The following is a 72,089-nucleotide window of genomic DNA, read 5'->3' as shown; positions in this document are numbered from 1 at the left end:
ACCTGGATAGAAGCTGGTGGCAAGAGACCTGGGAAGAAATTGGGGCTTGGTTAGCTTCAGTCTTCTGACCTAAAATGATAATCAAGGCAGAAGTAATCACTAACATTTTGAGGCCTTCTAAGATACCAAGCAGAATGATAAACATTTTATAGGCATTATCTGTTAATGGCCTTGTTTAAACCTGTGAGAGCAGCAGATAAAATATAAGCCACACTTAGAGAGTACAAAACATACAGATTTGAATCACAAAAGGGGACCAGAGGCAGAATGTGGCAGTTTGATCAGGTGTCCCCCATAAACTTAGGTGTTCTGAATGCTAGGTCTCCAGCTGATAGCAATTTGGGAATTGAATCATCCTGGAGGCAGTGTATTGTTGGGGGTGGTCTTATGGGTGTTATAGCCAGCTTCCTCTTGCCAGTATTTGGCATACTCTGCTGTTGCTGTTGTCCACCTGATGTTGAGCAGGAGGCAATGTCCATCTTCTGCTCATGCCATCATTTCCTCCTGCCATCATGGAGTTTCCCCTTAAGTCTATAAGCCAAAATAAACCTTTATTCCCACAAACTGCTCTTGATTGGGTGTTTTCTGGCAGCAATGCAAACCTTACTATAACAGTAAAGTTGTTACTAGGAAGTGGGATCATTGCTGCTAGAAAACTGACTGTGTGACTTTGGACTTTTGGGAATGCTTTGCAGGATGACTGTAGAAGAATTTGAAAGCTTTGCCCATGAGACACCTTGAAGTGCTTGATGGGCTATTCTGGTCAGAATTGAAATACCTGAATACAGTCAGTACTATGAACTGTGAGGTTTGGCTTATGAGGGTGAGAAAGAGCTTTGCCTGTACTGAGATAGATGCAGTTTGTGTGAGAGTCTTGCTGTTATGCCCATGTCCTGAGAACTTATGTAGAGTTGCATTGCATAGAAAGGGACTGGTGTGAGCAGAAGGATATGGAACAGAAAAAAATGAAATCTTTTGTGGGAAGTCATGCTGGCTTCGTCAGGCTTTGCCATGTCAGCTTGTTTACTGCTTTTGTATCCTAATTGTCTGCGCATGAGCACATGATGTTATTCTAATATGGTTGCTCACCCATCCCGATTGGGTGATGCAAAATCATCTGATGAGACTTAAGCCAATCAGACGACGCTATACAATCACATGACCATAAGTATATAAGCTTGGCGCTCCGTAGGGTCGGGGTCCTTCTCTCTTTCAGTTTGGAGCTCCCAATAAAGTGTGCTTGAGAAGAATCCTGTTGTTGTCATTCTTCCTGCTGGCGGGAGGGGCGCAACAAGTGGTGCCGAAACCCGGGAATTTGTCAGCAAACGGCCAGTTGAGAGGACCCCTGAGGATACTTCCGAGGGAGGATTCAGAACTCAACACACGGAGCAGCGGTACCGGTAAGTCCCCTGGTGCTATATGATAAGTTTTTGCCTGTAACTGATCTATAAGTAACGTATATAAGGTTGCAAAATGGGACAACACCACTCTACCTTTTTGGAGCCACTTCAGGAAGTATTAAAACAACGTAAACTTAAGATTTCAGATAAAACTCTTAAAGGGTTTTTGGAAGAAGTAGATATGATAGCGCCTTGGTTTGAGCTGACTGGGGGTTTAAATTTGACCTGCTGGGATAAGTTAGGCAGAGACATCGACCGTGAGTCAGAAACGCGAAAGTTGTGCGCAGGTACACAGCCCTTATGGCGCTTGGTGCGATCATGTTTGGAGGACAAACGTTGTGAAGAAGTGATCAGGGAAGGCCAACGCATATTAGCACATCATCAAGATAGTATGTCAGAGTCTGAAGAAAGTAAAAGGGGACAACAAAAAAAGGTTAAAATGAAAAGTGAACTTAGGTTTCAGATAGAACAGAATAAATGTGCACAGAATAAAAGTAAATCACAAAAGGAAGGGCCACATTCAGGTCCAAAGCTATATCCAGATTTAACGGAACTTGCAAATTTATATATAGAAAGTTCTAGTGAATCTGAGGGAGAAGAATTAACTCCAGAGGAAGAACAGGATTTTGAGGAAGTAGAGACCAAGTATGTTCGGGAATGTTCTAGACCCAGACAAGATGGCGTCTTTACTCCTCCTCCAGCTTATGCCTCTACAAGTAAAAAATGTAAACAACAAGATGGCCGACTTCCGTTCGGGGCGTGTCCTTCGTCTGGATGTAGTTTGATAAAATCAGATACTTGGAGAAAGCTGGCTAGTGCTTATCCAGTTTTTGAGACTCATGATACACATGTTAGATATCATGAACCTATAGGGTATAAGGAGCTCAAGGATCTTGCAGAAGCCACTAGAACTTATGGGATAAATGCTTCTTTTACTATGGTGTTGTTAGAATGACTTACCAATAGAGCTTTGACCCCAGCAGATTGGTTTGGAGTCTCTACAACTTGGCTGTGTTTCCCAGTATCAACATTTGTGTATTACTCCTTTGCAATTTAATTTTACTGCTTCTTTTAATCAGAGTCGCAAGCTAGCTGAATTTTTGGCAGGAAACTGGACACTTGAAGGAGAGCAGCTATCTCGGAAGTTATTGTTCCAGATTGTACAGCTGAATGGAACTCATCTGGAGCCAATCTCTTTGGGAGATTTTACTTCTTAGCTATCTTCTACATTTTCTTTCTTTAAGGAATGGGTGGGAGTGGCTATGTTTGGAGCAGCCCTTTTGTGTGGTATGGTGTTCTGTCTCTGGCTTATCTGTCAAATCAGACGACAACGTCAGCAGGATAACATAAAGATTGTTCAGGCACTTATGGCTTTGGATCAAGGAGCATCTCCACAAGTATGGCTGGCTAGCCTGCGTAATGGTTAGTTTCACCCTGTCTTATGTAAGGCCTTTGTACACCAAGTGACCTTGTTGTCATTGCACCTTGGAAGGCTTACATCCCTGCATGAGCAGCCTTTGCACCCCGAAGGGATTTTTCTCATTGCACTCGGGAAGGTGCTTAAGCAAGTTTTTGGTCTTAGGCTCTACCCTCGATCGGACTGGCCATCATGAGGGTTGGTCCTTGATCGGGTATCCTGAGGTTCAAAACAATTTTTTAAAGGGGGAACTGTGGGAAGCCATGCTGGCTTCGTCAGGCTTTGCCATGTCAGCTTGTTTACTGCTTTTGTATCCTAATTGTCTGCGCATGAGCACATGATGTTATTCTAATATGGTTGCTCACCCATCCCGATTGGGTGATGCAAAATCATCTGATGAGACTTAAGCCAATCAGACGACGCTATACAATCACATGACCATAAGTATATAAGCTTGGCGCTCCGTAGGGTCGGGGTCCTTCTCTCTTTCAGTTTGGAGCTCCCAATAAAGTGTGCTTGAGAAGAATCCTGTTGTTGTTGTTCTTCCTGCTGGTGGGAGGGGCGCAACAATCTTTGGCTGAAACTGCTGCATATTCTGCTGCAATTGTTTGAGAGTTACAACCATTGATATTGGGCCAGTTGACCTGCATTGGGACAACAGGAAGAATGCAGACTATTTGGAAGGGCCTGAATAATGAAGGAGTGTCATGTTCTTCAAAGTCTGCTTTATTCCCCCTTGGATTAACAAACTGGCATTAACATCTGGCATCATGAAGTATAACAAATGCAGGAAAAAGAGGGTCATTGAATTTGCAACACATTTCTGTATTTTGGAAATGGCCATGGGCAGTGTGAAGCAGGCTTGTTGGATTACCTGTGTGGAGACCCAGTGGAGACATGAGGATGAACCATGGATTGTAATGGAGACCCAATGAGATGCCAGTACTATGGGATAGCTGCCAAGGAGAGTTGCTGGTACCAGACGAAGCTTTTCAGTTTGTGAGTAGCCCAGCTGGAGGAGTAGAATTGGAACTCCAGAGACTTGTTACTGGTAACAATTATTGGACTTGGAGACTTGACACTGACTAGAGTTGTTGGATTTGGAGCTACAGAATTTGATGTTTGCCATGTTTAAATTTTGTATTAGTTATTTCTTTGCTCTGCCCAGTGCCATCTTTTGCATTGTGACTTTATGAGTTTTTTGATTTTGGGTTGTTGGGGTTTTTTTGTTCGTTTTGTTGTTGTTGTTGTTGTTGTTGTTGTTGTTGTTGTTGTTTTTGGTATTTTGGCTCAGTTACAAAGCTTGTGTGCATTGCATTTTATATCATGTATGGGAACCAGTTTATGGGGACCAGAGGCAGAATATGGTGGTTTGATTTGGGTGTACCCCAAAATAGCTTAGGTGTTCTGAATGCTAGGTTCCCAGCTGAAGGGAATTTGGGAATTGAATCCTCCTGGAGGCAGTGTATTGTTGGGGCTGGGCTTATGGGTGTTATAGCCAGCTTCCTCTTGCCAATGTTCGGCATGCTCTACTGTTGCTGTTATCCACCTGATGTTTGCCAGAAGGTAATGTCCACCCTCTGCTCATGCCATCATTTTCCCCTGCTATCATGGAGCTTCCCCTCAAGCCAAAATAAAGCTTTGTTCCAACAAGCTGCTCTTGGTTGAGTGTTTTCTGCACCAATGCGCACTGACTGCAACAGATCCTTAAAGTTGGGTTTCTAGTCTAGGTGCCTTTGGACACTTTCTAAACTCTAAGGCTAGGGTGTTAATGTTTTCATAGATGTCCACATTATGCCTTCATGACCCTACAGACTTGTTTCTTTTAGGAACCTCCTCAGGTCTCCCTAACCACAGCCATCTCCCTGAACACCCAACAGCCCTTGTCTCACCACTGTCCGGAAAGTATATCTTCTCTTGAGTTTCAGAATTTGCATTTTTTATGTGACTTGTGAACCTTCAACAATTCCCCTTTCCATGTTGTTTTCTAATTCTTTTTCCTTTTTTAAAGGATTTCAGGGTTTTTAAATTTTTTTATTAACAACTTCCATGATTATAAAAAATATCCCATGGTAATACCCTCCCTCCCCCACTTTCCCCTTTGATACTCCATTCTCCATTATATCCCCTCCCTCTCTCAATCAGCCACTTTTTTATTTTAATGTCATCATCTTTTCCTACTATTGTGATGGTCTTGAGTAGGTAGTGTCAGGGACTGTGAGGTTATGGATATCCAGGCCATTTTGTGTCTGGAGGAGCACACTATAAGGAGTCCTAGCCTTCCTTTGACTCTTACATTCTTTCTGCCACCTCTTCCACAATGGACCTTGAGGCTTGGAAGGTGTGATAGAAATATTGCGGTGCTGGCACTCCTGTCACTTCTTCCCAGCATCATGATGCCTTCTGAGGCATCCCAAGGTCACTTCCATCTACAAAGAGAAGATTTTCTACCAAAAGTGAGAGTATCATTAATATTAGGGTATTAACATTAAGAGAAGTGCTTACTGAGCAGTTTGATAAGCATAGTATATACATTTAGCCAGACAGCAGCAGATGTTACACCCCTAGGGCTCATGACTACCCCGTTTTAGGTTTTCAGTATCAGGGATGTATTCCCTCCCATGGAGCAGGCCTCCAGTCTAATTTGAGGACAGATGGTTTCCACCATGACAGATGTGCACCTGTTGGCTTGTTTGGGCTGGCTGGCCAAATATAAGGTTTGTAGTGTCCACTGTTGAGTATCTTCACTGGTAATTTCTCTTTCTCCCATTGAACTGCATCCAGAATGGCTTCTTCCAGATTTCTGTCAGCTGGTCTACATGGAGGAGGTTATCAGCTCAGTTCCAGCATGATTTCTCAGTGGCCTTACAGCCCAAGTATGTGGAGTCTTCAGCAATAGGGTCTTACCATCCATTCCTGGGGAAACCAAGGGCCTCCGCAATGGCCTGTAATGTTTTGGGGGCATCAGGGACCTCCCTGGCCAACAACTCACTGGAAGGTATTCCCATCCCTGGCACTGAAAATATTCTAGCAACAATCTATGTCTCCTGAGTGTTCTGTTGTCCAAAAAAGTAGGTTTCTATATAATTTATTTATATCCTCTTAGATTTTGATTAGCCCTCTCTCTACCTTTCCTTTACAGAATATCTTCCCCTGACCTCACTTTGGGCCTTTTCACCCCCATTAATCTATTCTTCTACTTACATATATACAATATCATCTTATTAAGTACACCTCTCCCTTCCTTTCTCTTCTCTTTATATCTCTGTTCTAGCTTACTGGCTTTTGCTACTGAGTTTTCTTCCAACTCACACAAAAGTCCAATTAGCTGTAGCTAAGATCCACATATGAGAGAGAACATATGACATTTGGCTTTCTGGGCCTGGGTTACCTCACTTAGTACAATCCTTTCCAGATCCATCCATTTTCCTGTAAATTTTATAACTTCATTTTTCTTTACTGCTGAGTAGAACTCCATTGTATAAATGTGCCATATCTTCATTATCCACCCATCAGTTGAGGGACATCTAGGCTGGTTCCATTTCCCAGCTATTGTGAATTGAGCAGCAATAAACATGGTTGAGTAAGTATCTCTAAGGTAATGAGATGAGTCCTTAGGATATATGCCTAGGAGTAGTATAGCTGGGTCGTATAGTAGATCTAGTTTTAGCTGTCTTAGGAAACTCCACACTGATTTCTACAATGGCCGGACCAGATTGCATTCCCACCAACAGTGTAGAAGGGTTCCTCTTTTTCCACTTCCTCACTAGCATTTATGGTCATTTGTTTTCATGATAGTAGCCAATTTGACAGGAGTGAGATGGAATCTCAATGTATTTTAATCTGTATTTCCCTTATGACTAGGGATGTAGAATATTTTTTAGATGCTTATATGCCATCCATATTTCTTCTTTTGAGAACTCTGTTAAGTTCCATAGCCCATTTTTTAAATCTTTTATTTATTTATTTATTTATTTATTTATTTATTATTGTTGTTGTTTCTTTTTTCTCAATTTTTATTTACATTTTCCATGGTTATGAAAAATAACCATGGCAATACCCTCCCCCCCCCACTTTCCCCTTTGAAATTCTATTCTCCATCATATTCCCTCCCCAACTCAATCAGTCTCTCTTTTATTTTGATGTCATGATCTTTTCCTCCTCTTATGATGGTGTTGTGTAGGTAGTGTCAGGCACTATGAGGTCATGGATATCCAGGCCATTTTATGTCTGGAGGGAGCACATTGTAAGGAGTCCTACCCTTCCTTTGGCTCTTACATTCTTTCCGCCACCTCTTCCGCATTAGACCCTAAGCCTTAGAAGGTGGTGATCAAGATGTTACTCAGCACTCCAGTCACTTCTTTCCAGGACTATGATAATTTCTGAGTTGTCCCAAGGTCACTGCCATCTGAAAAGAGAAGATTCTCTACCCAAAGTGAGAGTAGCATTAATATAAAGGTATAAACATTAAGAGAAGTGCTTACTGGGCAGTTTGATAAGCATAGTATATACATTTAGCCAGACAGCAGCAGATGTTACACCCTAGGGCTCATAACTACCCCTGTTTTAGGTTTTCAGTATCAGGGATGTATTCCCTCCCATGGAGCAGGCTTCCAGTCTAATTAGAGAGCAGCTGGTTTCCACCATGACAGACATGCCACTATTGCACCCATTGGCTCATTTGGGCTGGCTGGCCAATTATAAGGCTTAAAGTGTCCATTGTTGAGTAGCTTCACTGGTGGTATCTCTTTCTCCCTTCTTCCAGCTTTCTGTCAGCTGGTATACATGGAAGAGGTTATCAGCTCGGTTCTAGCAGGATTTCTCAGTGGCCTTGCAGCCCAAGTATGTGGAGTCTTCAGCAATAGGGTCTTACCATCTATTCCTGGGGGCAAACCAAGGGCCTTGGCAATGGCCTATAATGTTTTGGGGGCATCAGTGCCTCCCTGGCCAACAACTCACTGGAGGTATCCCATTCCTGGCACTGAAAATTTTCTAACAATGATCTGTGCATAGCCCATTTTTTAATTGGCTTGTTTAATTTCTTATTATTTAATTTTTTGAGTTCTTTATATATCCTAGCTATTAATCCTCTATTAGATGTATAGCTGGCAAAGTTTTTTTTTTTTTTTCCTATTCTGTAGGTGCTCTCTTTGCTTTATGCACAGTGTCCTTACAAAATCTTTGTAATTTCATGAGGTCCCAGATTTCAGTTTTGACTGCAATCTTATATAAAATTGGGGAAAGCCAAGTATCTCACACTTGTAATCTTAATATTTGGGAGACTAAAACAGGAAAAATGCCATGAGCATGAGACCAAACTAAGCTACAGAATGAGTTCTAGATCAGCCTATACTGCAGTGAGACTCTGTCTAAATAAATAAGGAAGTAGCACAGAGTTCCCCATATCTTACCCATACCATTTCACCATGACTATCAAGTTAGCATAGTGTGTTTCATTTGTTTGGTCTTGCATGTGTATGTATGTGTGCATGTGTGTACATGTGAGGGCCAAAGTTTGACGTCAGGTGTTTTCTTCCATCATTGTCCATCTTATTGTTTTTTGAGACAGGAACTCACACTAAACCCCAAACTTACTAGTTTAGCTAGACAAAGCTATCCAGCATGCCCCAGGCATCCTGTCTCCATCTCCCCATTGCTGGGATTGCAGGCATGTTTTAGTAGCTTGAATGTATGTCCCTCATAGACTCAAGTGTTTTATTTTTTTTTAATTATTTTTATTCATTTATTTGAGAGAGAGGAAAGAGACAGAGAGCACACCAGGGCCTCTAGTCACTGTAAACAAACTCCAGACATATGTGCCATCTTGTGCATCTGGTTTACATGAGTACTGGGGAATTGAACCTGGGTCCTTTGGCTTTGCAAGCAAATGCCTTAACCACTAAACCATCTCTTCAGTCCCTAATCAAGTGTTTTATTAATGCTTGTAGCTTGGGTCTCCAGCCACCTGGCTGGAGGAGGTGTCACTGGAGGTGGATCCTAGGATCAGCCCAAAAGAGTGTTTGGGAGTGGATCAGAATTCTAGCCCAATGGTATGCAGAACAGTCTAAGCTCTGGGGGCCCTTACAATTTGCTGTCAATTGTGTGCTTGCCACTTTTTGGTTTTGCTTACTAATGGTGGTTTTTCCTTCTGCTTGGATTTATGAATGGGAGAGTTTCTTCTGCTATTTGCTAGAACTTCCCTTGGATCTGTAAACTTGAAATAAATCCCTTCTTCCCATGAACTGTGCCTGGTTTGGATGTTAATCTCTGTGGATCTGACGACTACACATGTGCTGCCACTCTCAGCATTTTACATGCAAGCAGGAGATCGGAACTTATTTCCTTAGCTTGCTTGGCACTTTATCCACTGAGCAATCTCCTTTTTCTTCCTTTGAGACAAGGTCTGATGTATCCTAGGCTAGCCTCAAACTCCCTACGTAGCCAAAGATAAATCAAGAATGAATATGATCTCTTGATCTTCCCAAGTGTTGGAAGTACAGGTGTGTGCCACTACTCCCAGTTTACGCAGTGCTGAAGGGTGAACCCAGGACCATGTGCACGCTAGGGAAACACTGCCAATTGAGCTACATCCTTACCCCATTTATGATTGATTGATTATTGATTGATTGTGTGTGTGTGTGTGTGTGTGTTTCACTACAAAGCCCTGGATAATCTGGAACTCAGAGATGGGTATACAAATTGATATTTGTATAATAAGCAGAAAATGAAAGTCAGAAGAAATCCCATTGATATCATAAAGATTCAATAAGAGCATGTGATATCTGACTTTCATCTCATCACATACCTTCCCTCAATAATGCATGACATTCACACATCTGACATCTAGCTTGTTTCTACAAAAATTCTTAGAAACAGATCATGATGGAACATTTTAGTGGAAAGTTGCAGTTACTTTCTTATTGCTAGGACAAAACATCAATTTACACTTTGTTTCAAGTTTAGGGAGATTTTATTAGATTACAGGCAGACTTTAAAAGGCAGAACAAAGGCAGAGCTTGTTACCAAGGAAACGAGAGGGGGTTTCTGGAAATGTAAAAAGCCTCTTGGCTCACACTTTTGTTTATGGTGGGGTTTTTGTTTGTTTGGTGGGGTTGTTTTGTTTTGTTTTGTTTTGTTTTGTTTCTCATTTTCAAAGCAAGGTCTCACTCTAGCCTAGGCTGGCCTTCAATTCATGGCAATCCTCCTACCTCAGCCTCTGAATGCTGGAATCAAAGGCATTCACCAGATGCCCAGCTTGGCTTGTACTTTTTGAGGGGAAGTTTCATCATGGTGGGTAAAGCTTGGCATGGACAGGAGGGGGGTCACAATCTTGTCATGCCAGCTTGGAGGAAGCAACAAAAGTGAAGCAGCTAGCACTGGCAAGGGGGCTTGGTTATAAAATCTCAAGGTCCTCTGCCAGTGACTTACCTTCTCTAGCAAGGCTAACTTCTCAAAGGCTCTGCCAGCTGGGGCTTAACTTTACTATGTGCCTTAATCACAAACACATTAGGCCATGGGAGACACTCTACATTCAAGCTACCACATGGAGCTTCTATGCTGGCCATTTGTTTGACACCCAACTATGAAACAATGATGCTACTTTCAATATTTCAAAAGCTTTTTTTTATAAATATATTTTTATTTATTTATTTGCATGCACAGAGAGAGACACACAGAGAATGTATGCACCAGGGCCTCCAGCCACTGGGAACAAACTCCAGATGCATACACTACCTTCTGCATCTGGCTTTATGTGGGTACTGGGGAATTGAACCCCAGTCTTAAACCGGAGTTGTTAGGTATAGCAGACAGCTTCAGGTTCACTGAGATGAACTTTCAGACCAGGCACAGTTACTGAGGAAGGAGTTTATTGAAGCTTACAGATCCAGGGGAAGTTCCACAAATGGCAGAAGAAGCTGGCCTGCCTTCACAGGACCAAGCAGAGAGAGAAGCACAAGCCAAAAGCCAAAAGCCACACAGCACAGCACACTTCAGGAACTCCAGCTAGGCACATTTTGCATATCTTTAGATTGAAATCTGAAACCCACCACCACACCTTAAGATCACCCAGTGACATTTCCTCCAGCCAGGTAGCCAGCAGATGCAAACTACAAACAACTGAATATATTGGGGGCCACCTATTCTATTCAAACTACCACATTAGGCTTTGGAGGCAAGTGCCTTAACCACTGAGCCACCTCTCCAGCCCTCAAAGGTTTTTTTTTTGTTGTTGTTGTTTTTTAGAGGTAGGCTATCACTCTAGCTCAAGCTGATGAGGAACTCACTATGTAACCTCAGGATGGCCTCAAACTTGTGGTGATCCTCCTACCTCTGCCTCCCGAGTGCTGGAATTAAAGGTGTGCACCATCACACCCAGTTCCCTCAAAGGCTTTTTTTTGTTTGTTTGTTTTTTTGTTTTGTTTTCGAGGTAGGGTCTCATTCTGGTCCAGGCTGACCTGGAATTAACTCTGTCATCTCAGAGTGGCCTTGAACTCATGGCAATCCTCCTACCTCTGCCTCCCGAGTGCTGGGATTAAAGGTGTGTGCCACCACGCCCGGCCCCTCAAAGGCTTTTGATGCTAGACAAATAGAATGCCAGGCTTCTGGAAGACCCCTCTTCCTTATTTTTTTTATTTTTTAATTTTTATTAACATTTTCCATGATTATAAAAAAATATCCCATGGTAATTCCCTCCCTTACCCCCCCAACACTTTCCCCTTTGAAATTCCATTCTCCATCATATTACCTCCCCATCTCAATCATTGTACTTACATGTATACAATATCAACCTATTAAGTACCCTCCTCCCTTCCTTTCTCTTCCCTTTATATCTCCTTTTTAACTTACTGGCCTCTGCTACTAAACATGTTACTTCTCACACAGAAGCCCAATCATCTGTAGCTAGGATCCACATATGAGAGAGAACATGTGGTGCTTGGCTTTCTGGGCCTGGGTTACCTCACTTAGTATAATCCTTTTCAGGTCCATCCCCTCTTCCTTCTGTGGGGCACTTGATGAATAAATCATAAGAGAGGTTACCCCAAAAGCATTGTGGGGTAGCTATTTATCACTAAGGCTCAATATTATCTGGAACACAGTGGACACCTGATAAATATTTGTCAAATACACCCATGAAAACAAGGTAAGAAGAATGGGAACACAAGCTATAAATGCACACTCATACATGGACTCTTTCTGCTCTGTGAACAAATGCAAAGTCAGAGACATTCCTTGGGTAGGAAGTAGGCACTTGACATATGGTCCCAGAGCAAACACAGAGAGAGCTGATGCAATGCACATAAGCACTGACAGATGCCTCTGCCACTCAGGCCTGGATGCAGATTTGAGGGCATTCATGACCCAGCCTAACAATGTGCCCAGTTGCCAGAGATAAATGGGTCAGGGGCAAGAGCTGGCCTTCCAAGGGCTAACAGTCCAGAGATATCAGACAGGCTGGAGTAGAATCTTCAGGCTTCATCTCTTAGAAGAGCCTGGATGAGATGAGGAAAATATCAGAACCACCCATGAAAAAATAATTACAGTTCCCAGGTGAGATAAACAATGCCACCTGCAATGTGCCAGCATGTACCCCCTCATGTGAGTAATCTTGACTGGAACCTCCCTGCAACAGAAAGGTGGAGAAGAGTCAGGTTAAGTCTTGTGCCTGGCTCAGGTCAATTTTTAACCAGACTCCAAATCTAGGTTTCCCAAATACACACTTTGTGATCTGTTTGTTTCCTATTTTGTGAACATATGAGTGAATGGAGGGTAGATGGGATAGTGATTTTGTATTTGTTGCCCAGTAAGACTTTTTATTTGCTTATTTTGGGGGGCCTGGGGAAAGTGATAGTAATCATTTTAGAAAAAAAAAAAAAACCCTACTTTGACTCTAGCCCATGGCCTGTTTACTCTAGCCCATTGCCTGTTTGCAGGAGCATTTCCAGAGCAGGGTTCCCCAGGACACTTGGTGAAATTCATGGCAGGTCTAGGTCTTCCTCTGGTTTATAGTTTCAGAAATCTCATTCTATCAGTTCACTCAAGGTTATCAGGTAAGCTGTTACCAAGGGCACAGAACACTGACTTATAAAGCCAGTTAATTACTTAGTTTGGAGCAAGAGAACTGGAGTATAGGCCAAATCTTCAGATTGGGGTCTATCTTCTCAAGAAGGAATATCCTCTCAAGGTTTAGAATGAAGGGGTTGTTGGGCAATAGTAGTATCACAGCAAAGGCACTGGATGGACTTAAAAGCTGCTTTCTTTAAGATGGGATAGCCCCCAAAATTGCCCATGTGCATTGAACAAGCTTTATAACCATCATAGCTACATGAAAATAGCTTCCAGGTGGAAGCCACTTCCATGCCAGCTGGACACACAGGGTACACTTTCTGTAGAGAGGGTGGAGACACAGCTAATGAAATCTCTTTCCTCTAATGTGCTCTGCAGCTTGCTCTGTAGACCAGCAGGCATCAGCTATTAGCTTGCTAGAAATGCAGAGTCATGTCCCATCAATCAGACTTTCCCAACCAGAACCTACATTTCAACAAGGCCCTGGGTGATTTATATGTACAATAAAGTTCTAAGAAGTCCTGGGCTAAAGCCTAGGCTCCCTGTGGATCTTAAAGACATCTAGGTACCTTCAAGTAAAGCTGCTTCTCCTTAACAAAGTCAAGGTAGGATCTCCATCTTGACCACAAGCAAAACTGACTCTCCTGAAATGAAGGCATCAGGCTCAGCAGGAAGGCTCCTGTCCTAGGATTCTTTTTCCCTTTGGTGCTTTTTACTGCCATTACCTACCTTTGAGTCCTGGTTTTCTTACAGAAACCAGTGGTTCTCCTCAAATGTTCCACTTACTATAGTGTTAAACAAGCCTGAGAGTGTTTTATCATACTTAAACTTCAGGTTGGCTGCTCTCAACCCATCACCTAGTTGGAAACCATGGACTTTCTTCTCATTAGCTAGGCTGATTCAAAGTCCTACTACAGGGCTAGAGAGATGGCTTAGCAGTTAACATGCTTGTCTACAAAGCCTAAAACCCTGAGTTCAATTCCCCAATGCTCATGTAAAGCCAGATGCACAGGTGGTACATGCATGTGGATAGAGTTCATTTACAGTGGCTGGAGGCCCTGGCATGCTCATTTTCTCTATATGTCTCTCTGCTTGCAAATAAATAAATATCTAAATCTTGCTACAGCATAGATCACTTCTAGGAAACATTCTGACACACTTGTGATCTTGTTGGGTTTGTGTCCCTGGAATCAAATCCAGCTATAAACTGGGCTCAAATTTGGATAAGATGGCCATAGTTACAAGATCCTGTCTAGATCTTAGCAGGAAGTCATTCTATTCTGGGAACATAGCTTTAATCTTCTACCTTCCAGAATAGTATTTCAAATATTTCAGTATGTGAAATACAGTGAAAAATGGTTTTAAGACAAAAGATTTCACAAGCCTCAAAGAAACTCAAAATCAGGTTCTGCTAATGAACAGCTGTGCCACTTCTAGCTAATAATTTATATCTATTTCTTCATATCTGAAATAAGCAAAATACCTGATTCACAGAATTGTTGGAGGACAAATAAGATGACACAAACATAAACACCCAACTCAGTACCTGGACAATCTAGAAGCTCACTGAGGCCTGGGAACACCAACCCTGGTATATAACTTTTCCCACAGTTAGGGCCTCAGTGGCATGAAAAACAGGAAGCCAGGCAACCCTCACAGATGTAACCACTATACAGTTGCCTCCTTGACCACATTTCCATGTGTGAGAAATGAAAGCTTTGGCATATTTATTTTCCCAACCAAGAGAACATTATGTCTACTGTACCAAAATAATCAAAACCTTCTGATGATTTCATTTTCCTCACACTGGATTTGCTGACTTGGGATTTTGATTTAATCCTCTGTTTGCAAATGTTTTCTTCACACATTTGCTTATTTTCCACATTCACATCAGCACTCGTAATTCTTTTCAAAGACCTTTTCTTCACTTGTTAGTCCTTCAAAAAAAAAATCTCAACTTGGGCAATGTTTGGCCATATTGCACACAGTTTATCAGAAGTTGTAAAATGTCAGAGTTAACCATAGGAGAAAGAAAAATTCAACTACAAGCAAGAGTTGGAGGGTCAAATGCCAAAAGAAGGAAGATAAAAATGAGAAAGCCAGAATGATTCACTGACATTTTGGAAACAAAATTAATATAATTCTTTTAAATCAGTAACTCTTCTTTGCATAGGCTAGTGTATAGATGCTGAGGATTTAAAGAAAGCAGCTATCTTGAAGAGACATGAGGCCTACATTGAAATTCAGTCAAATGAATACCTGCTATTGAAGTAAGGTTCACATTGCTGATAGAAATCACCCAACTCAGAGCAACTTGTGGAAAAAAGAGATTTATTTTGGCTTAGAGACTCAAGGGGAAGCTCCATGATGGCAGGGGAAATGATGGCATGAGCAGAGGGTGGACATCACCCCCTGGCCAACATAAGGTGGACAATAGCAACAGGAGAGTGTGCCAAACACTGGCAAGGAGAAACTGGCTATAACACCTATAAGCCCACCCCCAACAATACACTTACTCCAAGAGGCGTTAATTCCCAAATCTCTATCAGCTGGGGATCTAGCATTCAGAACACCTATGTTTATGGGGGACACCTGAATCAAACCACCACACCTGCCATTCTGAAGTATTAGTTATACTTCATGGTCTGATTTTTAGAATGATCTAGAATTTCCTCTCAATATGAGCATGAATTCAAATGAAATTAAATCTGATATGAAAAATAAGTAGAACCCTAGGTACTGAACCTTCTCAAATTGTTCCACATGGATAATCCTTTGACTTCTTTTTTTAATTTTTTGTTGTTATTTTTATTTATTTATTTATTTGAGAGCGACAAAGAGAGAGAGAATGGGCATGCCGGGGCCTCCAGCCACTGCAAATGAACTCCAGATGCTTGTGCCCCCTTGTGCATCTGACTAGCGTGGGTCCTGGGGAATTGAGCCTCGAACCAGGGTCCTTAGGCTTCATAGGCAAGCGCTTAACCGCTAAGCCATCTCTCCAGCCCTCCTTTGACTTCTTTAATGGAGATATTGCCTTGAGAAGGCTATAGAACCAAGTACGTGGGGCAGTCAGTCTAGGTCATGGGTGAGCCTGTAAGGAGGCAGCTGCAGAGTTCCAGAACAGCTTATAGCCAGGTTCAGAAGTAAAATGGTCTATGTGTCAATTCTGGTTGTCATAACTTAGGCAAACTGTTTAACTTCTATATAATGCCAGTTGCTACACCTAGAAAATGGAGGTTATACGAATTTTCATTTCTAAGGATTGTTATGAGGACTACATGAACTGGTAGGTTTAAAGGCCTTAGAATGGCACCAGCATACAGTATATATTCAATAAATTATAGCTACTGTTATTCAGCTTTAATGGTAAGGATGCTCTCAACCAAATAGATTAGAAAATAACTATTTTCTGTCTTTTCAAAAAGATACTTTTATTTTATTTAGAGACATGGTCTCCCTATGCAGCCCCAGGCTGGCTTTGAACTCACTATGTAGCCTAGGCTGGTCTCAAACTTATAATCTTCTCACCTTTGCCTCCCAAGTGCTGCGATTGCAAACATGCACTACCACATCCTGCCTTTTTCTTCCATCTTTAGCTGGAACAGACTGGTGATAAACTGGAACAGACATTCTACAACAGATTGCAGCTATGACTGGATATTGCACTATCCATGGAAAAGGGGAAATATGAAATACTATTACAATTAATAAGTACATGGTAAAACTTTAGATTTTGAACCCTGGTCTCTTTGCTCAAAGACTAATCTGTTCCCATTGAGCTCTGCTGAAGACTTAGCATGAGTTGACAATGTGAAGTGACTACTGAGGCTGTGAATGTGGTGACAGACATATGGCATTCATAAAGGCTGCAGTATTTACAACAAAGGAATGATAACCCTGTTCTTTCTGGAAAGGTTGTCATACCATGCTTCCAAAAAAAGTATGGGTTGGAAGATATGGAGTCATTCCCTTTGGTGGTTAATCTTCATTGTCAACATGGGCAATATAGAATCACCTAGAAGATGGTGAGGGATACCTCAGAGTATATATGTAAGGACATTTTTAGAGGAGAAACTGAGAGGGAAAGACTTACCCTGAATGTGGGTGGCACCTTCTCATGATGTGGAAACACAGGTAGAATAAAAGGGGAAAAGAAGAAAGCTAGTGGAGCCTGGAATTCCAATCTCTGCCTCCTGGTCTGCCACTGTGTGAATGGAACTGCTACACCATACCTTCCCTCTCAGGATGGTCAGAAGCCTCTGAAACCATGAGTCAAAATACATCTTTCCTCTTTTAAATTGTCCATGTCAAGTCATTGGTCAAAGTGATAAGAAAAGTTAATCAATACAGAAGGAGCTTGGATATTCAGCCTGAAGAAGGAATCTCTGGACAGGAAAGCAATCTTCAAGCAACATAAACTTCAGGAAACAAAAGGAAAGAGAATTCAGTTCAGTGCAGGTAAAACTTTCTAACATACTGGGCATGGTGGCACACAACTTTAATCCCAGCACTTGGGAGGCAGAGGTAGGAGGATTACTGTGAGTTCAAGGCCACCCTGAGACATATGCTGCTATAGATAAAGTAAATAAATTTTTTAAGTGATTTTTAAAATGCCCTCCAATACTCAGCAGTGGACACTGCAAGCCTTATAATTGGCCAGCCAGCCCAAATGAGCCAATGGGTGCAACAGTGGCATGTCTGTCATGGTGGAAACCAACTGCCCTCCAATTAAACTAGAGGCCTGCTCCATGGGGGAAACACATCCCTGATACTGAAAACTTAAAGCAGGGGTAGTCATGAGCCCAAGGGGTGTAACATCTGCTGCTGTCTGGATAAATGTATATACTATGCTTATCAAACTGCCCAGTAAGCACTTCTCTTAATATTTATACCCTTATATTAACGCTACTCTCACTTTGGGTAGAGAATCTTTTCTTTTCAGATGGCAGTAACTTTGGGATGACTCAGAAGGTATCATAGTGCTGGAAAGAAGTGACTGGAGTACTGAGTAACATCTCGATCACACCTTCCGAGGCTCAGGGTCTAATGCAGAAGAGGTGACAGAAGAATGTAAGAGCCAAAGGAGGGGTAGGACTCCTTACTCCCTCCAGACATAAAATGGCCTGGATATCCATGACCTCATAGTGCCTGACACTACCTACACAAGTCCATCATAATAGGAGGAAAAGATCATGACATCAAAATAAAAGAGAGAAAGTTGTGGGGGGAGGGTATTACCATGGAATACTTTTTATAATCATGGAAAATGTTAATTAAAATTGAGGAAAAAAAGAAATAAAAGATAAAATAAAATGTCCTTCAAAGTGCACACACCCAGTAAGCTTTTTCTTTTAACTAGGCCCCAGAGATTTCTTTTCTTTTTTTCTTTTTTGGATTTTCAAGGTAGGGTCTCACTCTAGTCCAGGCTGACCTGGAATTCACTATGTAGTCTCAGGGTGGCATCAAACTCATGGAAATCTTCCTAACTCTGCCTCATAAGTGCTGAGACTAACGGTGTGTGCCACCATGCACAGCTAATCTTTTTTTTTTTTTTGAAGCACCACCCCCTAATAGTCTATTCAGCTATGAACACAGCCATGATCCAAATCATTGATGAAATGAACACTTATATGGCTCAACCACCTGTCATTAGTACTATCTGCTGGGGACCAAGCCTTCTACACTTGAGCCTTTTGGGGTTAGTTCATATCTACACAAAATAACACAGTTCAAACTACACAAGGCTTTCCTCTTCATGAAATTTAGTCGTATTAAGGAAGCAAAAGAGAAATCAAATAGCTACTTGATGGGGTGAAGTAGAGGGTTTGTTTAATCAACTCACCATTTGTTAGCACCTAATATAAGTCAGGGACAGTACATAAGTTAAAATTTCTTCCAAACCAGAAATTCTATTATGAACTTAGTTCTGTTTGCCCAAATGGGACTAAGTAGAATACCATGCCCTGTATATTTATATTGTTATGCTGGTTAAAATAAACATCCTTGTGATTAATTAAAAATTAAGGACCCATGCTGAAGAGAAGGCTCAGCAGTTAAGGTGCTTACCTGAAAAGCCTAAGAACCTGGGTTCAACTCCTCAGTACCCACGTAAAGCCAGATGCACAAGGTGGCACAAGTGTCTAGAGCTTGTTTACAGTGGCTAGAATCCCTGGCATGACCATTTCTTTCATTCCTTCTCCTTCTTCTTCTTCTTCTCCTTCTCCTCCTCCTCCTCTTCCTCTTCCTCTTCTTCTTCCTTCTTCTTCTTCTCTCTCTCTCTCTCAAATAAGTAAATGAAATATTCTTTTTTAAAACTTAAATATTTTAATAAAATCTTAAATAAATTTTAATATTAAATAAATAAAATTTAAACTAATATTGAATAATATTAAATAAATTTAATATTAAATAAATATGCTAGATTTGCAGTTTAGTTGGTATAGTGCTTGCCTAGTATGTACAAAGCAGCCACGTGTTTGATCTCCAGCACCATGTGAACTGGTAATGGTGCATGCCTATATTCCCATCACTCTGGATAGAGAAGGCAACAGGATCAGAAATTCAAGGTCAACCTTGGCTATATGGCAAGTTTGAAGGAGTCCAGTCCTGGCTACATGAGATCCTGCCAAAAAAAAATTTATTCTTCGGCTGGATAGATAGCTTAGTGGTTAAGGAACTTACCAGCAAAGCCTAAGGACCCAAATTCAATTCCCCAATATCCACATAAGGCCAGATGCACAAGGTGGCACATATGTCTGGAGTTCAGGTTTGCAGTAGCTAGGGGCTCTGCTATACCAATTCTCTCTCTAATAAATAAAATATTTTAAAAATTATTCTCTTTTTCTTATTTTAAGTAACCATTGCCATTTGTAAGTGCTCCCACTTACAACATTCTTTATGATAACATGGATATTGACTTTATGTTTTTCATGCATGAGCTTTCTTTTTCCACTAAGCATACCATAAAATAATTTAGTCAGCAGTATAAGGACAGGAAACTGAATATTTCCAAGGAAATGATTAAGGGAGGAAAAGAGAGAAATTTTAAAACAACATGGAAAATAGAACCATCCTCAGACCTGTGAGTTGTTCATTCTTGGGAATGCATTTATCCCTTCCAAAGTGGTAGTTTCACACTTTACTTTTATGATTCTGGACCTAAAGTTATTGGCCTAAGTTTAGACTTCAAGGGAAAGAAAAAGCCTACAGCATGTTACATGGAGGCTGTGGTCAGAAGTTGCTAAGAATAACTGCTGTGTCATCACCAGCCCATGTGTGAATGACAGCATTTGAAAGCCTTTGAAAAGACTGCCATTTATCAATGCTATGTACTTTGGTCTCCACGCTCTAAAACTTCAACCAATATTTGTTCAAAGGTTCAAGTGCAGGGTGGTAGCAAGTTGAAATAATGGACAAAAGGAAAAGGAGAAGTCATGGGAGTTAAAACTTTACATCAAGTAAGTCATTTATTCTGTTTACCACAAAGACTTGTGCCCTGGGGTGGGGAGATGGCACCCGTGTAAACAATGTAAAGAAGTTTAAAATTCCATCAGTAAGAATAAAAAACATTCCTCAAGAATGTTTAGGTTTAGAATGAAATTCTGGTATTTTCAAACAGGTTGCATAGCCCATTGCAAAAATTAACTGAAATCAGCATTTGGAATCACTAGAAGATGGAGAAATCAATATTTCTGTTTTGCACACAAGAACATTATGCCATTAAGTTTTTCAGTTTCATGCAAAGACACAAATATACAAACACACTCATGTATGTATGGGTTGTGAAATAAGATGGGCATTTTATCATGAAGTGTCAAAAATGTTTGAGAAATATTAACCTAAGGGACCTCCACCTACCATTTGGCCAGATAGCTTTAGATCAAAAATGGTTACTAAGTTGACAGATGAATGGTATTCTTTAAAATGTGATAAAATATATATCACAGGAACAGGCTAAGTGTTTTTAAAATTCAAAGCCTCTTCCTCTCCACTTGCCATCACCTTGCATAACTGAGTTTCTAGGGCCTTCTCTACCTTGAGCTTCTTCTTTGACTCCTGGTCTGCAGCTCAGGTCAAAGGTGGGAGATTTGACTTGCTCTCTCACAAGGAAGGCAGTGAAGGTTTTTGTAACTGAGACTAAAAAAAGATAACACATTTTCATTCAATTGTACTTTCACATTAAGAAATAGTCAAGCAGGGCTGGAGAGATGGCTTAGCAGTTAAGGCATTTGCCTGCAAAGCCAAAGAACCCAGGTTCGATTCCCCAGGACCCACGTTAGCCAGATGCACAAGGAGGGTGCAAGCATTTGGAGTTCATTTGCAGTGGCTTTAGGCCCTAGCATGCGCTCCCTCTCTCTCTCTCTCTCTCTCTCTCTCTCTCTCTCTCTCTCTCTCTCTCTCTCTCCCTCCCTCCCTCCCTCCCTCCCTCCCTCCCTCCCTCCCTCCCTCCCTTCCTTCCTTTCTCTTTCTCTGTCAAATAAATAAATAAATAAATAAAATATAAAACAATAGTTAAGCAGAGCCTGGAGAAATAGTTCATCAGGCAAAAGTACTTCCCACACAAGCAAGTGGACATGAGTGGGCTTGAGACTGCTTGATTTTATAATTCCCCAGTGCCCACATAAACAGCTGGGCATGGCCATGAACTTCTGTAATCAGTACTGTGGGGAGTAGAGATCAGAGAATCAACCCATATGGCAAGCTCTGGAATCAGTGAGACTCACTTTAAGGAAATGCTTAGGATTGAGGGGGTCATCCGACATTCTCCTCTGGCCTCAACACAAGCAGGCAAAGGATGTATATCTACACATGCCTCCCCATGCATACTACACACACACATACACACACACATGCATATGCACACATGCACGTGCTCACATGCAGCAAAAAAAAGCTAAGCATAAAGATTAACTAAAATTTAAATGGCCACACAATTTGGAAGGAGCTAAAACTGTAAATGTGCCTTGGTAATCACACCAGTTTTACCTAGCTAATATCTGGCTGTCATGGACTTCGACTTGTTTTTATTTTTGCTGGTATTTACCATTTGCTTGATTTTTTAAATTTAAATTTATTTTAACTGACATATAAAAACTGCACATGTTAAAGTCCCATGTGACTTTAAAAATGTTATTTATGGGTTGTTGTGTGTGAGTGTGTGTGTTTGTATGTGTGTGCATGCACACACATGTGCGTGCACCAGGGTCTCTTGCTACTGCAAATGAATAACAGACTTGTACTACTTTTGTGTCTGGCTTATGTGGATAGCTTGGGAAATTAACTTGGATTGGCAGGCTTTGCAAAAAAGCACTCTCGGCTGCTAATCCATCTTCCCAGCACCTCCCCACATGTGAGGTTTTTGTATAGTTGTTTGTGTGTATTGTTTATGAATGCATGTTCCTATGTGTGTATGCATGTGTGTGTAGGCCCAAGGTCTATGTTAGGTGTCTTTCCTATGTGCTCTGTCATCATATTCTTTGAGACAAGATCTCTCAAATCTACAGCTCACCAGTTCAGCTGGTCAGAAAGCCCTATGGATCCACCTGTTTCTGCCTCTCCGGTGCTGGGATTATAGATGTACAGTGCTATGCCTGGCATTTTTGTTTATTATTATTTGAGAGCGACAGACAGAGAGAAAGAGGCAGATAGAGAGAGAGAGAATGGGCACGCCATTGCAAATGAACTCTAGACGTGTGTGCCCCCTTGTGCATCTGGCTAATGTGGGTCCTGGGGAATCAAGCCTCGAACTGGGGTCCTTAGGCTTCATAGGCAAGCGCTTAACCACTAAGCCATCTCTCCAGCCCCCTATGCCTGGTATTTTATGTAGGTGCTAGGATCAGAACTCAGATCCTCATGGTTGTGCAGCAAGCACTTTGCCTACTGAGCCATATTCTCAGCCTATGCAAAGCTATGTGATGCTTTGATATGATTATATATATATATATATATATATATATATATATATATATATATAAAATGTGTACATACATACATATACGTGTATATATTCATTCTTTAAAACAACTTAAACATATCTCCCCAAACATTTACCAGGTCTTTATAGTAAGCACATTGAAAATCCTTTCTAGAAGTGAATATATCCCTACCTAGTCTTGAACTTGCTAAGTAGCCCAGGCTAGCCTCAAAATACACAGATTATCATCACTACTACACGCACCTGACTATAGAACACTAGAACCTCTTGGTCCTATCTAACTGTAACTCACTACTCATTGAATCACCTTTCCCCATTACCTCCACTCTCCTCATGTTCAGACAACAACCATTCTACTCCTAAATTTCATCTATGTTGTTATAAATGATAGAATTTCATGTTTTATGGATGAAGAGCATTCCATTATGTATACATACTTGCATCCCCATTATTTATCCTTTAAGCATAAATTCTGTTTCTCCAGCTATGTGGTTTGGCTTTTTAGGGCTACAGATTTTCTTAATCTTTTTATATGTCTTTGCCCAGCATACATTTCTCAATTCATAATACTGCTATTACTTTTGTTGACACAAAGCATGTTCCTATATCTCAAAGGGAATAAGACAACTGACTCTTTTTTGGGGGGGAGGGGTGGTTCAAGGTAGGGTCTCACTCTAGCCCAGGCTGACCTGGAATTCATTATGGAGTCTCAGGGTGGCCTCAAACTCACAGCAATCCTCCTACCTCTGCCTCCCAAGTGCTAGGATTAAAGGCATGCGCCACCATGCCTGGCTTAAATATATTCTTGATAGTCATGAGGATGTTAAATCAGACACAGGGGTCAGCAACCAATAGCTAAGGAGACTAAAGACAGCCCAAGATAATTTGGCTCTCAATCTGCAATGTCTGAACTCTCTACGAGTTCTCAGTTTTGTAGAATCATTAAATAGATGGGGCATTTTCATCCCATTTCATCTTAGTCATTATTAACGACCACTTTTTCTGGAATCAATGCATTCAAAAACTTTTGAAAACATCTTTCTTTTTCACCCCTTAAGCAACAATCTCAATCCTAGTTGCTGAAAATTTTTCAGTTTCTTGGTTAAGTGCAACTTTTCCTGGAAAATAGAAATAAGCATCTACCACTTGAAATAGGAGGGGCATTGGCGGACCAAAAAGAAGATCCCATTGAAGTTCAGTTTCGTGAAGCAATGAGGTAATTGTGGTTACTTATAGGAGCATGGCGACTCTCAAAACAAACTGCTGCACAATTAAAGAACTCCGGTCCGACAAACAACCTTCCTCCATTGAAGAGTTGCAACCCCACAGTCAGCCTTCCTCCACTGAAGAGCTCCAACCCTACAGTCAACCTTCATCCATGGAAGAGCTCCAGCCCCACAGCCAGCCTTCCTCCATTGAAGCCACACAGTCAACCTTCATCCACTGAAGAACTCCAGCCCCACAGCCAGCCTTCCTGAATTGAAGAGCTCCCAACACCTGCCTTCCACCACCACTTAGACAGTGAGGTCTGAATGAGTAACACTTTACATTTGTAAGACTATATTGTTTAAAGAGCTCCATGTAATCAGAAAGAAAATAGAGGCAGAGCCGTTACGCCCATGTAGCACAGTTGGTGGCAGATACGGAACAAATTGCTGAGTTTTAGGCTTATTTACTATCTCTTTTTTTCCTTTTTATTGACAGCTTCCATACTTCAGACAATAAACCATAATAATTCCCTCCCCTTTCCCACTTTCTCCTTCACAAATCTATACTGCATCATATCCCCTCCCTCTCTCTATTAGTCTCTCTTTTTTTTGATGTCATCATCTTTTCCTCATATTATGAGGGTTTTGAGAAGGTAGTGGTAAGCACTGTGAGGTCATGGATATCAAGGCCAATTTCTGTCTGGTAAATTGCATTATAAGTCCTACCCTTCCTTCGGTTCTTATATTCTTTCTGCCACCTCTTTGGCAGTGGACCTTGAGCCTTGGAAGGTGTGATAGAGATGTTTCAATGCTGAACACTCCTCCATCATGTCTTCTCAGCACTATGGTGCTTTTTGGGTCATCACCACCTGAAAAGAGAAGTTTCTCTAACAAAACGTAAGAGTAGCATTAATATATGGGTTTGAACATTATGCAAAGTGCTTACAAGGCAATTTGGTGAGCATAATACATGTATTTATGTGGACAAGAGCAGGTGTTACACTCCTAAAACTCATGATCTCCCCACAATAAAATTTTGATTAGGTTTTCAGTACCAGGCACATATTCCCTCCCATAGAGTGGGTCTCTAGTCCAATTAGAGAGCAATTGGTTTCCCCCATAACAGACATGACATTATTGCACCTATTTGCTCATTTGGCCTGGGTGGCCAAACTTGAGGCTTGCAGTATCCACTGTTCTCACCACTGATGGCTTCAGTCTCCTATAAGGCTGCATGTAGTGCAGCTTTTTCAAGCTTTCTGCCAGCTGGTCTACTGGGAGAAGGTTTTCAGCTCATCTCCAGTTTCATTTCTCAGTGACCTTGCAGCCCAGGCATGTGGAATCTTCAACAATAGGGTTTTATTATCTATTCTGGTGGGAAACCAGGAGACTTGGCAATAGCCTGTAATGTTTGGGGGGCATCAGGGACCTTCCTGGCCAACAACTCACTGGAAGGTATCACATGCCTGGCACTGAAATGTTTCTAGTAACAGTTTATGGCTTCTGGATGTGCCATTATCCAAAAAAGTAGGTTACCATATGGCTTATTCACATTATCCTGAATTTTGATTGCCCATCCCTCCCACACTCCTTTTACTCAATCTCAGGAAAGCCCTGACCTCACTTAGGCAATTCCACCTGTAGTAATCTGTCGATATACTTACATATATACAGTATCATCCCCTTAAGTCCACCCCTCTTCTCTCTCCCTAACAGCACTTTTCTACCTTACTGACCTCTGCTACTGATTTTTACTCCAACTCACACACAAGACTCAACATTTGTAACTAGGATCCACAAGGATCAACATATAAAAGAAAACATGTGATGTTGGGCTTTCTGGGCCTGGATTATCTCACTTAGCATGATCCTTTACAGATCCACCCATTTCCCTGCAAATTTCATCTTTTCAACCGCTGAATAGAACTCCATTGTGTAAATGTACCACATCTTTATTATATATTCATCTGTTGAGGGACATCTACACTGGTTCCATTTCCTATCTATTATGAATACAGCTGTAATACACATTGTTGTACAAGTATCTCTAAGGTAGTGAGAAGAGTCCTTAGGATATATGCCTAGGAGTGCCATAGCTGGGTCATAATGATAAATCTATTTTGAGCTGTCTCAGGAGCCTCCATACTGATTTCCACAATAGCTGTACCAGACTACATTCCCACGAGCAGTGTAGAAGGGTTCCTCTTTTCCCGCATCCCCACCAATATTTATTGTCATTTCATTTCTTGATGATAGCCATTCTGTGAGGAGTGAGATGAAATCTCAAAGTAGTTTTAATTGGTATTTCCCTGATAGCTAAGGATGTAGAAAAGAACTTTTTTTTTTTTTTTAGATATTTATATGTCATCTTCTTTTGAGAACTCTAGTTAGTTCCATAGCCCATTTTTTGGTTTGCCTTGTTCTCCTTTTTCCAAGGCTTTAAGGTGAAGCATTAAGTCGTTTACTTGCGACCTTTCTAATTTCTTAATATAGGCACTTAAGGCTATAAATTTACCCCTTAGAACTGCCTTCATTGTGTCCCAGAGATTTTGGTATGTTGTGTTCTCATTATTGATTGACTCTATAAATTTTTTGATTTCCTTCTTGATTTCTTCATTGACCCATTCATCATTTAGTAGTGTATTGTTTAGTTTCCATGATTTTGTGTAAGCTCTATAGTCTTTCTTGCTACTGATTTGTAGTTTAATTCCATTGTGATCAGATAGAATACAAGGAATTATTTCAATTTTCCTGAATTTGTTAAGATTTGCTTTGTGTCCTAATATATGGTCTATTTTTGAAAATGTTCCATGTGCTGCTGAAAAGAATGTATATTCTGCAGCCTTTGGATGAAATGTCCTGTATATACCTGTTAGGTGCATTCCTTCTATGACCTCATTTAGTCCAGATGTCTCTCTGTTTATTTTTTCCCGGGATGACCTGTCAATTGATGAGAGTGGGGTGTTAAAGTTACCCACCACCACTGTGTTTGGTGTTATCTGTGACCTTAGTTCTAACAGTGTTTGTTTGATGAATTTGGGAGCCCCCATGTTAAGTGCATATATGTTTAGGATTGTAATGTCCTCCTGTTGGAGTGTGCCCTTAATCAATATAAAGTGACCTTCCTTATCTTTCTTGACTAACGTTGGACTGAAGTCTACCTTGTCAGATATTAGGATAGCAACCCCTGCTTGTTTTCTAGGCCCATTTGCTTGAAACACCATATTCCAAACTTTCACCCTAAGATAATGTCTATTCTTTGTAGAAAGGTGAGTTTCTTGGAGACAACAAATTGTACGAGCCTGCTTTTTAACCCAGTCTGCAAACCTATGTCTTTTGGTTGGGTCATTGAGGCCGTTGATATTCAGAGATATTATTGAAAGGTGTGTATTTATGTTTGCCAATTTTTTTGTGTGTGGTTCTGGTTCTACCTGTGCTCTCTTGTGTTAACTAGTATTTGAGTATTGCTTGTTTTGTCCAGGTTCCTTATATGTGTGCTTTTCTTTTCTTCAGCATGGAGGATTCTATCAAGTATTTTCTGTAGAGCTGGTATTGTCTTCAAATACTCCTTTAACCTGCTTTTGTGATGGAATGTCCTTATTTCTCTGTCTATTTGAAGGGATACCTTTGCAGGATAAAGTAACCTTGGTTGACAGTTGTTATCTTTCAGAACTTGGAATATATCACTCTAAACCCTTCTGGCTTTAAAAGTTTGTGTTGAATAATCTGCTGTAATCCTGATGGGCTTGCCTTTGCAGGTAACTTGATTTTTCTCTCTAACTTCTTTCAATATTTTTTCTTTGGTTTGTGTGTTTGGGAGTTTGATTAGAATGGTGAGGAAAGGTTCTTTCCAGGTTTTGTCTGGCTAGGGTTCTAAAGGCTTCCTGTATCTGCATTGGTGCCTCTTTTCCAATTTGGGGGAAATTTTCTTCTATGATTTTGTTGAAGATCCTACTATGCCTTTGGAGTGGAATTCTTCTCCTTCTACTATGCCCTAAATTCTAATATTTGATCTTTACATAGTGTCCCAAATATCTTGAAATTCCCACTCATACTTTTCTATAATTTTGTCTTTCTCTTTGTTGGACTGTATTAGATATGCCATCTGGTCTTCTAGCTTAGATATTCTGTTCTCTCCTTCATCCATTCTACTGGTGAGATTTTCTACAAAGTTTTTTATTTCATTAACTGTGTTCTTCATTGCTAGTAATTCTGACTGGTTTTTCTTTATTATTTCTATCTTCTTATTTATGTCTTGTATTGCCTTCTTTATTTCATTAAATTGGTGTCCTGCATCCTCTTTGATTTCCTCTTTGATTCCTTTGATTTGTTCTTTGATCTCTTTGAACATATTTACAATCATTCTTTTGAAATCTTTCTTAGGCATTTCCTTTAACTCTTTCTCACTGGAGGACATTTCTGATGCATTAATACTTTTAGGTGGATTTATATCGTCTTGCTTTTTAGTGTTTCTTGTGTTATAATGTATATATTTTTGCATCTTGGATTAAGTTACTGCTTGGATTTTCTAGCTAGCTGGGTATTCTTAGCTGTATTGATTTGATGTTAAATATTTTCAGGGTAGGAGCTTAAGGTATTAGGTGTGGCTCTTAAGACTCTCAGAGTATCTACAAAGGTGCTCCTAGGGGTTGAGTTTCCCTGCTATGGGAGTATTCAAGTAGGCTGAGTGGAATAAAATACAGGTAGATTCTAAAAGTTAACTAAACACTGTACCCATCCAATCAAAAACAGCACCTAATATTTATGCAAGAGTAGTTATTATAACAACCACATCCTCTATCAACAAAGAGGTTAAGATTTCTGGTCTGTTGAGGGATCCAAGTCAGCTTGTGACCAAGTGCGACCCTTCCCTGGTGCAATCCCAGTTACCTTGGATGATTTTGGTCTCAGTCAAGTTGCTGCCTGGGTTCAGGCTGCTGTTCTGATATCTGGAGCTGGGCACTGGCTTTTCTTATGGGGCAAACCGAGCCTGGCAACTGTGGCCTTGCACCCACTGCTGCCTCTGCTGTTGCTGTAGCTGCCACTGCTGGAGCCACCGCTGCTGCTGGGTCCACCACTGCTGCTGCCACTGAAGCTGCTGCTGCTGGGTCTGCCACTGCTGCCGCTACTGGATCTGCTGCTTCTGGGTCTGCTGTTACCAGTGCCAGAGCTGCTGATGTTGCTGCAGGACTTTGCTCCTGCTTGCGTCCCACTGTAAGCTCAAGTTGGTGTGGCCGGGTCCTAGGACCGCTGCTCTGTTTGCTGGAGCTGGGCACAGGCAGTGGGGGAGGGGAGGGAGCCACAGCTGCTCTGGTTCTCTTTCTGTTCCACGTGTTCTTCTACCTCATGGTGTGCTCCTCCATTGCTCACTGCCGCTCTCCCTTCACGTTTCCTGAGTCGCAGAGAGCTCCGGTGTGAGTGGAAGCTCCCCTCACCTGGCTTCTCCTGTGGCTTGAGCCAAGCCTGGCAGCTTTCTGGTGTGCCGTCACCGCCACTGCAGTTGGCGGAGCTGCCAGGGCCACTTTTGCCAGCCTGTGCGGGCTCTGGATGCTCTGGATCTCTTCTACTTTTCCGCTGCCACTTCAATTTCCTATCCACCCCACTTTTTAGTAAAAGTGTGTACTTTGCTGACTTTTTTTGGTCTTTTTCCCCCTAGGCTGCTTTGGTGTGGTACCTACGCCACCATCTTAACCAGAAGTCCCATAGCCAATTTTTTAACTGGGTTGTTTGATTTCTTATTTTTTATCTTTTTGAGGTCTTTGTACACTCTGGATATTAACCCTCTGTCAGATGTATAACTGGCAAAAATTTTCTCCCATTCTGTAGGTTGCCTCTTTGCTCTGTTCTCAGTGTCCTTTGCTGTACAAAAGCTATGTAATTTCATGAGATCCTAGTGGTTGATTAGTGGTTTTATTTCCTGAACAACTTGGTTATATTCAGAAAGTCACTGCCTATGCCAACATGTTGAAGGGTTTCTCCTACTTTTTTTTCTAGAAGTTTCAGCATTTCTGGTCTGATATTAAGGTGCATGATCCATTTGGACTTGATTCTTGTGCATGGAGTGAGGCAAGAATCTATTTTCATCCTTCTACATACAGATATCCAGTGCGAAACTAGCACCACTTGTTGAAGAGACTGTCTTTTCTCCAATGAATTCTTTTGGAGCATTTGTAAAAATCAGATGGCTGGGGGATGGAGAGATGGCTTAGTGGTCAAGGCATTTGCCCACAAAGCCCAAGGATCCCAGTTCAGTCTCTCCAGACTCACATAAACCAGATGCATACAGGGGCGCATTCATCTGTAGTTCATTTGCAGTGGCTGGAGGCTCTGGCCTGGCGTGCCCATTCTCGCACTCTTTCTCTCCTTCCTTCTGTCTCAAATAAGTAAACAAAATAAAAATATTTTTTAAAAAATTAGATAGCTGAAGCTGCCTGGATTAACATCTGGGTCATGTATTCTGTTGAATTGATCTACATGTCTGTTTTTGTGCCATGATCATGCTATGTATGTTACTATGGCTTTGTAATATAGTTTAAAATTAGGTATGGTGATACAACCACCTTATTTTTGGTGCTCAAAATTGTTTTGGCTATTTAAAGTTTTTTTGTGCTCCAAATGAATTTTAGGATTGTTTTTTCTATTTCCATGAAGAATGCCATTAGAATTTTAATGGGGATTGCATTAAATGTCTAGATTGCTTTTGGTAAGATTGATATTTTCAGAATATTGATTCTTCCAATTCAAGAACATGGACTGCAATTTCTGTCTTAAGTGTTTTAAAGTTTTCATTGTACCCTTTACTCCCATGGTTAGGTTTATTCCAAGTTACTTTATTTTATTTTATTATTTTTTATTTGAGGAAAATGTGAATGGGAGTGATTCCCAGCTTTAATCCTCCATGATCCTTTATATTTGTTGTTAGTATATAGAAAAGCTACTGATGTCTGTGTATTTATTTTGTATTCTGCTGCATTGCCAAATGGTTTAACCATTCTAACAGTTTGCTGGAAGAATCTTTAGGGTCCTTTAGGTATAGAATCATATCATCTGAAAATAATGATAATTTGATTTCTTCCTTTCCAATTTGTATCCCTTCTCTGTCTGTCTCTTGTCCTATTGCTATCGCTAAGATTTCCAGTACTATATTAAGAGTGGGGACAGTGTCTTATTCCTGATTTTAGTGGAAAAGCTTCAACTTTTTAGTATTATGTTGGCTGTAGGTTTGTCATAAATAGCCTTTATTATGTTAAGTTGCTGTAGTACTTTTACCATGAAATGATGTTGGATTTTGTCAAATGCATCATTTGAGATGATCATGTGATTTTTGTTCTTCAGACCATTTATGTAGTGTATTACATTATTTATCAATTTGCATATGCTGAATCATCCACAGCATCTCTGGGATGAAGCCTACCTGGTCAGAATGAATGATCTTTTAGATATATTGTTGTATTTTTTTTGCCAATATTTTGTTGAGAATTTTTGCATCTATTCACATGAATAATATTGGCCTGTAATTTTGTTGTTGTTGTTCTTGTCTTTCTCTGGTTTGGGTATCAGGGTGCTGCGGGCTTTATAGAAGGACTTTGGTAGAATTCCTTTCTTTTCTATTTTATGGAAAAGTTTGAGAAGCAGTGGTATTAGTTCTTTACTGAAGGTCTAGTAAAATTCACCAGTGAGCCAGCTATACATCTGATAGAGGATTAATATCTAGGATATGCAAAGAACTCAAAAAATTAAATAATAAGAAATCAAACAAGCCAATTAAAAAATGGGCTATGGAACTAAATAGAGAGTTCTCAAAAGAAGAAATACAAATGGCGTATAAACATCTAAAAAATGTTCTAAATCCTTAGTCACCAGGGAAATGCAGATTAAAACTATGTTGAGATTCCATCTCACTCCTATCAGATTGGCTACCATCATGAAACAAATGACCATAAATGCTGGTGAGGAAGTGGAAAAAGAGGAACCCTTCTACACTGTTGGTGGGAATACAATCTGGTCCAGCCATTGTGTAAATCAGCGTGGAGTTTCCTAAAACAGCTAAAAATTGATCTACCTTATGACCCAGCTATAGCACTCCTAGGCATATATCCTAAGGACTCATCTCATTACCTTAGAGATACTTGCTCTACCATGTTTATTGCTGCTCAATTCACAATAGCTGGGAAATGGAACCAGCCTAGATGTCCCTCAACTGATGAATGGATAATGAAGATATGCCAAATTTATACAATGGAGTTCTACTCAGCAGTAAAGAAAAAAGAAGTTATGAAATTTGCAGGAAAATGGATGGATCTGGAAAGGACTATAGTAAGTGAGGTAACCCAGGCCCAGAAAGCCTTAGTGCCCATGAATGTCCTCTGACCTCCACATGTTCACCATGCACATGTATGCCCAATACACTCTTATATATCATACACATGCACACATATAGATGCACACAAATAATTAAATAATGATATTATTAACTTGAGAACTTCAGCACATAGAATACTCCAGGCTTCATGTTTTTTTCCTCCATAATCAAGGTGTTAGTGTTTTCTCCTCAGTATATTATGAATTCCTTACCAACCTCTATAGATTTCATGAAAACTTGAGTATACCTGTTTTTGATTGTGCACCTTTTGGAAGAATTACAAGAATTTTAGTTCCAGTGTAAAGTAAATCTTCTGTAACAACCCGTGGAGTGTTGAACTTTGAAAAATATTTACATCAGTTACAACAGCTAGTTTAAATAAAAGTTACAAAACTAAAGACCCTATTGCTGAAGACTCCACATACTTGGGCTGCAGACAACAAAGAAATCAAACTGGAGCTGAGCTAGAAATTTCTTTCCAGTTGACTAGCTGTCAGAATGCTGGAAAGACCAATGTAGCATGCCACTTTTGGGGGGAGGAGAAATCATCAATGGTATTAACTAACAGTGGACCCTACAAGTCTTAAGGCTGCCAAATGTGGCAACTGGCAACAGACATTCATGTCTGTTATGGGGGAAACCAACCACTCCCCAATTGGACTGGAGACCTGCTCCATGAAAGGGAATATATGCCTGGTTCTGAAAACCTAGTTAAAAGCTGGGGAGACTATAAACCCTCAGGGAGTAATGTCTGCCACTGTCTGGCAAAATGCTTATATTATAATCACTAAACTGCTTTCTAAATACTTTTTTATGTTTATACTCATATATTAATGCTACTCTTACTTTTTTTTATTTTGTTTTGTTTTCTCAAGGCAGGGTCTCGCTGTCTAGTCCAGGCTGACCTGGAATTCACTATGTAGTCTCAGAGTGGCCTTAAACTCACAATGATCCATGTACCTCTGTCTCCCAAGTGCTGGGATTAAAGGTGTGCACCACGACACCTGGCTTACTGTCATTTTTGGTTAGAGAAGTTTCTCTTTTCAAATGGTGGTGACCACTGGTATGAGTCAAAAGTCACCAGCGTGCTGAGAAGAAGTAACAGTGGAGTGTTCAGCACTGAGACATCTCTGTCACACCCTCCAAGGTTCAGGGTCCATTGCAGAAGAGGTGGCAGAATGAATATAAGAGCCAAGGGAAAGGTAGGACTGCTTATAGTACTGTCTTCCAGACACAAAATGGCCTTGATAGTCATGACCTCACAGGGCCTGACACTACCTACACAGATCTTCATAACAGGAGGAAAAAATGATGACCTCAAAATAGAAGAGTGATCAGATTGTAAAGAAGAAAGGCTTCAATGGAGGGTGGATTTGGGATGGGGAAAAATGGGGATTATCATGATTTATTATCTATACTTATGGAAGCAAAATAAAAAGTTATTAGTAAGTTATCAAGATTACCAAAATCATATTTTATTGCAACAATGTAAGTTACTGTGTCCAGAAATGGGTGCTTATGCTATATAATAATGATGACAGGGCTGGAGAGATTGCTTAGTGGTTAAGGTGCTTGCCTCAAAGCCTAAGGAGCCAGGTTCATTTCACCAGTACCCACATAAGCCAGATAAACAAGGTGGTGCATTATCTGGCGTTCCTTTGCAGTGACTCACTGTGATCCTTCCACCTCTATTTCCAGAGTGCTGGGATTAAAAGTGTGCACAACCATGCCCAGCTAATTTTTATTTGAAATTTCATATAATTGAATGGCACTGAATACTATCCATTAAACCTATTTTCTCCATGAGAGTACAAAATTTTCACCCTGAAATACTATTTTTGTTTTGTTTGTTTATGTTGTACTGTGGTGCTGGAACCCACCATCCTCCAGCCTCTAGATTGTTGGGATTACAGGCATAGGCCACCATGTCTACTTCTTTTTAAAAGGTACCAGAAATCAAGCAAAAGCATAGGTATTTCAGCCTATTGTCTGAATTTTAATAAGTTCCCTTAATGGCTAATCCATGTCCATCTTCTACTAAGAAGATGCAGCAATGCTCCAGTTATATATATATAGTACATATATATTAACATATCATATCATATATATGTTTTTATATATATGTATGTACATACATATATATATGAAGGACACATTTTAGTCAAGAGGTAGCATGTAGCACTTGCCCGATTTTAGAGTAGACAATGGGAAAAGCAGAAGCCCAAGGGCAGGAGGTAGTTTTACATTTTATAGCACTTTTTCTGGTCCCTAAGGGCTCCACTTGGCAAGTAATCTTTCCACCCTTTTATGGTCCTTGTCTCTCATTGTATTCTTTGTAAATTTATCTCTCACTGATTTGTAAATTATAGATAGGAGAGTGTATGAATGTTTAGTGTTTTAAAAGTGGTATGCATCCAGTTTTATTTGTTATGCATTTTAACAATAAAAATGGCAATAAATATGAATCTATAATCTTATCACCATTAAGTCATTCTTTTCTACTTTCTCTTCCACTGTCTCATGCATTAAATATTATGTGAAGTACTTTGCCAGTTTTGCTTCAAATGTTGTTTGGATTCATCCTAAATACAAATTTGGCCAGGCATGGTGGCGCACACCTTTAATCCCAGCACTCAGGAGGCAGAGGTAGGAGGATCGCTATGAGATCGAGGCCACCCTGAGACTACATAGCTAATTCCAGGTCAGCCTGGACTAGAGTGAGATCCTACCTCGAAAAACAAACAACAACAAGAAAAAAAACAAATTTGCTTTTAATTTTGTTTTGTTTTGTTTTAAGTTTGTTTCTGAGGTTGCAAAACATCTATTCGCAATATGTAGTTTCCTAAGACTGTATTTTGGAGCGAAGGTTAGGACGTTTGACCTTACGCTGCAGGGCCCCGTCAAGGTTAGGCGAAGGGCTCCGGAGCGCCCACCCGCAGCGCGCCGAGAGGAAACAAGACCGGCCGGCGGGCGCCCTCTCCCAGCACCTGCGCCTTGGCGCCTTTTCACTCGGGGGCGCGCCTCGAGGTAAGCGACCGTCTGCGCGCGCATCTCGGCCGGGCGCACGGTACCTCGTTAGGTGTACGTGAGGCAGGAAGTGACGCGAGACTCCGAGGGGGTCGGAGGGGCGGGGCCGGGTTTAAGCCGCTGGTTGGCGGTGGCCATCGCCCCAGAGCGCGTCGGCATCGCGGGTGGCTGTCGGCGAGCGCGAGCCGCGCAGAGGAGGCGCTGTCTTGTGAGTGCCGGGCTGCGGGAGCCGGCCGCAGGGCCGGGCTGCTGGGCGGAGGGGCGTCTGCTGCGGCCCTCCCCGCCTTCCCGGGGAGCGGACCGTCGCGTAGCTTCTCTGTGGGGCTGGGGCGCTGTGCTTAGTGTCGCCGGTCGTCTGCAGCCCCGTGCCACCTCCAGCTGTCCCTCGCGCGCTGTGCGCCTTGCTAACTCGCCCTGAGAAGCCGGCCCTGGTGCGCGGGTGGAGAGCGGAGGGACCCCGGCTGTGTGCCGCGGCCGCGCCGGCGTGCTCGGTTGGAGCACGTGGTGGCTGCTCCAGGAAGTCTCCTGTCTGGGACTTGGGTGACCTTGGACTCGTAACCCTTCGCTTCTTACGGCCCCTAGCAGGCCCGGTCTAACTGCTGAAAAGGAAGTGCTGTCCAGGTCTGTTACGAGTGTGTCATGGGCATTTCGCTAACAGTTTCCGAGAACTGTACATTTGAGCCCCAGCACCATCTCTTATGACCTGATACAGGGAGTCTCAATTTTTCCAGGGCAGAATCGGCTGCAGATACTCACATTACGAATGTTACTAGCAGTCCTGTAAGAATAAGGCTGCTTTGTAAAAACTATTTAGAAATTAATAACAGCATGGTCAAAGGACTGTAGATCTGTTGTGTTCATTGTGTTGGACAGCTCTCTGAAGTGGTGGGAAGAGTAAGAAAATATTTGGTGACGAATGATCAGTGAACACTCCTTGCTCACTGCTTGAAATGACCTTGCTTGGTACGTTACTTAACTAGACTGGGTTGCTGTCTTCTTCGTGTTTTCTTTCTTTCCTTGTCTTCTATGAGGATTGAAGTAGGAAAGAGTTGCCCTGCTGTTACAGAAGTATTTGGCTACCTGATACCTTTATTCTAGGCCTTTAGATGAGTTTAGAATACTAGGTGCTGATGCAGGTGTCTCTGATCTGTGAAATTTGACCTCATTGTCAAAGACATTTAAGCTGATATCTGTACCTTGTCTACTCAGAAAATAGTTGAGGTTTTCTAAATTACATGTGGATTTTTCTGAGTATTTTGCTTTTCTGCTTGGGATTATAATAAACTCCATGCTCAGAAGTCCACAGTTTAACATTGTTTTAAATCACTGGTAACAATGTGGGGTTTTATTATTATTATTTATTTGACAGAGAGTGAGTGTATGCCAGGGCCTTCAGCCACCACTGAACTCCAGATGCAAGCACTACCTTGGGCTTATGTAGGCCCTAGGGTCCTTTGGCTTCACAGGCAAATGCTTTAACCACTAAGCCATCTCACCAGCCCAGTTTTTGTTTCTTTGTTTTGTTTTTTTTTGTTGTTTTTTTTTTTTGGCTTTTCGAGGTAGGGTCTCACTCTGGCTCAGGCTGACCTGGAATTCACTATGTAGTCTCAGGGTGGCCTCGAACTCTTGGCGATCCTCCTACCTCTGCCTCCTGAGTGCTGGGATTAAAGGCGTGCGCCACCACGCCTGGCTCTCTGTTTTTTTTTTTTTTTTTTTTTAAGGTAGGGTTTCATTCTAGCCCAGGCTGACCTGAAATGTACTTTGTAGTCCCAAGGTGGCATTCAACTCCCAGGGATCCTCTTATCTCTGTCTGCCAAGTGCTAGGATCAAAAGCCCATGCCACAAAACGCCTGGCTTGAGAAGTAAAGAATCTCTACTCTTCATAATTGCCACATAATTCAGTATCAAGTTTTAGGATGGGGAGAGAAGGCAGAAAAGATACTAGAAATAGTCCTTGAGCTAATTGCAGAACAAATAAGTAGGATTTTAAGAAGCAGAGGAAGAATATATGTTAAAGCCAGGGATTGCATTCCCTCCCCCCACCCATTTGTTTGTTTGAGACAGGATCTCATGTAGCCCCAGGCTGTCCTACATACAGCACCCTCTGTAGCCAAGAATGACCTTAAACTCCACCTCTGAAGTGCTAGGATTACTGGTGCATGCCACCTTCACAGTTGTGTTTGAGGTAGGGTCTCATGCTAGCCCAGGTTGACATATTATCACACTATGTACTGTCAGGCTGGCCTCAACTCACAGCGATCCTCCTACCTCAGCCTCTCAAGTGCTGGGATTAAAGTATGTGCCACCATGCTGGGCATGACAGTAAACTTAAGTAAGACAACATAGATCTCTAGAACAGGGCCTCAAAAGCAGATATAGAGGAACTTCCCTTTTTTTGAGCCCTAAGGTCTTAAAATGGTGACATGTTTTCTAAATTTAAGTAGACTTCCCACAACTAGTAAATGCCTTATTTCACAGAAAAGCCTAGAATATGTTATATAGGTATGTAAGTGAAAGGCTTTTGATAGATACCCAAATCCCCAGCTTTCTGTACAGATCCCTGTTTTGTTTTTGGTTTGGATGTTGGTTTTTCAAGGTAGGGTCTCACTCTACCCCCCCCCCCCCCTCGCTGACCTGGAATTCACTGTGGAGTCTCAGGGTGGCCTCGAATTCATGGCAATCCTCATATCTCTGCCTCCTGAGTGCTGGGATTAAAGGCATGTGCCATCACACCCAGTTTAGATCCCTGGGTTAATTTTGAAAGTATTTTTATTTTTAATCTTATTTTTTTCTCAATTTTTTAAAACATTTTCCATGATTATAAAAAATGTCCCATGGTAATACCCCCCCTCCCCCACTTTTTGCCTTTGAAATTCCATTCTCCATCATATCCCCTCCCCATCTCAATAAGTCTTTCTTTTATTTTGATGTCGTGATCTTTCCCTCCTCTTATGCTGGTCTTGTGTAGGTAGTGTCAGGCACTATGAGGTCATGGATATCCAGGCCATTTTATGTCTGGAGGGAGCACATTGTAAGGAGTCCTACCCTTCCTTTGGCTCATACATTCTTTCCACCACTTCTGCATTAGACCCTGAGCCTTGGAAGGTGTTAGATCCCTGGTTTTGAGATACTCCAGAGTAGTCTATTACTTAATCACTGTATTTTGCTTATTTATTCACTTAGGTTTTGCCTAGCACACATTTCAGGATATTTCAGACATTTGTTTCCTTTCATGGTTCAGAACACATGGACCTATATTTTATCTTTAATTTTTTTTTTTTTTTTTTGAGGCAAGCCCAACAGACTGGCCTTTTTCCTTATGAGAGAAAGAGAAAATTAGCCACCAGAGTCCCCAGCCACTGCAGTAGAACTCCAGACACATGTGCCACCTAGTGAGCTTGCGTCAGTCACTGTGCATTTGGCCTTAACCACTAAGCCATCTCTCCAGCCCACTTTAATTTTTATTATTGTGAGAATTAAATAGTTTTCCTAGTCATCATTGAAAACATCAAAAATGTATGAGTGAAAATCAAGATCCTGTGTGGTCTGTTGCCAGTGACAATTGTCAGCATTGGTGGTGACATTTGAAATAAGCCAAATAAGAATTGTTGGGTTTAGATATGGCCTGTTCTCAGCACTTCGTAGACAAGAATCGTGTTTTAAGTGGTATAAAAGTTTCTTTTCCATGCTTCCCAGAATATAAATGTAGAGTCACTTCACATGGAAGAAAATTCTAAAGAGCTTCTTTAATAAGAAGCTACTTTGCTACATGTGAAGTTTTAAATGACTCAAGTTTGTTTTATATAATACCTCTGAGGAACTTTTGTGAATATCATGGAACTACTGTGGCATGTCCACAGATGTAAAGTTAAGTAATGGGATTGAAATGGACATTTCTTAGGTTATTTTTTTTTCTGACTTGATGTGGGTTTTTCGAGGTAGGGTCTCACTAGCCCAGGCTGTTAATCCTTAATTTGAGATGAGTTGAAGTAGAAATAATATTTGTTTCTTAGAGGGAAAAAAAAGGTGTACTTAGGCCTTGGGTTGGATCCCTAGTACTGCTATGTAAATTAATTTAAAACTAGAAAAGTTTAGGAATGGCTCTTCAGATGTGTGTTATACTTGGAAGCTGTTTTTTCCTAGAAATGGGTGATTAAAATTGGCTCAGGGTGGGACCTTATAGTTCTGGTTCTAGCGATTAATCTGTGTAGTTCTGGTGCAGTGGTAGTGATAAGCTGTGTACCAGAAGGTTCAAGAGATTGTACTTCTGAGAACATGTATGACCCACTGCATGTGACTTTGGTCTTTAAAGTTTAGAAATTTTTAAAAGTTAGTTTAGGGGTTGGAGAGTGGTTAAAGGCTCTTGCTTGCAAAGCCTGACAACCCAGGTTCAATTCCCCAGTACCCATGTAAAACCAGATACCCAAAGTGGTTAATGCATCTGCAGTGACTTGTTTTTGTTTGTTTGTTTGTTTGTTTTTGGTTTTTCAAGGTAGGGTCTCGCTGTAGCCCAGGCTGACCTAGAATTCATTTACTACGTAGTCTCAGGGTAGCCTCGAGTTCAGTGATCCAATCTGCCTTTGCCTCCCCAGTGCTGGGATTAAAGGTGTACACCACCACGCCCAGCTAAAATATAAAATAAAGTTAGTTTGGGTAATAAGTTTTTAGAAAGAATTTTTTTGTCTGTGTGTAGGAGGTGCATGCACACACGCATATAGCACCTGTTGGGCATGTGTGCCAGAGGAGAATGCCAGGTGTTCTGCTTCATTGCTTATCTACTTGTTTCCTTGAGATGAGTCTCCACTGATGTTGGATAGTTTGCCATTTTCATGAGCCCCAGCTCTCCACTGGACTTAGTATTAGACTCCTGTGACCATGTCCAGCTATTACATGGGCCCTAGAGAATTGAACTCAGTGGTCTTGTGCCCCCTCGGGCTTATGCAGGAAGTGTCCTTAACCACTAAACCATCTCTCCAACACTTATTTGTTTTTGATACAGGTCTTACTGTGTAACTCAAGTTTGCCATAAACCTAGTGTTCCTTGTGAGTCTCGGGATTATAGGTGTGAACCACTCTTTTGGCCTAGAAAGGAGACCTTTGGTAAACCTATTTACATGTAATGTCCTTTATTTTTTTTTTTTTAATTACTTTAAACAGAGGTAGAAAGGTGAAAGAGAAAGAATAGGCATCCCAGGGCCTCCAGCTGCTACAAACAAACTTAACTCCAGGTGCATGCACCACTGTGCATCTGGCTTTATGTGGGTCCTGGGGAATCAAACCTGGGTGATTAGGCTTTGCAGGCAAGTGCTTTAACCGCTGAGCCATCTCTCCAGCCCCCCTGTCTTTTTAAATCTGCATTTGCCTCAGAGATTGTTTAAGTGATATGTGTTCTTGTAGATAAGAAAAGTTTGGTGTTGCTTTTTTGTTTATTTGGTTTTTGGTTGTTTGAGGTAGGGTTTCACTATCGCTCAAATTGACCTGGAATTCTCTGTGTAGTTGCAGGGTGGTCTCAGACTTGCAGTGGTCCTCATACCTCTGCCTCCCAAGTGCTGGGATTAAAGGTGTACGCCACCACACCCAGCAAGGAAAGTTTTAAAAATAGATAGCATGGAATAAATAAATGTCCATTTTAAATTATAGGATTTCAACCTTGAACAAATCACTTAGTCATTGAGATAACTGACCTTTTTCATTTGCAAAATAGCATAATCTGTCTTTTGTCCTTTATGTGTGGAGATGCCAAATCATTTTTTGTAGCAATTTAACCAGCAGATTTAACATTTCTCTCCTTGCCTAATAGAGATATTTTATGGTCTTTGGTACCTTGTTTGCTTGCTTGCTTGTTTTTTTTGTTTTGTTTTGTTTTGTTTTTAAGAAGGATCTCATTGTGGGTCAGGCTGACCTAGAACTCACAGCAGTCCTCCTATGTCAACCTCCCTAGTGCTGGGATTAATGGCATGTCTAGCTTATTTTTGGTTTTTGAGACAGTCTCTCTATGTAGCCCAGACTGCTCTTGAATTCACCATTTTCCTGCCTTAGCTTTCCAAATGCTGTGCCACCAGACCAGGCTGAGCATTTTGTGATCTTATAGCATGACAGTTTTGATTTAATTTCTTGTGTTTTTTATTTTTATTTTTTGGAGGGGGGATGTCTTTAATCATGAATTCCAGGACCAGCCTGGTCTACATAGGGAGACTGTGTCTCCAGAAGAGTTATTTTGATAATTACTATCAGGAATAACAATTCTAACTACTTTCCCTACTTTTTGACATGAATGTGTGCATGTGCATATTTGTATTGTGTAGGCACCTGTGTGTGTTTGTGCACAGGTGGAGACCACAGGTCACACTGAGTGTCTTTCTCAGTTGCTCTTCACCTTATTTTTTGAGTGTCTCATTGAACCCAGAACTCAGCAGTTTGGATAGATAAACTAGTGGGCAAGCCTTGGGTGGTGGGGAGAGCATCTTGTTTCTGTCTTCCTAGCAGTTGGATTACAGGTGTTTTGTTTTGGTTTGTTTTTGAGGTGGACTCTCACTCTAGCCCAGGCTGGCCAAAACCTCACAGTGATCCTCCTGCCTCTGCTTCCTGAGTGCTGGGATTAACCATGTGTGCCACCACACCCAGCTTTATTTATGTCTTCATACTTGAATGGCAAATACTTTACCAGTTGAGCCATTTCCCCAGCCCTTTCTCCACATTTTTAACTTTTTAACTTTCAATTTTCAAGCCTGTAGGAAAAAAATGAAATAATACAGTGACTGTTAAGTAGCCTCAACAAAGGCTAAATTCTTCAATGTTAATTTAAGAACATAATATCATATTCCCAGAATCTAAGTTGAAATGTAGTACTGTTTTCCAGAATTTAATCCATATTCAGCTTTCTTTGTTGTTGTTGTTGTTGTTGTTTGTTGTCCCCTTCGGCTCTCACTCTAGCCCAGGCTGACCTGACCTAGAACTCACTCTGTAGCCTGAAACTCAAGGCAATCTTCCTACCTTGTCCTCCCAAATGGTGGAGTAAAGGCATGTACCACTACACTGGGCTTTTAATTTTTTATTTTTTGGGGTTTTTGAGGTAGGTCTCTCTCTGATCCAGGCTGACCTGGAATTAACTGTGTAGTCTCAGAGTGGCCTCAAACTCATGGAGATCACCTACTTCTGCGCCTCCCAAGTGCTGGGATTAAAGGCATGTGCCACCACGCCCAGCTTTAGTAAAGGATGTTTTAGGAGCCAAGTATAGTGGTGCATGCTTGTAATCTTAACACTAGGGAGGTTGGTACAAGAGGAGCTTTGTTTAATCTAGTCTGAGCCATATAGTGACACTTTGTGTCAATAAACAAATAAAAAAGTCTTTTCTAGAGAGGTCATAATATATTTGAGTAACTTTAAATGATAATTTAGTCTTAAAATAAAAAACCCTCCCTAGTCTGATACAGTGAATCTAATATTAATTCTCTGTTCTACTTCTAGGTGCTTCTGTGTGGCAGCTCAGAATGATGGATCAAGCCAGATCAGCATTCTCTAATTTGGTAAGATAATTTTACCTATACTTCTGTGTCTACAAAATGTGCTTGCTGTGTATAGGTATGACTTACCCACTGAGCATGAGCTAATAATGCCCATGGATGTCACAGGCATTCTTGTACATTTAAAGTGGTAGTCTTGTGCAATAACAGATCCCACAAAGAAAAATTAGATTATATTCATTTATTTTGCTTTTCTTCTTTTTGTTTATTTATTTATTGGTGGATTTTTGAGGTAGGGTCTCACTCTAGCTCAGGCTGTCCTGGAATTCACTATGTAGTCTCAGGGAAGTCTCAAACTCAAAGCAGTCCTCTTACTTCTGCCTTCCAAGTGCTAGGATTCCCAGTAATATTTATTTATTTGTTTTATTATTTGTTTATTTACTTATTTTGAGGTAGGGTCTCAAAATAATAGCCAAGACTGACCTGAAATTCACTATGTAGTCTCAGACTGGCCCCAAACTCACAGTGATCCTCCTACCTCTGCCTCCCCAGTGCTGGGATTAAAGGCATGTGCCACCACACGTGACTTATTTTCTTACTTATGCTTTTTTGAGGCAAGTTCTTGCTGTGTGGCCCCAGGTTGTCCTGGAACTCATGATCCATCTCCCTGTCTCCTAAGTGCTGGGTTTATAGGACTGTATCACCATACCCCACTTATGGGTATTTTGAGTTCAAGTTGTGGTTAGTTATGGGAAGTAATGTGAGATTATTTTAGGGTGGTTTGAGTGTTTTGGAGAGGATAGTCAAGTAGGAAAAATAGACTAAAGAAATCATTAATCAAAATTTGTAGTAGAAGTTTGGGGAAATGACTCAGTAGTTAAAGGCACTTGCTTGTAAAACCTGACCTCCCAGGTTCTATTCCCCAGTACCTGTGTTAAACCAGTTGCACAAAGTGACACATGCATCTGGAGTTCATTTGCAGTTACACTTGGCCCTGGCATGCTCGTACTCACTCTACTTGCAAATAAATAAAAATCTGTAGTAGAGAGTTGGATATAATCATGGTCCAATACTTCTGGCTACATGGGAGGCTAAGTTAGGAGGATCACTTGAACCCAGGAGTTTCAAGCAAGCCTGGGTAATATGGTGGAAGTATCCCCTCTAATCTTTGTTTTTTGAGGTTGGGCCCAACTGTATCCTCCCATGTGTTAAGATTAAAGCTGTGTGCCACCATACCCAACATTCTAATCCCTTTAAGAAAATACATAGTAGGAGATATACAGAAGAGAAACCCTGAATGACTGGGAGTGGTATGAAGCCAACCTTGATCTGCCATTGACAGAACTAGACACAGAGAAAAACTTTGATTTGAAAGATGACTTCTTTTCCCTTATGAACATATATTATGTCATGGCATGTCTTAATATTCTTTTGTCTTGTTTCCTCTCAGTTTGGTGGAGAACCACTGTCATATACCCGGTTTAGCCTGGCTCGGCAAGTAGATGGAGATAATAGTCACGTGGAGATGAAACTAGCTGTAGATGAAGAAGAAAATGCTGACCATAACGTGAGGGCAAATGTCACAAAACCAAAAAAGTTTAATGGAAGGATCTGCTACGCAACTATTGCAGTAATCATCTTTTTCTTGATTGGTAAGAGTGGCCCTTCAAAACTTAATATAAGTATTCCTTATAACCCCCTTGGAAGTCTGTTACTTCAATTCAGCAGATATTTATTTAGTATGTTTTAAGTGCCACTGTTCTAGACACTAGGAATACAATGATGACTAAGATTCTGAATTTAATCTGGTGGAATAGGGGAAGCAGATTAACATTTAATACTGTACAAATGTTATATTAGAAATATTCACAGGATATTTGGCACATAGACACTTAGCCTGAGGTTTCAAGAAAAGCTCCTGGACTGGAGTTAAGCAGTTAAGGTGTTTGCCTGCAAAGCCAAAGGACCCAGGTTCGATTCCCCAGGACCCATGTAAGCCAGATGCACAATGGGGTGCATGCATCTGGAGTTCGTTTGCAGTGGCTGGAGGCCCTGGCGCGTTTGTTCTCTTCTCCCCCTGCTTATTTCTCTCTCTCTCTCTCTCTTCCCCCCCCCTCAAATAAATAAATAAATAATAGAATTTTTTTTTAAAAGAAAAGCTCCTTGTAAGGTTACCTACCTATGCTTTAAACAGGTGACTATTTTAAATAGTTACATAATTTATTGGGATTATAAATGGTTTAAATTCTACAAAACTGAAGTTTGTAATTTGCTTTCAAACCACGTAGAATTTAAAAATCGGGGGGCTAGAAAGATGATGGCTCAGCAGTTAAGAGAGCTTCCTATGCAAGCATGAGACCCTAAGGGTGCCTGAGACTGTGTGAGTTCAGTTCCCCAGCACGCACATAAATAGCTGGGCATGGCTATACATGTCTATAACCCTAGTCCTATGGGGAGCAGAAACATAAGAATTACTGGGCTTACGGAAATAGCAAGCTCCAGGATCAGTAAAAGGCTGTCTTAAGGAAACAAGTGGATGAGCAATGGAAGAAAGACACCCGTCACACTCCTGGCCTCCATGTTTGTATAAGGGGCACATGCATTTCCACATACACATGCATACATGACACACATGCCCTACCACACATACAAACAAAACCAAATCAAAACAGTATGCTCAATGCTTAGCTGGCATTAACAGTACCTACAGTATAAATGAATTCTGTATGTTCAGCTCTAAAACTTTTTTCTTTAGGATTTATGATTGGTTACCTGGGCTATTGTAAACGTGTAGCACCAAAAGATGAGTGCGAAAGACTGGCAGAAACGGATACATACAAGTTAGATAACTTCAAGACAGAAGAAGACGTTCCTCAACTACCTTCTCGCTTATATTGGGAAGACCTCAAAGCAATGCTGTCAGAGAAACTGAATCCCATAGATTTTACTAATACCATCAGGTAGGCTTGAGCTGCTTCAGGTTCAACCTCAGAATCTGAACGAATTCTTTGTGTGTTAGATGCACTGAGACAACAGTGCAATAGACTTGAAGAGCTTTTTCAGATGGAGGAAACTCATGTGTGTAAGTATTTGAAGCTGTGTTGATGGGAAAAGTCAGAACATTTCTGGAGAGTCATTTCTAAACAAGTTCAGAGGTTCTTGATCTTTTTGCCAACTATTTATTTCTTTATAGGTTGTTGCTTTCTGTTAGGCTTTCTTCTGCTTTGTTGATCTGTCGAATCTCTTATAATGTCATGCTGCCAATAGCTTTCTTTCCTTTGTAGATCATGATTTATTTGTCTTTGATGTATTTCTAATATTCTTTGATTTCTGCTGGTTTTCACCCATTAGTATCTACTATTAAGTAGTACCTTTGTAATTTCTGTCTCTATGTTAAACAAATTCATCTGTCACCTTTTGCTGGTTTCCTACAGTTTCAATAACACTGTAATTCTTTTTTAGTTTCTGGGTTGTGTGTGTGAGTGCACATGCATGTGCCATGAGTACTCCATCCTGCAGCAGGGTGCTGTCACCTGCAGTGGAATGTTGAGGTTCCTGCTCTATCAGCCTTCTACTTGTTCTTACTTGAACCTAAAGTCTTGTTACTGATCTGGAACTTGCTATTTTTCCCATAAGTGGCAATTATTAGGTCTCTACTCCTCTAGGGGGCTGGAGATACAGACACATGAGACCACATGTAGCTGCTCATGTGGGTCCTGGGGATTGAGCAATAGTCAGGCCACCCTAGACCCTTAAGCTTGTACAGGAAGTGCTCTTAACTGCTGAGCCATCTCTCCAGCCCAGTCTGAATACCATTATTTGTGTATACATTATATACAGTAAGCATTATGTATGATAAAGTGAAAGTATAGACTCCCATATTTCCCCTCCACCCCCCCCCAAAAAAACAAAAACCCCAGGAACCAATATGATGAGTATATTTATAAAGCCCTATGGGAGGTCAGACAAGGAAGAATTTGGTGCTAGGGAATTCAGAACGCTTCAAAGAGGTGCTGCTCATCAATAGTATTTACGTCTACAGATGTTCTGGAAGCTATGCTACTTATTACCCCTAAAACTCTCTTATCCAGCTGTGTTGTATCAGATGAGACTTCTTAAAAGAGTGCTTTTTGGTAAATATGGACACTTTTAAAAACAATCCAGGTGTGGTGGCACATGCCTTTAACCCCAGCACTCAGGAGGCAGAGGTGAGAGGATGGATTTGAGTTTGAGGCCACCCTGGAGCTACATAGTGAATTTTTATTTATTTTCAAGTAGAAAGAGAAAGAAAGAATGAGCACTTTAGGGCCTCTAGCCACTGCAAATGAACTTCAGATGCATGCATCACCTTGTGCATTTGGCTTTACATGGGTACTGAGGAATTGAACCTGGATCCTTAGGCTTTGCAGGCAAGCGCCTCAACCATTAGCTGTCTCTGCAGTTTTGAGTCATACTTAATTTATTTTAAGAATGAAGGATAATATTGAGTTATGTTTTTAAAACAACTTTTTAATTGGGTTAAATGCTTTTGTTTAATTTTTGCATTTGTGGGTGGCATGCATGTGTATATGTGTTTATATGTGTGTGTGCGCACATGTGTATATGTGCATGTGGAGGCCAGAGATCAGCATTGTGTGCTACATTTATTTATTTTTAATTAAGCATTTTAATTTCTTCCAGGCAGCTGAACCAAAATACATTTGTCCCTCGTGACGCTGGTTCTCAAGAAGATGAAAATCTTGCCAATTTTATTGAAGATCAGTTCCATGATTTAAAACTCAGCAAAGTGTGGCGTAATGAACACTATGTTAAGATACAGGTCAAAGACAGGTATATGGACAGATAGAAGATTATTTTATAGAAATAATTACTTTCAGGTTATTTCAAAGACTTTCAAAATGAAGACTTAAGAGTTATTTTTGTTTTTTTTTTTTTTTTTTTTTTTTAAGCATTGTTCGAAACTCAGTGACCATAACGAATACAAATGGTACCATGGGATACCTAGTGGAGAATCCTGAGGGCTACGTGGCATATAGTAAAGCTGCAACAGTTATTGTAAGTAAGACAACATAGTGTTGAATGGCTTGAAAACTCATTGATCTTACTATTGGAATAAATATACAAGTGTTTAAATTTACTGATCATGAGATATTCTTTTGGTTTTTTCAAAGTAGGGTCTCGCTGTAGCCAAGGCTGACCTAGAATTCACTATGCAGTCTCAAGCTGGCTTTGAACTCACAGCAATCCTCCTACCTCTGTCTCCCAAATGCTGCAGTTAAACAGATGCACCACCATGCCTGGCTAGATACTTGTATTCTTTCTTATTCTTATTATTATCATCATCATCAGAGACAGACAGGGAGAAAGAGAGAAAGTGAGAATGGGCACGCCAGGGCCTCTAACCACTGCAGATGAACTCCAGACACATGTGCCACCATGTACATCTGGCTTTACGTGGGACCTGGAGAAAGGAACCTGGGTCCTTAGGCTTCACAGGCATGTGCCTTAACTAACCACTAAGCCATCTCTTCAGCCCTCTTTTTTTTTTTTTTTTAATCTTTTTATTTATCTGAGAGAGAGACAAAGAAGCAGATACTTAGAGAATGAGCATGCCAGGGTCCCCCACCACTACAGACAAACTCCAGATGCACCACCTTGCGTATCTGCCTTATTGGGGAATCAAACCTCGATCCTTAGGCTTTGCAGGCGAGCACCATAATTGCTAAGTCATCTCTCAAGCCCTACATTTGTATTCTTAATCCACTTGTGCATATTAGACATAATAAATTACAAAGTCCTAATGTTGGTCTGTTAGACCCTAAGTAATCATCATTGTCTGTAGCTATGATGACCTCCTTGTTCTTTTTAATTTTCTATTTATTTGGAAGGAGAGAAAATACGGACACACCAGGGCCTCTAGCCACTCAGGTGAACTCCAGATGCTTGTGCCACTTTGTGCACCTGGCTTTCCACGGGCACTGGGGAATCAAGCCCTGGTCATTAGGTTTTGCATGCAATTGCTTTAACTGCTGAGCCATTTTTCCTTGCTCTTTTTGGTTTTTTTGAGGTAGGATCTCACTGTAGCCCAGGCTGATCTGGTATTCACTATGTTGACTCAGGCTGGCCTCAAACTCACAAAGATCCTTCTACCTCTGCCTCCCAAATGCTGGGATTAAAGGCATGAACCATCTCACCAGGCTTTTTTTTTTTAATTATGAAAATTTTTTAAATATTTGATTTTTTTGCCTCTAGCCACTGCAAATGAATTCTAGATACATTTGCCACCTGGTGCATCTGGCTTATGAGGGTACTGGGGAATCAAACATGGGTCCTTAAGACTTCACAGGCAAGCGCCTTCATCGCCAAGCATCTCTCCAACCCCCCTTGCTCTTAATCATATACCAGAACTCAGACATGCTCCCACTTTGTGGCTTTATGAAACCTGCCTTTCCCTTTGCCAGATCATTCACCCTGATCATCAATATCACTTGTTTCTTCATTTGCTGCGAGTCATGTCTGCAGTATAATCTCATTGGGGAGGGCTTCCCTATTCTTTTGTTTGGGTTTTTTGTTTGTTGTTTTTGAGGTGGGATCTCACCCTAGCCCAGGCTGAGTACTTGAAGGTGTGTACCACCATACCTGGATGGCTTTCTTATTTTTTTAAAACCAGCTTCCTCATCACTTTCCCCTTGTCCTGCATGATTTTTTATTTTTTCGTAGTAGTTCTAGCACCAGATATACCCATTTGTTTCCACTAGGATATAAGTTACAGGAAGGGCTGCAGATTAGTTTTATTTCTGACATGTCTCTGAGTCATAGCACACCTGGCATGTGGTAGTATTAGATCAATGAAAGGTATATATATCAGATTCTTCCATGTGGGGGAAAATAGAAATATCCATCCTAAGCTGGGATGTAGCTCAGTGGTAGCATGCTTGCCTAGAATGTATGAGGCCCTAGGTTCGATCTTAACATATACACATACAAAAGAAAATAAAAAATAAAAGTTTATTTACAAAATATACCTATCTTGGCTGGGACTTAGTCTTAGTTTTATTTTTTAAGGCTGAATCTTCTTAAATTTAGGCAAATAATTTCCAAATTAATGAAGAAATAGAATAGATAATTTCCTGGTTGAAAATATTTGCATGTCAGGGGTCCATCTCCTGGCTGCCTTTGAGGGAGGTGAACTTTTCTAGTGTCTTCCTGGTTAGGTATCTCTTTCCCCTGGCTACCTCCAACCCAGGAGTCTGGAGATGGGTAGGTTATAAAGTATTCTGTATTTAGATACTGGGTTGTTAATGTCAGTTTAGAGCTGTTCATCTAAATCTGTATATCAGTAGGTTCTAGGAACATTATGATAGTTTGTATAAACATGCAAAAATTTGGTTTATGCAAGTCACTTTAATATATGCTGTTTAACAATTTTGGAAGCAGAACTATTATCAGACCTTTCATTTAAAACTTATTCCTATGTATGTATTCAATTTTTGAAGTCCTTTGATATGTTTTTCTGTGTTTAACGCATCCCAATACCCTTTAGGCAACATAGGATAAGGAAACCATGAACATAAAAGGCCAGAAATCTTAATATCACTTTTAGTAACAGATCACTTTCAACTTTAGAAGTCCCTTTCTTGGCTTCAGTACTCCCATCCCCGCTTTTTCCCCTGTCTTGATATTCTTGCTCATGATTAGTTTGTAGAACTCTTTTTTTGTAGCTGTTTTGATGTCCTAGTCCTCATTAAATCTAATATTTTTGTCCTAGGGTAAACTGGTCCATGCTAATTTTGGCACTAAAGAAGACTTTGAAAGTTTAAACTCTGCCGCAAATGGATCACTAGTGATTGTTAGAGCAGGAAAAATCACTTTTGCAGAAAAGGTGAGTATGGGTTTTTAGATACAATTTATTTATTATTCAGTGTTTGATTTTGTTTGGAACAGTGTCTCACTGTGGAGCCCAGACTGCCTGTAGCATTACTCCTATCTCAGCCTTCTGAGTGCTGGGACTATGGGTGTGGCGTACCACCTGGCTTTATTTATTTATGTTAATTTTTATTGACTTACAGACGAAAATTGTGTTTCTTATTAATTCTTTCACATTCTGAGAACAGGCAGCCTGAAATTCTCATACCTGGTAATAGAGCTTATTAAAGTCTTCAGCAAATCAAATAAGTCCCAGTTACCTAAAGTCACAGTATACTTCAAAACAATGGCATTTTCACTTGCAGTATTTTTCAGCCATTGTCTTTCAGTGAAAATGAAGTTATCAGGGGCTGAAGAGATGGTGCCATCTGTTTGCTTGCCCATGTAAATCCTGATAAACACAGTGTCATCTGGAGTTCGTTGACAGAGGCAGAAGACCTTGGCGTGCCCATACTCAGTCTCTGTCTGTCTGCCTCCTTCTCTTTGCCTCTCTCTCTCTCAAATAAATAAAGAGTACATTTTTTTAAAAAAAAGAAAAAGAAAATGAGGGCTGGAGAGATGGCTTAGCAGTTAAGTGCTTGCCTGTGAAGCCTAAGGACCCCGGTTCGAGGCTCGGTTCCCCAGGACCCACGTTAGCCAGATGCACAAGGGGCGCACGATCTGGAGTTCGTTTGCAGCGGCTGGAGGCCCTGGTGTGCCCATTTTCTCTTGTCTCTATCTGCCTCTTTCTCTGTCTGTTACTCTCAAATAAGTAAAGAACAAAAAATAATTTAAAAAAAGAAAATGATGTCAGAAATGCCGGGTGTGGTGGTGCATGCCTTTAATCCCAGCACTAGGGAGGCAGAGGTAGCAGAATTGCCATGAGTTCAAGGCCACCCTGAGATTACATAGTGAATTCCGGATCAACCTGAGCTGGAGAGTGAGACCCTAACTCAAAAAAAAAAAAAAAAAAAAAAAAAAAGAAGAAGAAGAAGAAGAAAAGAAAAAGCAAGTGAAAGAGTTTAGACTGTGTCTGTAACTTAGTTGTGTATATACATATAATTCAGTTATGCTTTAAAAGAGAAAAAGTAAAAGCCAAACTTATACAAAGGACAAGACTAGGTAATACTAAGACAGCTAGATGAGTTTTATTATTAAGTTATATTTAGGAAGTTTTTTGTTGCTTTCTAAATGTATGGTTGTAACATTTAGTAGTATCATTTAATCCTCTGTAATAATTTGCCCTTTAGCATAAAGTCTAGTATGTTTTATGCATTATTCTTATTTTGTATGGTCAGATCTTCATTTCCTAAGATTCATTGTTTTTCTTTAGGTTGCAAATGCTGAAAGCTTTAATGCAATTGGTGTCTTGATATACATGGACCAGACTAAATTTCCTATTATTCAGGCAGAGGTTCCACTATTTGGACATGTGAGTTCTTATTTCTTGAATCTTTGAGATTTTGAGTTCTCCAAATTTTCCCTGGACTGCATCTAGCTGAGTAGAACTATGCTTTCCCTAAATACACTGTATCTAGGAAGAGTTTTAGCAGGAAGTAAGAAGACAGATTACATTGATTTTTGAAACATTGCTAAAATGTTTTGTTAAGAATGACTTGAACTGAGAGTTTGGCATATACCATATAAAAACAGGAGTCACATGTTACAGAGTCCCCTTAGACTTTGAGGCTTTATGTTGCATTTCATACCAAATGTTTCAGGCAACTTATTGAGTAAGTGCTAGATACCGCTAACTACTCTTACTTTACCAGGCTCATCTAGGAACAGGAGATCCCTACACACCTGGATTCCCTTCTTTCAATCATACGCAGTTTCCACCATCTCAGTCATCAGGATTGCCTAATATTCCTGTCCAAACAATTTCCAGAAAATGTGCAGAAGACCTGTTTCAGTAAGTTTATATTTGGAAGGTCTCTTATTGGGTGAGGTTTATGGCTAAGAACGAATGGTTAAAGATTAAGTTGATTTGATAAATTCTTAAAACAGGTGGCAATAAACAATTAACACATTTGGTAATTTGAGGAATATTAAGTTATATGTAGACAAAAATGAAAATTTTCCTGCATAAGGTGATTTTTAAGTTTTTTTCATTCTTTGTATCTATATGTATACATGTGTGTATGAGCATGCATGTACCACTTTTCATCTGGCTTTATGTAGGCAATAGAGAATTGAACCTGGGTTGATAGACTTTACAAGCAAGTGCCTTTAACCTCTGAACTATCTCCCTAACCCTATAAAGTGATCTTAATAACAGATAAGGGATTTATAAACTAAGTAATACTTGCCCAGTTTAACCAGTGAATTCCTTGTGTGGTTCTGGTATAACTTCTTGAGTACTTCCTATAGTGCAACACTTTGTTGCTTATGACAACCCATCTAGTTATTGAGGAAAATATGTTAGAATTCTTACTAAACTGGTATCTTTGTAACAACCAAATTTTTTTTCTTTTTAGCAGTACAGAATTATTCCAATTTCCTTGCCTATAGATTGAATATCCTACATTTTCATACAGTTTCTAGATACTTTCTAATCATAATTATTTTCTCTAAGTACTCCCCCTAGGGGCTGGAGAGATGGCCTAGCAATTAAGACACTTGCCTACAAAGCCAAAGGATGCAGGTTCAATTCTCCAGGACCCACGTAAGCCAGATGCACAAGGTGGTGCATGGGTCTGGAGTTCATTTGCAGTGGGTGGATGCACTGGCTTGCCCATTCTCTCTCCCTCTTACTTTCTCCCTCTCTCTGTCTCTCTCCCCCAAATAAGTAAATAAAAATAATTTAAAAATAAATAAATGAATAAATACTCCCCCTAGTGTAGTAGTATTTCTCCTTAAAGTTGAACGTGGTCAGCTGCAGTGGCACTGATTTCTTTTTGGAGAGCTGAAGCATCCATGTGTGTGAGACAAGCATGGGCAGCATAAGCTCCATCTCCTTTTTAAAAAAAAAAAATGTTTGTGTGTGTGTGTATATTTATGTATATATATATACATACACAAATGCATGTATATTTTAATTTTATTTATTTGAGTGAATGAGAGAGAGAAGAGAGGCAGATAGAGAGAGAATGGGCTCACCAGAGCCTTTAGCCACTGCAAGCAAACACATGTGCCATCTTGTGCATCTGGTTTACATGGGTCCTGAGAGTTAAACCTGGGTCCTTGGGCTTCACGGGCTTTACCGTAACTGCTAAGGCATTCTCTCCAGCCCTGTTTTTGTTTATTTATTTGTAAGCAGAGAGAGAGAGATGGGGGGCATGGAATGGAGAATGGGTGCTCCAGGGCATCAAATGAACTCGTTGTATGCATACCTTTGTGCATCTGGCTTTATGTGGGTACTGGGGAATCACACTCAGGTTGTTAGGTTTTGAAGGCAAATGGCTTAACTGCTGAGCCATCTCTCTATCCCTCTTTTTGTTTCTTTTTTTTTTTTTTTTTAAGATAGGGTATCACCCCAGCCTAGGCTGACCTGGAACTCACTTTGTAGTCCCAGGCTGAACTCAGACTCACAGTATTCCTCCGGCTTTGCTTCCTGAGTGCTGGGATTAAAGTGTACCACCACACCTGTTCTATTTTGTTTAAAAGTAAAAATAGGGCCGGAGAGATGGCTTTGCAGTTGCACTTGCCTGCAAAGCCAAAGGACCCAGGTTTGACTCCTCAGGACCCACATAAGCCTGATGCATAAGGGGGTGCATGTATCTGGAGTCCATTTGCAGTGGCTAAAGGCCCTGGTGCACCCATCTTGCGCGCCCGCCCGCCCGCGCGCGCGCGCGCTCTCTCTCTCTCTCTCTCTCTCTCTCTCTCTCTCTCTCTCTGCCTCTTTCTCAGAATAAATAAATTTTAAAAATGTAAAAATAAGGTCTAATTAGAGTATGGATCATTCATCTTTATCTTGACTTTCCAGTACCATAGGATGAATATTTAATTTCAGACCTGAATTCAAACAGTTGTTTACTCTCTAACAAAGAACAAGTTGCTAATCTCTCTGTTGTTTTTCAGTTTAACTGGAAAACTAAAACATACACAAATTAATAGAGTGGTTGGTGTCAAACGAAGAGCATGTACATGTAAGAGCTTTGTAAGGAGGCATTTTATTTATAATAGGTGATTCTTACTGACTCATTCCACCTACTTCCTTCCTGTCTTTCCCAGCTTTAGAATCGAACCCCCTATTGTGTCTTAGGTAATAAAGAGTTTTGACATTTATGCAAATAAGACCCTTTGGAGCAGCTAATTGTAGTTAAGATAGGAGGATTTAGGTGAAGATTTACTAGCAACACTGGAATAGTTCCCTTTTTTTGTTTGTTTTTCACTTTTCAAGGTAGGGTCTCACTGTGGCCCAGGCTGACCTGGAATTCACTACGTTGTCTCAGGCTGGCCTTTGAACTCACAGCAGTCTTCCTGTCTCAGCCTCTTGAGTGCTGGGATTAAAGGCATATGCCATCATGCCCATCATATTTCTTAATAATAGAGATAAGATTGTACATTACACTTGAAATGAGAGAGAGCTGGGAAACAGAAATATATTCATAGACTTTTATATGAGACCTTCATTCCGAGTCCATCTTGGTAAGTATTTTAAATGAAAACTATAGCTACATTCTCTGGAGCCTCATTGGACAGAATATAGGACAAAAGTTTGTAAAGAAGAAATTTTAGCTAAGAACTCTGACTCCTGTTTTCTGCTTCTAGAAGCATGGAAAGAGCCTGCCCTTCTAGTTGGAGAACAGACTCTTCATGTAGGCAGGTATCTTCACAGAATCGGAATGTGAAGCTCACTGTGGCCAATACACTGAAAGAGATAAAAATACGTAACATCTTTGGAGTTATTAAAGGTTTTGAGGAACCAGGTAAAGACCCTTGCTTTGTACTTTTTCTTTCCCCTCATATTCTTACTGTTCTTACAGTTGTAACCAAGAAGGATACTTGATTTTGTGAATAGTGCTAAGTCTTTAGCTTTTAGTAACAAGGCCCTAGGAAATCAGTGTGTAAAACTGACAATTGTTGGGCTGGTAAATGGCTTAGTGGTTAAGGTGCTTGCCTGCACAGCCAAAGAACCCAGGTTCAATTCCCCAGGACCCACATAAGCCAGATGCACAAAGTGGTGCATGCATCTGGAGTGTGTTTGCAGCGGCTGAAAGCCCCAGTGCACCCATTTCTCTTTTTCTTTTTTTTAACTGACCATTCTAAATAAAAATCTGCCTCAAGTTATTGACTGTACCATAAACAAGCTAATTTGGTTTTGCTTTTGTTTTTCAAGGTAGGGTCTCATTCTAGCCACGGCTGACCTGGATTTCACTATGTACTCTAAGGGTGGCCTTGAACTCACAGCAATCCTTCTACCTTTGCCTCCCAAGTTCTGGGATTAAAGGTGTGCGCCACCACACCTGGAAATAAGCTAATTTTTAAAAGAGGTAGATAAACATTTTGTGGGCCATACAAGTATCTATTGCAGTTACTCTGTTCTGTCCATTTAGCACAGAAACATCCCTGGCATGTGTTACCTAGCAGATGCAGTCACAGTCATAATTCAGTAAGGAAAGCCCTTGCTCTTGCACTTAAGTTGCATATTAACTAGTGAGCACAGATAAGTAGTCAGTGAGTAAACTTAATTGGTAATGTAGAAAAAGAGTAGCATCACTAGGACTGGAGAGTTGGTTCAGCAGTTGAAGTACTTGCCTACAAAACCCAAGAACCCAGCTTTGATTATCCAGAACCCACGTAAGTCAGGTGCACATAGTAGTGCATGCATCTGGAATTCATTTGCAGTGGGTAGAAGCCCTGATGTGCCCATTCTCTCTCTCTCTCTCTCATATAAGAACAAAATGAAGTAAAAAGAGTAGGAGTACTAATAAGGAAGAAAAAAATTTCTGGCATCCCAATCAGAAGTGAAATTAGGCCCTTTTATCTTTAGGACCTACAATCCATTTTCACATTTCTTCTAGCATGCTCATTAGGGTGGAAAAAGTAAGATATATTTTAAAATGTAAAAGAAAAATTTCAAGGTTAATTATATGTTATCTTTTTCTTTCCAAGATCGCTATGTTGTAGTGGGGGCACAGCGGGATTCTTGGGGCCCTGGAGCTGCAAAGTCTAGCGTCGGAACAGCTCTTCTGCTGGAACTTGCCCAGACATTCTCAGATATGGTCTTAAAAGGTAGAGTATGGCCTGCAGAGATGGCTCAGCAGTTAAGGTGTTTGCCTGCAAAGCCTAAGGGCCTGAGTTTGATTTCCCAATACCCACGTAAAGCCACATAAAGTGGCACATGCATCTCGAGTTCATCTCATTCTCTTCCTCAACACATGCTCTCTCTCTCCTTGCAAATAAATAAATAATAACAAATACTTAAAAAAAGAAATCTACATGAAGATAGTGCCTACCTCTATATTAATCTGCTAAGGTCTAGCAACCACTGTTGTAATTTGTTCTACTTACTTTCAGCTTTGCTGTCCTGGTGCCTACCACACCTGGCCTCACACATATAAACTCACATCACATTGTCCAAGTCATAGGTTTGGTTGTAGAGCTTAACTTTCATACAACATACATTAATGTAGAAAAACATATATCCAGTTGATGAAATGGAATGCAGTGATGTAAAGAAGCTGTCACATGTCTGATTTCTCTGAAAATTTCTATAATTTAGATTTGTGATGGGGGGGGTGTTGGTTTTTCAAGGTAGGGTCTCACTCTAGCTCAGGTGACCAGGAATTCACTATGTAGTCTCAGGGTGGCCTTGAACTCACAGTGATCCTCCTACCTCTACCTCCCGAATGCTGGGATTAAAGGCCTGAGCCATCATACCTGGCCCAGATTTGCAAATTTTTATCCTAGTTCATGAATATTAATTCATGTTCAAGTAGGTGTGAAATCATGTGCCTATAGTCCCAGCTATTCAGGGGAATGAGGCAGGAGGATAATTTGAACCCAAGCCAGCCTGGACAAGATAGAAAGGCTATGTCTTGAGCTGGGCGTGGTGGCCACACCTTTAATCCCAGCACTCAGGAGGCAGAGTTAAGAGGATTGCTGAGAGTTTGAAGCCACCCTGAGAATACATAATGAATTTCAGGTCAGCCTGGGCTAGAGCAAGATCCCTCCTTGAAATAAGCATAAATAAAGAAAGAAAGAGTATGTCTTTAAAAAAAAAAAAATCTTGAGTGGAAGAGATGGCTTAGTGGTTAAAAGCACTTGTTTGCAAAGCCTAGTAGCCTGGTTTCCCAATGTAGTAGTTTGATTTCCCAATGCCTATGTAAAACCAGAGGCACAAAGTGCAAATCTATCTGGTGTTTGTTTGCAATGCTAAGGGGTCCTGGTGCCTCCATGCTCTTTCATTTCTCCCTTTTTTGTCTCTTTCCCTCCTTCTCTTGGAGATAAATAAATAAATTTAATAAAATATACTTTTTTTAATCTTGTGTTCTAACTTGCTACTAAAAAAGTTGGTTCTCATACTTATACTATAATTTCAAATGGTCTCTTGGTCCAGAGGTTAGTAAACTAAAAGAATGAAATTAAAAAAGATGTTATTTGCAGATGACATTTCACAGATGACTTTAAAATTTTATTCCTGTTGAGGGCTGGAGAGATGGCTTAGCAGTTAAGCACTTGCCTGTGAAGCCTTAGGACCCTGGTTCGAGTTTTGATTCCCCAGTACCCACATAGCCAGATGCACAAGGGGACTCATGCATCTGGAGTCCATTTGCAGTAGCTGGAGGCCCTGGTGCATCCATTCTCTCTTCAATCTATCTGCCTCTTTTTCTGTCTGTCGCTTTCAAATAAATAAATAATTTATTCCTGTTCCTTCAATGTTCTTTCACCTGAGGCTCAAGGAATGTTTCGATTCCTACCTTAAATTAGATGTTTCTTGTTTGTCTTAACTGTTTCTGTTCTCTTTCAGGTGGGTTTAGACCCAGCAGAAGTATTATCTTTGCAAGCTGGAGTGCTGGAGACTTTGGAGCTGTTGGTGCCACAGAATGGCTAGAGGTATTATTTCTGTGTCATCTTGGCTTAAAATGGTACTGAACTCTCCTGGTTTAAACTGTCCTTTGGAGACTGTGCTCTTCTAGGTTTCCTTATACCATTTTGCCTTTGTATTGTGAGTCTCAAAAGAATCCAGATTTCAAAGTGAATCCCTAGTAATAGCTGTGATGAATTAAATGCTTATTAATGAATGCATATTGTTAGATGTTAGCATATTAATATTTTCTCTTCTCTTCTAGGGATACCTTACTACTTTACATTCAAAGGCTTTCACTTATATTAATCTGGATAAAGTTGTTCTTGGTGAGCATCTTTTTCACTTGTTTAAGGAATTCAGGTAAACTATTTAGGAAACAGAAGAAAACATCCCAAAGCAGCATTTTTCTCTCTTGTCTTTTTTCCCCTCAGTATACATGGTGGAGAGCAAGGCCTAAATAATCCATCAAGTTACAGAACGAGGTTTTTTTGTTTTGTTTTGTTTTGTTTTTGGTTTTGTGCCTTTTCTAAACCAGCAGTTTTCAATATGATGCTCGGATCAATACTATCGGAATTGTTAGGAATGCACATTTTGAGGCCCCATCCCAGAACTTGCAAGTCAGAAATTGGATCATGGATCCAATAAATGTAGATTGCATTTACACTAGAAGGAACTAAATCACACCATAAACAGTAGTGCTTCTATAGACTAATTCACATACTGCTAGTTTCTGGCAACACCGGTAGAAAAATTGGATAATGAAATTTGTAGAACAGTTTAAATGTTATGTAAAGTGTAGACAGTAGATACAACAAGAGTATTAAGATGTGAACACTGGGAATCAAAAGAAGTTAGAACTCAACTAAATCTGAGATCAGTCATTTCTGTTTTACTTATGCAACACAATGCATTGTATGTAGCAATCTTCCTGTAACTATTAAGTGACTAACCCGAGTGAAGCACAAAGGTTTTTTTAAAAAAAAATCAAAGCCAGGTGTGGTGGCACACGCCTTTAATCCCAACACTCAGGAGGCAGAGGTAGGAGGTTCGAGGCCACCCTGAGAATACAGTGTGAATTCCAGATCACCCTAGATTAGAGTGAAACCCTACCTCAAAAAGCCATAAAAAGAAAAGAAAAGAAAAAGAAAATCAAGATATTGTTAACAGGAGACCATGCATGTGTGGGATAGGTTAATTATGGGTAACTACTATTCCTTCCTTTTAATTTTGCTATGAACCTAAAACTCTAAAAATGGTCTTGAAATCAGTCACTAACATTGAAGTATACAAATGCAAGGAGTGAGAGCCTCAGTTGAATCAAGTTAGAATGAGTGTAGTTGCTTTAAAAAAAAAAAAAAACTGGGCTCCCACCAAGTGTGGTGGCCCTGTATTCCCAGCACTTGAGACGTAGAAGAAGGAAGATGTTGAATTGGAGGTCAATCTGAGCTACATAGACTCTGTCTAGGACACACAAGGTCCAGGATTCGACCCCTAACACCACTCCCCCCCCCCCAAAAAAAAATACTCAGCTCCTAAATGACTGTTTGTCTACATTATTATTAGTTAATGTTTGCTATATATGGCTACAGATCTAGGCTCCTGTCTTTGTCAGGTACTTTTATGTGAGAATTGCTTGACTAGAGAAGGGGCAAGAGTAAAATAATTCTTTTTATTTGAGAGAAAAAGAGGCAGAGAGAGAGGGCATACCAGACCCTGTAGCCAATGCAAACAAACTCCAGATGCATGGACCACCTTCAAACCTGGGTCCTTTGGCTTTATATACAAGTACCTTAACTGCTAAGCCATCTCTCCAGTCCAAAATAATTCTTTTACAGGTGCCAAGAAGTTCAAGGTCTCTGCCAGCCCAATGCTGTACAAACTTATTGAGAAGACAATGCAAGATGTGAGTGTGTGCCTAATTATAAAAATGTATGGCTTAACTTTCTTATCAGATTTACATGAGATGAAAAGCATTATTAAGCCATTATCAGTAACAGGAATTAGAATAAATTCTGTAGCAGCATTACTGAAATTATGTTCTTGGCTTATTGATTGCTAGTCTGTTAAACTGTGAGGTGGTATGTGAAGGGCTCCAATGTCAAAAGAATATAGTCTTAGAAATATATAACAAATATGCTATGAGACTGAGCTGTTTTGAAAGTAACCATAGGAGATTGGAAGTCAGAATGTTAAGGAAGGTTTAAGTGGACTTGAATAAGGCCAGAGGAAATTATCATTTAAAAAAAAGGCAAGCATGGAAGTGACCATAGTTTTGAATGAGGAAGGACTGTGTTGAGGAGAATATTTCCCTAATGTTGTTAGAGGATATATGATGAAATGATTGAATTTGGAGGGAACCGAAGGTTAAATACTAGATAATGGTCTTGATCCTATAGGAATCTAGGAAATACTATAGGGCCTCGACAAGTTGGTTAGGCTGGCAATCTACAGTGTACAAAAACAAGAGAACAGAAAAAATAGAAGCATATCATGTAACAGCTAAAGAGGCTTTTTGAGCTGGGCATGGTAATGCAGTACATAGTGATCCAGTACTCGGGAGGCAGAGGTTAGAAGGATCACTGTTAGTTCAAGGCCAGCCTGGGCTACAGCAAGACCCTACCTGTGCGGGGGGCAGAGAACTGCTAGTATAAGCCTAGTGGAATAACATTGGAAATTTGAGGTTATTATGTATTAATTTTTTTCAGAAAGATGTAACAAAATTTTAATTTTTTTATTTTTATTTATTTATTTTTTTTGACTTTTCAAGATGGGGTCTTGCTCTAGCCCAGGTGTGTAGTCTCGGGTTAGCCTCAAACTCATGGCAGTCTTCCTACCTTGGTCTCCCCAAGTGCTGGAATTAAAAGGTGTACACCACCATACCCAGCAAAAATATAATTTTTTTGTTTTGTTTTGTTTTTCAACATAGAGTCTCGCTGTAGCCCAGGCTGACCTGGAATTCACTATGTAGCATCAGAGTGGCTTCACACTCTATGATCCTTCTACCTCTGCCTCCCAAATGCCGGGATTAATGGCATGTACCACCATACCTAACCTAATGTTTATTTTTAAGTATCTGTAGAGAAAAGTATGGTAGTGACTGCACTGAATAAGTGCAGAAAAATTAGTCTTTAATGGTAAATTTTTTATTTTACAGGTCAAGCATCCACTTGATGGACAACCTCTATATCGGGACAGCAATTGGGCCAACAAAGTGTAAGTTCAAAAGAGTGAATGAAGACATACATAGGTAAACAGAATTAGGGACTGGAAAGATGGCTTAGTGGTTACGGTGTTTGCCTGCAAAGCCTAAGAACCCAAATTCAATTCCCCAGTACCCACATGAGCCAGATGAACAAGGTGGTACATGCGTCTGGAGTTGTTTGCAGTGGCTAGAGACTCTGGCAAGCCCATTCTGTCTCTTTCTCTGTCTGCCACTCTCTGTCTTTCAAATAAATAAATAAAATATTTACAAAAAAAAAAAAAAGAACAGAATTAGGGCTGGGGTGATGGCTTGGTGATTAAAGGTGCTTGCTTATAAAACCTGCCTGATGGAGTTCAAGTCCCAATACCCATGTAAAGCCAGATGCACAAAGTGATGCCCATATTCTCCTGTTTTCTCTCTCTCTCTCTCTCTCACACACACACACACACACACATACACATTTTTTAGACTATTGAGACTGGGTAATTAATAAAGAATCAAGATGTAAAAGAGACAGAGGATTACCCAGTAGCACCTGCTGTATTCACTCGAGATCTAACTAACCCTAACCTTGCAGCTTGAACTTAGCTTTACCTGGAGAGATTCTATTTAAAAGTTTATTTGAGGGTCAGGAAGGATTGCATAGTAGCACAATCTATTCTTTAGAAATTTTCTGAGCATATGTTTCCTCGCAGTGAGAAGCTCTCTTTCGATGATGCTGCTTTCCCTTTCCTTGCATATTCTGGAATTCCAGCAGTTTCTTTCCATTTTTGTGAGGTAAGACTGAAGAACTCTGCAGCAATCATGGTAGTTCTTATATCTGAGACCAGGTTTCTTAATATTTAAAAGGTTTTAACAAGTTATGTACATGTAGTTCTTACATGTCCCATAATCTTAACATAGACTTGCTATCTCCGCTTCATTTAAACATGTGCTTATTGATAAAACCTTGCTGTCATGGGTTTTGATAACAAGACTACTTTCTTGAATGATTGAGTTGCCAGTGGCTATCTACTAAACAGTACAAGTGTAAGATACTTGCATCAAAGTTCTACTGAACAACCCTGTTCTAGATATCTGTTGAAAATGTTCTAGATGCTTGTCCATAAATGTTTTCCTAAGCACAAAAACTAAACAAGTGATTGTTGTGAGATGGAGCTTTGAATTGACCAAATTGTAGGAAAGTAATATAAAAGCCCATTGGCGGACACCAAAGGTCAGCAGAGTAAACAGGTTTTTGTGCTGAAGTACTGGAATTGGAAAACTGGCCCTGTAGTGGCATCTCCAAAGATGAAGGGATCCTAAAGTTAGTGATATGGGGTGGAAGCTGTTAACTTGGAATCAAGTTGGTGATCCAGTAGAGGCCAAGTCCTAAATGGACTTTTTAACCTTTGATCTAGGACTAGGAGGGTGAGTATAAAAAGGTAGGGAATGACAAAAGGTCTAGATTTAGAGGTCACTGATCTGCAGCTGTGCATCAAGATGAATGATACTGAAATACCTGGTTGTGATATCTGTTAATACGTTAGGAAGAACTGGGTATCACGTATTATGGTTGAAGGACTTTGGATGCTTTCTGTTGATTTAAGAAGTCATGTTTCAAGACAGCCTCACTCTAGCCCCAGACTGATCTGGAACTCACTCTGTAGCCAAGCCTGGCCTCAAATTCATGATAGCTCTTATACCTCAACCTCCCAAGTACTGAGAAATCATGCTTCTTTTTTTTTTTTTGAGGTAGAGTCTTACTCTATCCAAGCTGACCTAGAAAATTAACTATGGAGTCTTGGGGTGGCCTTGAACTCATGGCAATCTTCCTACCTCTGCCTCCTGAGTACTGGGATTAAAGGCATGTTCCACCACACCTAGCAGTAGTCATGCTTAAAAAAAATTTTTTTTTTTTTTAAATCTCAAATGCTGACACATGACTTTAATCTCAGCACTTTAGGAGGCAGAGTTAGGATGTTTGCTGTAAGTTTGATGTCCACAATGCTTAGACTACATAGTGCATTCCAGGTCAGCCTGGAGTAGAGCCAGACTACTACCTCAAAAGAAAAAAAAAACATCAATTGCACTGTGGTTAAGTGATAAATTCATAGACAAATGTCCTATTCAAAAGTAATGGACTGGGGCTGTGGAGAAGGTACTTGTTTACAAAGCCTGTTGCCCTGGGTTCGACTTCCCAGTACTCACAAAAAGGCAGATGCACAAAGTGTCATATGCATTTGGAGTGGCAGGAGGCCCTGGAATGCTCATTCTGTCCCTCCTCTCTCTGTGCTTACAAATAAATAAAAATATTTTAAAAAATGGATAGAGTTTAAGTTGAAGGATTATCAGTGAGATTGTCAGTAGAGACTAGAGGGAAATAGAAGTGAAGAATAAGAAGTAGTTCTGAAAGTTGCCTAATGAAACAGCGGGCATTTTGTTAAAATGGTAACATACATCATTGGACCCTAAATTACACTATGATGAAGAGAAAAATTCTAGTCCAAAAGTAGTATTTTATATTGAAGGTACATTTCAAGTATGCTCTTGTCTGTCACCATTAATAATGGGCCAAACTTCCCAAAGAAAAGGGAACTGGCCTAAACTCTATTCAGGGTATATGGTGTTACCCTATAGAACCTGGAAGAAAGTCTCATACCACCAGTAAGTTAAACTAATAGGAAATGGAAAGAATGGCTTCTTACAGCTATAGGTAGAGATATAAGTGGAGTAGGAATACAGTGGAAATTGTTGCAGAAACTGTTAAATTGCTGATGAAATCAGAATGTGAGGTTTCTTCTCTTATAACCCACACAAATAACAGTAGCCTTGCTTTGTTTTCCAGGACACAGAATATCCTTATTTGGGCACTACCATGGATACCTACGAAGTTCTGATTAAGGAAATTACTCAGCTGAACAAACTGGTACGTGCAGCAGCTGAAGTAGCTGGTCAGTTCATAATTAAACTTACCCACGATATTGAACTGAACCTGGACTATGAAATGTATAACAGCAAGATACTGTCATTTGTGAAGGATCTGATGCAATTCAGAGCAGACATAAAGGTGAGCACTAATTGAAACTTAATTCTTTTTGAAAATTAATTTTATTTTTTAACTAGAATATATTTTTTTTTTATTTAAGAGAGAGAGAGAGAAAGTAGATGTGCCAGGGCCTCTAGCCACTGCAAATGAACTCCAGATACATGTGCCACCTTGTGCATCTGGCTTACATGGGTACTGGGGAATTGGACCCGAGTCCTTAGGCTTCACAGGCAAGTGCCTCAACTGCCAAGCCACTTCTGCATCCTGAATTTATTTTTTAAGTGACACATATGTAACTCTTAACTTACTGGCCAATCATAACTGTGATGGCTTTCTTAAAACTAACTGATTTAGGGCTGGAGAGATGGCTTAGCGGTTAAGCGCTTGCCTGTGAAGCCTAAGGACCCCGGTTCGAGGCTCGGTTCCCCAGGTCCCACGTTAGCCAGATGCACAAGGGGGCGCACGCGTCTGGAGTTCGTTTGCAGAGGCTGGAAGCCCTGGCGCGCCCATTCTCTCTCTCTTCCTCTATCTGTCTTTCTCTCTGTCTGTTGCTCTCAAATAAATAAATAAATAAATTTAAAAAAAAATAAATAAAAAACTAACTGATTTAGAAAATGGGACTTACTAGATGGAAGTGACTACATTCTGAAGTAGGTTAGAACAAAATGTTTAACATATTCCCCATAGAGAAATGGAACACGAAACCATATAGTGCATAAGGTTATTACATGCTTTTTCTAAGTAAATTATGTTGAATTTTTTAATCAGGATAGTTGTCTTATGAAACTTAAAAGTGGGTAATTGTATGGTTGGGCTAAAGATGAATGGATTACCATAATTTCTAGATCCTCTGGTACAAGGGGATAAAGTATATCTGAGTCTTGAGTTTACCTGTGAGTCACTTCCTTTAACTAGGATCTTCTCAGTTGCCACATCTAAACTAGAAAGGTAAGTAGAATAACATCCTTAAAAATGTAATGTCTTAAGTGTAGTACTTATGTCATATATGTAACCCTGGCACTTGGAAGGCTAAGGTAGGAGGAGGATTGCCATGACTTAAAGGCCAAATAACATAACTTGCAATGGTTAACATCTTTTGTTGTCAGGCAATGGGTCTGAGTCTGCAGTGGCTGTATTCTGCTCGTGGAGATTATTTCCGTGCTACATCCAGACTGACAACAGATTTCCATAATGCTGAGAAAACAAATAGATTCATCATGAAGGAGATTAATGATCGTATCATGAAAGTAAGTAAACTCATAAAAAGGGGGGAAGTAAAGCATGTAAATTTTTAAATACTAAAGTTTGCATTCAAAAGAAGCAAGCGACTCTTGGCCAAGAATCCTTTGCTGCTTTAGAATTGAACACAGACTTTGTTGTTGTTGTTGCTTTTGAGGCAGGGTCTCACGGTAGCCCAGGCTGGCCTTGAACTCATGGCAGTCCTCCTACAAAAACTTATCCCAAGTACTAAAGGCATGTGCTACTATGCCTAAGCAGATATTAACTCTTAATAAGATCTCAAACTATCATATCTAACCTACAAATACAAGGGATATTTGATCTTATATTAACCTTTTTTTAGGATTTATAAACTTTTTTTAGTTCAGTGATAGAGTGCTTAGTATGCATAAGGCCCTGAGTTCAATGTCTAGCACCAGAAAAACTCCAGCATCTTTTAGAAGAAACCTTTAAATGAGCTTTAGCTATCATTGTTTATCTGTTCTTTGAGTCAAGACTTAGTGACTTTATTCTAGTCTGCCTAGAAGAAACAGGATGTGTTGTAAACTTAGCACATACCTGCTCTAATTAAAAAAAAAAAAAATTCAGACTGGCATGGTGGTGCATGCCTTACAATCCCAGCACTAGGGAGGCCACCCTAAGGTGACACAGTGAATTCCAAGCCAGCCTGGGCTAGAGTGAGACCCTACCTCAGAAAACCCCCCCCAAAAAAAAAAAATCAGTATGGTTAAATTCATTTTAACAATGATAGTTTGCTTCAGAATTTTAACCTTAGAAGATTCTAATGCAGCTTGGTTCTCAACATCCTCAAATTCAGAGGAATTTTAACATTTGAAGTGAGAGCATGACAGTTTCACTGTCAGAATCTTTCCTCACAAAAGTCACAGCACATGTAAGCTGTCTTGTCTGCTTTGTTTCCACAGGTGGAATATCACTTCCTCTCACCCTATGTATCTCCAAGAGAGGCTCCTTTCCGACACATCTTCTGGGGCTCTGGGCCTCACACTCTGTCAGCTTTAATAGAGAACTTGAAGCTGCGTCAGAAAAATGATAGTGCTTTTAATGAAACATTGTTGAGAAACCAGTTGGCTCTAGCAACTTGGACTATTCAAGGAGTTGCAAATGCCCTTTCTGGTGACATTTGGGATATTGACAATGAGTTTTAAATATGACATCCATAATTTACTTGGGAACAGCAGGGTTCTATACTTGCGCTGGTTGTGCGAAATTTTCAGTATAGCTACAAAATCTATGTTAAAATTCTCCCCAATCTTCTTGATACTACTAGATGTCTATATGCAGCAGCTTTTTATACAGGGTGGGTACCTGCACTTCAAGTTAAAGTGAATAACCACTTTAAAAGTGGTGATGGAATGCTTCCTCAGAGTATCTCTAGAATATTAAGTACTTTGTAATGGTAACTGCCTGTTTGCATCATAGTTACAAAAATGTCAGAACCAGTTACAGAAACTATTGCTCTAAATCCTAAGGACATGCACTGGTATCTTTTGAGGTGGGAGGAAGAAGGTGGTATCTGCTAAAGGAGCAAAGTAGCTAAGTGTGTGCAGTCCCCCATCTACACTTGATGCTAACTAGGAGATGGCAGGTTGTAAGACCTTATTCTCCACATAAGATCTATCTCCTTTAAAAGGATTTAGCTGGTGTCAGCATCCCTGAATAAAAACAGTTAACTTTCAGAAGAGATAGGACTTGCTTTCTTGCCAGTGAGGTCTAAAATAGAGGTTCTTCAACTGGATAAAATGAGATTCACCTCATTATCACAGGAATATGGCCTTACTGTATTAGTCTCAATATTACTTATGAAAGAGGAGACCAGGAGCCAAAGATTTAGTATATTTTCTTTTTCTCTGTCCTTTGCTCAGTAGTTTTTAATTCTTTTGTTATTTTGTTTTTCCAAAGTATTCTTAAAAGAACAAGTTTTAGGCATTTGATTTCAGATTCAATTTCTCAGACTTAAAAACACATTGCCAATTTGGCCAAAGTGTTACTCTTTTAGGAAAACTTTCTATCATTTTGGCACTGAGATATTTATTGTTTATTTATCAGTGACAGAGTTCACTATAAATAATGTTTTTTTATAGAAGATAATTATCGGAAGCAGTGCCTTCCATAATTATGACAGTTATACTGTCGTTTTTTTTGTTTTTTTAATAAAAGCAGCATCTGCTAATAGAATCCAACAGATACTGGAAGTTTTGCACTTATGGTCAACACTTGAGGGTTTTAGGAAACCAGCCACAAGCCAAATAAAATAATATTAAGAAATGGAAAATAAACTAAATTAGTGATTGAAAATTAAGTTAAAATATTTAGCTGGTCAAAAAAAAAGAAAAAAGATAGTTCTAAATGCAACGAATTGTGATCAAGTTACAAAGAAATGTAATTTAATGGCTGTGGTAGTACTTGAATTTGCAAATTTTTACAGCCTCAATTTAGATATAACTTCAGTTTTGCAAAATTTCCAGTACCTTTGTCACAAATGTAACTCACATTATCGGGAGCAGTGTCTTCCATAATGTATAAAGAACAAGGTAGTTTTTGCCTACCAAAGTGTCTATATCGGAGGCAGTGATCTCCATATGTTACACTAAGGGTGTACGTAATTATCGGGAACAGTGTTTCCCATAATCTTCTTCATGCAGTGACATCTTCCGAGTTTGAAGATTGTTAGTATCTAACATGTATTCCCAACTCCCTATAACTCTTTTAGTTTAGTTGCAGAAACATTTTGTGGTCATTAAGCATTTGGTGGGTAAATTCAACTGCTGTAAAATAAAATTATTTCTTCAGGATTTTTTTATTTTAGTTTAATTTAATATGGGTGTTTTGTTATCTGTGTGGTTTCCCCAGGTCTTCGTTGGTAAGTGGATTTAACTCTATCCCTTTATTTGCATGTTATTGCCTATAAACTCAGCTCAGGCAAGTTTAAATCCAGAATTGACCCTTTGGCTTAAAGCAGGGATAGTTTGGTATAGGCTTGGGGGTGGGGGGGGGGGGAGTAAAGAGTATGGGAAACCAAAACTTGCAAAAGGATCTTTAATCATATCTGCCTACTCATCAGTATAGAGGGTATAAGTAATGTAGATATGAATAAATAACTTTAAAGTCACATTAGAAAAGGCTTTATTTTCTAGTCAGCCATCATTATAAATCTGATCATCAGGTATTTGTCATGGGCAGTTCAAAGCTGCCACCTGAGAGAAAGTTGCTAGTGTGTCTAGTTTCTTAGTATGGCTCATCTAAGTTATATAGACTGATTATTTTGCAGCCTCACTTAATTGTTTTGCTACTCACAGTCTCTCTAAGCTTCATAAGGTTTGTCTTAGACTGATATTTAGTATAGCTAAATAAAAAGATAAAAGCCTGGAATTCTGGATTAGGTAACATGTATACATTAATAGAAGCTCAGTGACTTCAGTGCATATGAATAGAGGGCATGTTTTATCTTTTAAATGAGAAAAACCTCGTGCTTTTCTATGGTTAGGGTGACTTCTAATCAAACAAGACAGTAAATGTTAACAGGAATAGTATTCTTGAATAAAATGTGTATGACTGTGATAACTTTGTTAATCTTTAGATTTTTCTGGTTAAAAATGTGCATTTTTAAAGATCAAGAAGAATGAGCTCTGTCATGATTCCCTGCTGTAGAATTTGCATGATCTTTACTGTATTAACTTTGTCTTCAAGTTTTAAACTTCCCAACCTACTGCTCAGCTATATCTTTGTAAACAAGTGTTGTGCCCCTTATATTTGTATGCAAGCCAGTATGTATAACAATGTGAGATTCCTTATCTGATTTAATAAAATGCTTGAATATGGAGAAGTCATTTTTTTTTTTCTAACAGATCATTTTAGTCTCAGCAAAATTGTGTGGAAAGTAGCAACCTCATGTTTCTGCCACTGCCAACATCTCACACCAGATTGGTACATTTGTGACATTTGATGAACTTGCATAGACACATCATTATTACCCAAATTCCATATGTCATGTTAAGTACTTTTTATCACCGGGCGTGGTGATGCACACCTTTAATCCCAGCACTCAGGAGGCAGAGGTAGGAGGGTTGCCATGAGTTCAAGGTCACCCTAAGACTACATAGTGAATTCCAGGTCAGTCTGGGCTAGAGCGAGACCCTACCTTGAAAAGCTCCCCCCCCCCAAAGAAAGTCCTTTCTATCAATAAACTTCAGTCTTGTTCCCAAAGTATTGATTTCATCATTCCCCACCTTACTCTGTGTATTAGTTACTTTTCTCATTGCTGTGACAAAATACCTGACAAAAGCAATTTAAGGAAGAAAGGGGTTTTGGTTTGAAGGGACATAGTCCATTATAACAGTGGAGGAAATGGAGCAGCTGGGAAGCAGAAAAATGAATGCTGGTACTGAGCTGACTTCCTGTTTTTTTCTTTCGTTTCTGAGTCTTTCCTCAATGAAACCTTTTTGGAATCACCTCATAGACAATGCACAGAGATGTGTCTCCTAGGTGATTCCAGATCTAGTGAAGATCAGCTGTCATACTCCCTTGCTTTGCTGCCTCTGGCTCCATTAGAGATGCTGAGGAAGCAAGTTAAGACACAAAAGCCTATAAGGTGGTGGGTGATACAGCTGTACAGTTCCTCTGGATATAGTAGGTGGCTAAATGCCAGTGTTTCTCCATCTTCCTAGATGGAGACCTCTGGCACTCTGACCAGGTAATGTCTCTTTAGTGCCTGGATCTTGAATTTCCTTCTGAAAGGCACTTGAGGTAACTCAAGCTTGACTCCCCCCCCCTTTTTTTTTTCTTGTTTTTTGAGGTATCCTCTCACTCTAGCCCATTCTGACCTGGAATTCACTATGTAGTCCCAAGGTGGTCTCAAACTCATGGCAATCCTCCTACCTTTGCCACCCAAGTGCTGGGATTAAATGTGTGTGCCACCGTGCCCCACTTGACTTCCCCAAAGTCCTCCCTGATTGGTCATTCTGTATTAGGTGTTAGTTAGAAGTTACTACAGGGCTGGAGGGATAGTTTAGCCATTTAAGTGTTTACCTGCAAAGCCAAAGGACCCACGTTTGATTTCCCCAGGACCCACTTAGGACAGATGCAGAAGGTGGCACATACTTCTGGAGAAGAAGAAAAGAGGCAGGCATGGTGGTTCACACCTGTAATACCAGCACTCAGGAGGCAGAAGTAGGAGGACCACTGAGTCCCAGGCCACCTCTGCCTCCTGAGTGCTTGGATTAAAGGAATGCACCACCCACTCCAGCTGTGGTTTCTTATCTGGGTGAAAAACATCTTTCAGTAGCTTCCCAAGAGGCATGGAATGTGAGTGTCTGGGATCTTTTGTAGACATCTTGGTTGGTTGGTTGGTTTTAGAGAGACAGGGGTTTCTCTATAGCCCAGGCAGGTTGAACTCACCATGTAGCTAGGCTTACATGTCTTTCATAAAAGATGATTTCATCAAACGTTACTAGTCATTTGGCTGGATATATAATTCTACATTGAAAATACCCTTTTGAGGTAATTATTTTCTATCTTACATGATTGAGAAGTCCTGTACATTTCTGACTCTTAATTAGGTGCTATAAAACCAGAGCCTCCTGTATGCTTAGTTTTCTTCCTGAAAACTTTTACCCCAGGATTCTTTTATTTCTCAGTAGTATACCTTCACATGTCTTTACCTACCTGAGTACTGGAGAACTCTTAAAAACCAGATATCCTTTGTCTTGGAGACATTTTACACAGGGGATTATAATGTCCTCTATTATTTTAGTCTACCTGGAACTTTTTGCATATTGAGTTGTTTGGGCTACTAATACTATCTTTACTGTTCTGTGTTTTGTCCTTGCTATTTGACCTACGTTTGG

At 40.3% G+C, this 72,089-nt stretch overlaps 1 protein-coding gene across 2 annotated transcripts; it reads left to right on the top strand.

Annotated features, from left to right (window-relative positions):
* Positions 1–35,519: 35,519 nt before the first annotated feature.
* Tfrc (transferrin receptor) lies at positions 35,520–70,066 on the top strand. 2 transcript variants are annotated; one of them, XM_045151909.1, is made up of 19 exons: positions 35,520–35,621; positions 42,881–42,939; positions 44,327–44,528; positions 45,632–45,836; positions 47,557–47,706; positions 47,826–47,931; positions 50,645–50,758; positions 52,115–52,213; positions 52,554–52,693; positions 55,495–55,652; positions 56,839–56,958; positions 58,697–58,782; positions 59,019–59,082; positions 60,592–60,659; positions 61,911–61,969; positions 62,654–62,735; positions 64,786–65,007; positions 66,093–66,233; positions 67,149–70,066. In XM_045151909.1, exons 2-19 carry the CDS (start codon positions 42,904–42,906, stop codon positions 67,389–67,391), a joined length of 2,295 nt encoding a protein of 764 aa, XP_045007844.1. In that variant the 5' UTR covers positions 35,520–35,621; positions 42,881–42,903; the 3' UTR covers positions 67,392–70,066. The 2 variants fall into 2 exon arrangements, with proteins under 2 accessions (XP_045007844.1, XP_045007845.1); XM_045151910.1 differs by lacking the exon at positions 35,520–35,621 and adding an exon at positions 35,953–36,034.
* The last annotated feature ends 2,023 nt before the right edge of the window (positions 70,067–72,089 follow it).

Source organism: Jaculus jaculus, chromosome 6, assembly GCF_020740685.1.
Source record: "Jaculus jaculus isolate mJacJac1 chromosome 6, mJacJac1.mat.Y.cur, whole genome shotgun sequence".
Classification (NCBI taxonomy): domain Eukaryota; kingdom Metazoa; phylum Chordata; class Mammalia; order Rodentia; family Dipodidae; genus Jaculus; species Jaculus jaculus.
Note: the sequence above shows the minus strand (reverse complement) of the source record. Positions and strands in the feature narration are given on the sequence as shown.

Bases quoted from the DNA above. Each gene is read 5' to 3' on its own strand.
- Tfrc (XM_045151909.1), top strand. From the start codon at position 42,904: ATGATGGATCAAGCCAGATCAGCATTCTCTAATTTG. The intron at 44,529-45,631 runs GTAAGAGTGGCC...TTTTTTCTTTAG, and splicing joins AATCATCTTTTTCTTGATTG to GATTTATGATTGGTTACCTG. The intron at 45,837-47,556 runs GTAGGCTTGAGC...AATTTCTTCCAG, and splicing joins GATTTTACTAATACCATCAG to GCAGCTGAACCAAAATACAT.